The sequence below is a fragment of the Ruditapes philippinarum genome, unplaced genomic scaffold, assembly GCF_026571515.1.
Source record: "Ruditapes philippinarum isolate M1 unplaced genomic scaffold, ASM2657151v2 ctg1172_1_1_1_1, whole genome shotgun sequence".
NCBI classification, from domain to species: domain Eukaryota; kingdom Metazoa; phylum Mollusca; class Bivalvia; order Venerida; family Veneridae; genus Ruditapes; species Ruditapes philippinarum.
The window spans coordinates 74,863-138,043 of NW_026851938.1; the positions used below are offsets into that span (position 1 = coordinate 74,863).

The 63,181-nt window shown below is 32.2% G+C and overlaps 1 protein-coding gene across 4 annotated transcripts; it reads right to left on the minus strand.

Annotated features, from left to right (window-relative positions):
• Positions 1 to 5,967: 5,967 nt before the first annotated feature.
• Positions 5,968 to 56,719, minus strand: LOC132743592 (uncharacterized). 4 transcript variants are annotated; one of them, XM_060732140.1, is made up of 3 exons: positions 14,406 to 14,651; positions 11,762 to 11,936; positions 5,968 to 9,063 (listed from the first exon to the last, which is right to left on the minus strand). In XM_060732140.1, exon 3 carries the CDS (start codon positions 8,341 to 8,343, stop codon positions 5,992 to 5,994), a length of 2,352 nt encoding a protein of 783 aa, XP_060588123.1. In that variant the 5' UTR covers positions 8,344 to 9,063; positions 11,762 to 11,936; positions 14,406 to 14,651; the 3' UTR covers positions 5,968 to 5,991. The 4 variants fall into 4 exon arrangements, with proteins under 4 accessions (XP_060588123.1, XP_060588130.1, XP_060588115.1 ...); XM_060732147.1 differs by lacking the exons at positions 11,762 to 11,936; positions 14,406 to 14,651 and adding an exon at positions 56,507 to 56,719; XM_060732132.1 differs by lacking the exons at positions 11,762 to 11,936; positions 14,406 to 14,651 and adding an exon at positions 33,699 to 34,077.
• Positions 56,720 to 63,181: the final 6,462 nt, after the last annotated feature.

Consider the following 63,181-nt stretch of genomic DNA (forward strand, 5'->3'; position numbering starts at 1 on the left):
GTACGACTTTCAAAACATAAGTTATATTCTCCATATTAATTTTCGTAAACGAAACGGAAAAACCCGAAATGGGATCGAATATATAAAATAAATGCTATAATGTATTCATAATTGACGGGTCAATACAAAAATAGTGCGGATATTAGAATATATGTAGATAAGGTTTAAAACAATCTATGTTCTCTTTTTAGAATGTTTATGGTAATTCCTATTGAAGGCCAAACCAAATGTATTTTGGTGTCAAGAGTATGTAAACACAATCACTGTAATGTGTACCCTGTCTTGCGATGACAAACATGTGTCATTCATTGTGTACGCTTTTTACGTGGCTTTATTTCTTTTACAATGTATATTGTTTAAACGGACAAACGTCATTTACAAGAATTAACGATTAGCACCTTATGAAAACATACGAATTTTAAAATTTATATAAAACTACGAAAACTGAACAGAATTTATGTTAAATCTTTATTGTAGAATCAGGTCACCTGCGCATACACAAATTACAGAATACATATACTAATATAACAATAACTTGGCATAGTTATATTATACAATTCTTTCACAAATAACATCAACAAAATTTTATGACACATTTTTATTATAATACACTAGCGTTCCTTTAAGGTCAAACAGAACAAAGGAAGACAAAGTATGGTACTTCCTTCTTATTCCGTCAATATACTGACATTCTTCCCTGACTTGTTAAGCAACGAATCATACTTAAAGTGCTTTTACTTAACATATATTTACAGCATTTTACCAGGAAGAAGTTTCTCATTTGAAATGTCGCTGAATAAGTATTGTGTAGACTAAATGGTATAGAGTCCAATAATATGTATGACTGGTGATTTCATTTTTATATTATTTATGTAAAAATAGTGATAGATTATATATCTATGGATACTGTGTAATTCTATACCGTACAATATTTCTTTTTAATGCTTTGTTAAAAAATGATCTATGCGTACATACCACCACCCCTAACCAAGCAATACTATACGATAACTCAATATTTAAACCAAGGTTGCCCTTTCAATTTAACTGTACCATCAAAACTATAATTAGAAAAAAGTAATATGATCCTAACAAATATTACACACAGCAGACGCCATAGCAAGTCAATGATCATTGATTTTATCATTTCACACATACTAAAATAGTATCAGGTTTTATGAATAACTCCCTAACTTGAAGATATTTTTGAAAACATAAGTCGTTTCATATTAAACCAATTGTACATTATCATCATAAACAATAATACAAGAAATATTTCAAAAAGTAATTATATACGAAATGTAATTATTTAAGAAACATTTGACTTACAATAAATTACTTTACAGTCTATTTGTGGAAATATATCAAATTCATTCATGTACACAAATATCACAGAATTCCTTCTATTTCCTATCTGGAAACATTTTAAGTCTTCTGAGTTCCTATATATATTTTTATATTATATAGTTTAACAATAGTCTGGTCTAATAGTACCGAATATATATGAAAGGGCAGGTAATCAAGACTAAGTTTAACAATATACAAAACTATTTTAGTGTTGTTATAATATTTAACCTGTAAGACTGAGTGTGGTATATCACTGTAATATATTGTTAAAAAAAAATACTTTTTTAATAAAGATAAAAATATTATTAGAAAGATTGCGTGATCTCAAATAAACGTTCCTATCTAAAACATTAAGGTTGTACATAAAAGGAAGCACAGGAAATGTAGGAAATTTAGTTGGAGGCAGCTTGTATAATATCAGGAATCATAAAACTTGCGTTCCTCTCTAATCTGTATAATAAATCTGGTTTGGAAACCCTAAAATCCAGGAGACGAACTCACAAATTAATTAGTGCTCGCCAATTTTTTTAAGCCAATCACCGACGAGGATTTTTCAAATTTTCATGTTACAAATCTTAATAGAACAGATTTTATATAAACTTGACGTTTTATATTATAAAACGCAAGTGGGCGGATCACTAAGCCGGTTAGAGTGCATATTGGATGTTCTTCGTAAATAAGAAAGCTACAGTCGCTTCGCAAGCTCCGCTGCTTTTTAGCTTTCTTATTTACGAAGAACACCGAATATGCACTCTAACCTATACTTATGTTCTACAAAATAGTAAATTATGTGGTTCCCTTCATATCTCTAAAGTAAAGTACCTGGCAATATTGAAGACATTACTCAATACAAATTTAAAAATGGTTCTAATTTTACAAATATCCATTGTTACACCACGTTTTCTACAATTATTTTCTTCATTCTGCTATAAAAAAAGATTTGAACTAGTAACCTAGAAAATAAGAAGTTTAAGCATTCTGGGAATATTTTATGCTTCTATTATGACACTTGTATATGACTCATAAACATTACTGCACTATCAAAGAACTTTTTGTTAGTAAAAATATTATTGACATTGATACATTCTTTAAACAATTTACAAAAATGACAGATATCCGTGACCGCCCGGTGTAAAGAAAATCAATCAATAAATCAATAAATCAATCAGAGAAGAAAGCCTATAACATTTGTTAATGTCGTTCCTTTCATAGTCACAAGCCACTAGCATAAAGCACACACAAAAAACAACAATAAAAACAACACCAACAAAAAATTAAAAAACAAATAGGTCATACATAATTTATATAATAACATATACGTGAATAATATTGCTTAAACTTAAAACATGAACAAACATATGTAAAATGGATTTCATGATCTAACAGCTCAGATGAACAATCATGCTATTGAAATACTGTTTTTCAAATTGTATACATAAATGAGACATGACCCTGCAGCATATACCCGCATACAATTTAAACAAATGAGAGGAAATACTTTGTGGAAGTTCAATAATAAACCAGGAAATAATTAATGTTTTAAATCATATATTAATTAAACAGCATTTTGTTATTGAATATAAAGTGAGAGAATGATTTTCAACAGACAGTATACACAGAGGATTTCTTAATGACTGCACATTTTGACATTATTATGGATAAACCTATTATAGTATTTACGTTGAACGTTTTCACATACATTTTAAACTGAACTATTCTTAAATTACACGCCACCAGTGCCAATCACATATTTTTTGTGGCCAGTAATAACACAATAAAATTATATTACATGATAAAAAATTACAAATCGAGCCTGCGACATTTTCAAGTTTGCTGTTATAGGGTTTCCTATTCAATAATTAACAACAATCTTCATAAGTATCTTAAATCATTTTCCTATATTTTCTTAAAAAATACCATACAGTTATTGTATCAAAACATGAAGCAAATGTGACATTTGTAAAATTACAAATTAACAACAATGTGTTCCGGGGAACGTCTGGTGATATTATATGACCTTAGTGCACAATAATAGGGAAAATATATAAATGACATCAATATAAATGTCTTCATAAAAAGTCAATATAACATATTCTTTAATTAGTTAAAAAAAAAACATTATTAAAATGTCACTTGTATCCGGGTAATATACAAATATATCCTGCGCATGCGCATTATCGGAATTATAGTAATGTCTCTTCTTGATACATAACCCAAAGTTATAAAATTATAAAAACCGCAAAGATAATTAATAAAGGAAGAAACGCCCTTTTAAAATAAGGTGTGTGCAGGAACAACTTATAACACTGTCTTGACCATTAATCACGATGTTGAAAACATTTAAGTAATAAACTGTCTGCAATATAGTTAAATTATATACAAGTTTAAAACATAAACAACTCCCTTTTTTGCATTTAATCAAGATAGCTGTTCTGCATTTAATGAATAATTAATTCTCATAAACAACCCAAAATTATTCATACAAGTTTAGTTAAAAATACACATATTTTTCTTTTATCTTATATGTAAACATTTTAACTTGAATGTCTTATACCACATACCTTTATCTTTTTACATCAGTTCACAATAAGTGACAAAATAAATACAAAACATACATCACAATACATGTATTTGATACAGTAAACAGCAAAAGGAGAGAGAAAACGTATATTTAAGTAAAATATTTTGGGAGGAAAAAAAAATTAAAAAGAACACATTTTAATTTATTGCTGACTTATCTCGTTAAATTATTATTATTATTATACGTCATGTGATATCAGTGTCAGTTATTTTTTTAAGTCATACGTTACATATGACAACAATCTATTTACGGGCTAGCAGTTAGTTGTAGGTTTACAAAATAACCAACAGATTAGTTGATTTTAAAATGTAACACGTACAAGATTAAATGATTACTAATAGGAATTCAATTTAATATTAATAGGAATTCAATTTAATAGACAGACAGACAGACATATACTTTTATTTACAATCAGGTTCTACAGTACATAATACATGAGAACAACATGATTTAATCACTTAGACAAAAATAGAATATATATACACATGGCAGTTTGCATGCAGATTATGGTATGAATATAAATTGTGGAAAGGGTATTTACTAAAATTAATTATCATTATTATTTTATCAACAAAGGGGACAGTTTAAAATTATATACTTATATTTGATGGTCATCAAATCTTAAATTGTACAATCACTTTAGCGTTTATATAGCAATTTACGTAGTACACATTCACAAGTGTGGCACTGCAAAGTGGGTGTTTACAGTTCAGTAATTGGAGATCTCGTGCGACTTGTGAATGTGTACACGTGTGTTTATATAAATATGGAATACAGTTTATAAATGAAGAAATGAATGGATTAACACATGAGTTGAAAAAGTAACAACAAAAAGATTCAATCGATTGACTGGGTAAGTTATTTCTTAACATTGTTTATCTATTATTATTTTTTTTTATATATATATATTTGGAAACCGTTGCTTTATGTTTGTTCAATAATTGCTCCCGGTTACATTACGAGTGACAACTGAAGTACTGTAAAATATAGTAAACAAAAACAAACAAAATATAGGCATTACAGGTAACCTCTGAAGTATAGGAAAATAAAGTAAACAAAAATCAACAAAATGTAAGCATCTGACAGGTTAAACAAGGCAATATTCTTCATAAAAAGTAAATAAACAAATTTAGCATATTGAAAGAAAGCTATTGTATTTTTTGTATCTAGGCTGTATCTCATATAAAATGAACAGGAATCATTTATTGAAAAATGACATTATACGTTTAGAGAAAATAGCAACATTTTTTAGTAAAGAGAATGAAGTTGATTGCATCAGTTCTTTGAATTTGAGTGTGTTCGGTCTATTGTAATATTTACTTGGAATTAGGCTTCTTCTACTAAGACAAAAGAAAGGGCATTTTAATATATAGTGAAATTCATCAGCAATATCATTTTGATTACATAAAGTGCATTTCCTTTGATCATGTTCTACAAAAGACTGGCGCCATCTACCAGTTTCGACTGGTAACCAGTGGTTGCCAGTTCTAAAATGAAAAAGATTAATACGTTGGTTATATGGTAAAAGTTTTAGGTAAGGTTCGAAAATTGGTGCATCTTTAAATATCATATAGTTTCTTCCTTTAGATGAATTCCTTAGTAAACCGGACCATGTTTGATAAAACTGATCTATTAGGCATCTGTTAATTTTCTTGTGAATATTACGATTTTCTGTTAGATTTTGATTTAACCAAAAATAGGTATTACCAGTATTATCAAGTATATTCTGTACATGACGAATCCATTTAAAATTTAACGCAGATCTATACATATAGTTATAACATAGTCTAGATATCTTATTTTCATGTGAAGTACAAAGTTTAGACCAAAAGCTGATTATTCTCGTTTTGATTATTATCTCTAGGGGATAACGACCTAGTTCACCGTATAACATATATAAAGGTGTACTTTTTCTGCAATGAGTTATTTTTCGGAGAAAATCAGTATGTCAATATATGTGCAGCTATTATATTTTCATTTTATGGCACAAAACAACAGAGGCACCTGAATAGAAAATAAATTGTTTCATTAAATTTTAAAGACATCACAACCTAATATACATATTGCTATGACTTCGTTGTATTTAAAAAGTTGTTTATAAGTTCCACGTCACGCATATCCTTGTTAGGCTCGTTTCTCACAGTTTTATACCGGATCAACTGTTTAAGTGACACAAATTTTATACCATAACAATAACCGAAATTATCAGGATCATAAAATAAATCCCATTTGTCTTTTACTCCACTGACTTTAAAATGATCTTCACCCCAAGGACGTTCATTAGATATTGAATTATTTTTGAAAGCATGTACTTGAATTGACATTCCATTCTTATTTCCCAAAATGGACTTATCGATTTCATTTGAAAATAAAAGGTCTACATCTGTCCGTTTTCGGAGTCCAAAAAAGCCAAGAACAGTTCCGGAGTCCACCATGACGTCATCTCTGCCAATATAAATTCCAGGAAGTGTTTTGATTGACTTTTGCGAGGTTCGTCTAGCGATTTCTTCTGCTATTAATTTACAATCGCTCGGATCTTTAGCGTAGTTCATAAATTGTACCGAGTTGGGATTTAGAATCATTTCTGCTAGAATTAAATTTTCTTCCATGTTATCTGGTATATGAGCTGTTGATTTAAATATCTTGTCATCATAATGTTTTCTGATTTTAGCTTTGCATTTAACTAATTCACTCTGCTCCTTAGCATAAATAAACAGAAATCGAGCATTAAATGTAGAACTGAATTTTGCTATCATTTGTTGAATCTTTGTTTCTAACCAAGACTGTCGGCCGTACATGTGCGATATTAACTGTCTTGCTCCCTGTTTTGTCAGTTCCACAGTTGTTTCATATAGAATACCGTTATCTTTAGAGCAGCTGCTTTTAACAATTGTTCGCATTGCATCATCTTTATTCTTATCATTTGAAAATATTGAAACTATAGAAACATGCGTTTTCAGCTCGGGCAACTTTCTCTGTATCTTCATCCATTCCAGCATGACTATTTTGAAATATCTTTCCGTCAATCCTAAACCTTTAAAAAACTTATAACCCCACCCAATATGTTCGGCGTATGTTTGATGTTCAAAACTTGCATTTCTAGATAGGATTACAGATGATGATATTCTATGTGCACCATTTAACAGAAAACCATTTTTATCAACCGGTATTCTTGATCTATCAGCACTAAAACCATGTTCTTTAATGTTTCCTATTGTGCTATGGAAGGCTGAAACGAAGTCAGAGCTATTCTTTTTCGTTTTACACTCTACTTTAGAATCATACCAAACTTTCTTTAGCCCACAACCTTCTTTAAAATGGTTCCATACTCTCAGATGTTCAGTATATGCTTCTTGTACAACAGGTGGCACTTTCTTTTCAAACACATAGAAATATGCATAAACCATTTTAACAACAACGTCAAACCTGTCTGTGTTCAAATATAGTGAAGGATTCTCACTTAATGTTAATTGTTCATCTTTACTTTGAACTTGTGGACTAGCATTATCTAAATCTAGTGTTAAAACTATTACTTCCGGATTTGTAATTTTCCCGTTCGAGGATATAAAATTTAGATGACTCTCTCGATGTAAAGACTGTAACAGTGAGGAATCAGATATTCGTATAAATGTTTTATCATTACTGTGTGTGTATTCAAATATTGACTTTCCGCTGCCTTTAAACACTTGAGCATATTTCCGCGAAACAGCCTGGTTAAATTTGCACATAAATGGCGATAAATAACCCGGCTTCACATTTTTACAGTCTTTGTCATTTTTACTATCTGACTGTACTGACTCACATTTCAACAACTGGATAAGAACAGTCTGTTCTGTTTGTTCAAGCTCTGATTTAAGATATGTTTCTAAAGTTTGTAAATCAATATCAACTGAATCATCTGTATTTAAGATCCAGTCAGGATTTCCGTTTTGTAAGACCCAGTGATAACTGTTTTTGATACTACCTGGTATATCTTCATAAATATCCGTGGAGTTCATAAGTATAACGTTAGGTTCATCACGCAGCTTTTTCGTTATTTCTTCTTCCTTGTCTAGGTATGTTTGATCACGTGCAACAGTTTTATCTTTAGGTTCACATTTTCCAGATTTGCGCTGTTCTGATGGATATGCACAATACAACCCGCTCACTAAGAAGTAAACATGTGTATTATCTTTGGCCCAGGATTTTCGAATAGTTTCACGTCTGGAAAATGAGTTACGGTTACTAAATATAAGCACGGCGACATTGACGTCATATGACAGTAAGGAGTGTAAACTTGAATCTTGAAACGATTTCGTTTTGGAGTTAAACCGTTCAATATAAGAGTTTTTATTGTAGCCCGATGACATGAAAAATAATACAATAACAATGCTGAACAAAGTCAAAAAATATATCGTACGTTTACGAACTGATCCCATTATCAAATTAAATTGTTATATCTTAATGTTCTCGTATATTTGTTATTTTCACTGAAGTGTATGGTGAACTTGTACTTGTCACAATTTCAAGGATTTTAACAGAAATACATTGACATAAAACATCAGATGGAATATCCTTGATTACTGTTGATGATTTGACCGCCTGAATAATTGATGTTATCACAACCCTATCACTCCAGCCCGTGCAGATGTAAATGTCTATATGTGGATGTAGATGTCTATGTGTTGATGTATATGTGTAGATGCAGGTGTCTTTGTGTAGATGCAGGTGTCTATGTGTAGATTCATGTGTCTCTGTGTAGATGCAGGTGTATATGTGTAGATGCAGGTGTCTATGTGTAGATGCTGGTGTCTTTGTGTAGATGCAGGTGTCTATGTGTAGATGCAGGTGTATTTGTGTAGATGCAGGTGTCTTTGTGTAGATGCAGGTGTCTTTGTGTAGATGCAGGTGTCTATGTATAGATGCAGGTGTCTATGCGTAGATGCAGGTGTCTTTGTGTAGATGCAGGTGTCTTCGTGTAGATGCAGGTGTCTTTGTGTAGATGCATGTGTCTTTTTGTAGATGCAGGTGTCTTTGTGTAGATGCAGGTGTCTATGTGTAGATGCAGGTGTCTATATGTAGATGCAGGTGTCTATGTGCAGATGCAGGTGTCTATGTGTATATGTAGATGTCTTTGTGTAGATGTAGTTTTCTACAATCTGAAAATATAAACAACAACATTTATTATTCAGACTCGGAAAAGTTTAAAACTGCATGATTTCATAAAACATTTAGAAATTGTTTAAAAGTAAAAATATTTGAAGTAAACAAAGTTAGAAATTTACACTTTGCAAATGGTACTTTACCATTTAATTGACAGGTAAAATTATCATAAGGAGGTCAAAAGAAGCTAGAATAGCCTTTATTGAGTTAGTCAGGCAGTTCCTTAGATGTGATTTTCTTAATACTTTGGCTCATTTGAAGCATGCAACGTTTAAAATTTTGTACATCATGATATTAAAATCAACATCAGAAAACTACATCCATTCAAACAGATGTGCTGCAGGAGATGATTTTCTGTTCATACATGTACATGTATATAATCTGTATATAAAATATGACAGAATGAAAAGAAGCAATGGTACAAAATTAAAACATCAACAACAATAACAACAAGAACTGTCGGAGAAAAGTATTGGCTCGACTATTCGGAAGGTTGTCACAAGGGTGTTTTATTGAGTATAATAATGCTAATTACCTATGAATACATAAAATTGACCGAAAAGGTACAAAGGCTTGTTATTAAGATGTTTTATCAAGTAACTCATTGCTTTATTATTATGAATGCATAAAATTGTCCCAAAGAAGGCACACAACCTTCAGTAGTTATGGAGATAACAGCTTAAAAGCAAACCTTTACCATGAATTTCTAAGTTGAAAAAGGGGAGAAAAATCAGCCTAAATGCAAGATAGAATTATGGATCTTAGTCAATGATCTACAATTATGACCCTAAATGCATATGTGAAGTTTCAAATAATTATCTTTAATAGTTATTGAAATATGTAAAACTTGCATGTAAACCAAGAGACTAAGTAGAAAGGGGGAGATGAATCAGCCTAAATGCAAGATAGAGTTATGGAACTTGGTCAGTGACATACAATTATGACCCTCTAATTATGACCCTAAGTACATGTATAAAGTTTTAAGTAAATAACTTTGAAGACCTTTAACCTTTCACCAAAATTTCTAAGTTTTAAAGGGGCAAAAAATTCTGCAAATATTGCAAACATTGTTACTATAAAAAGTATTGTAAATTCCAATTGAATATCTCAAGCAATAATTGAGATATTTGACTTTACAAAAAAAATTTAACCAAAATTTCTAAGTTAAAGGGGCATAATTATGTAAATATTGTAGGCAGAGTTATCCAACTTGTCAATCTGATGAACATTGTTACTATAAATAAGTATTGTAAGTTTCAAATGAATATCGCCAGCAATAATTGAGATATTTGACTTTACAAAAAAAACTTTAACCAAAATTTCTAAGTTAAAAGGGGGCATAATTCTGTCAATATTGTAGGCAGAGTTATCAAACTTGTAAATCTGATGTACCTTGTTTCTATAAATAAGTATTGTATGTTTCAATTGAATATCTCAAACAATAATTGAGATACATTTGTATTTGACTTTACAAAAAACTTAAACCAAAATTTCTAAGTTAAAAAGGGGCATAATTCTGTCAATATTGTAGGCAGAGTTATCCAACTTGTCAATATGATGTACCTTGTTACTATAAATAAGTATTGTAAGTTTCAATTGAATATCTCAAGCAATAATTGAGATATTTGACTTTACAAAAAACTTTAACCAACGCCGACGCGGACGCCGACGTCGACGCCGGGGCAACTACAATAGCTCTCATATTCTTCGAATAGTCGAGCTAAAAATCTACATGATGTTATTAAGCACAAAACAGAATGATTATAATGTGAAGATAATGTAGCCGTCTCTTTTTATGATTGATATACATGTATATCCAATATGCGCGACATGTGAACAATCGGAGACATAAACAAACTAAAAATACATAATGCCTCGGTAAAAAGTTATTTGCTTCTGGGGCGTATCCTTTCAGTCTTTTCAACAATATAATTGACAATGACCAGAAAGTGATCAAAATTTCGAACTCACCAGCTTCTTCTGTGCTTCGTATAATGCTAATATATATGAGCCGCGTCACGACAAAACCAACATAGTGCGTTTGCGACCAGCATGGATCCAGACCAGCCTGCACATCCGTGCAGTCTCATCAGTGTCCATGCTGTTCGCTTACAAACCCTATTACAAGTAGAGAAACTGAAAGCGAACAGCATGGATCCTGATCAGACTGCGCGGGTACGTAGGCTGGTCTGGACCCATGCTGGTCGCAAACCCATTATGTTGGTTTTATCATGACGTGACTTATGTTTCCTTCGATAAAAAAAAGGAACAACATAGGTTTGATAACATGTCAGATGATTTTAAGCTATCTTAGATGCTTATCACCTGAAGAAAGTAGCGATAACTACGAAATTATTAAAAATAGAAAAATGTAAATAAAGTAGTACATGTATTTTCACTTCCATACAAAAAACGAAATCACTGTCAGTGTACTAATTGACAAAATGTAACAGAAGCAAAAAAAGGTTCAGGTTATTGGTTGATATGTTTCTCATTGGAAACAAATCAAAAATATTTTGAGGAAAAAAAGCATTTAAGGAGCATAATGGGCATCTAAAGACAAATACAACATTTCCTAGTTAGCTCAAGTGATTTCAATTTCCATTTCTGCTTTCTTTAATTCATTAAAATCATCTCAATATTGATCAGAAGGCTATAAAGCAATTATTGTCATGTTCAGAATTATTGATTTACCTGATCAACAGATAATTTCTACCGTTAGAGCTATTGTACTGGTTCAGGTAAATTACCATCACATCACGTGACCGTTGATTTGCGAAATACACACAGACAAAGATTAATCTTTATTTTAGTATCTTCTCAAGTTCTCTTTCACTCAGGAGAAATTATTCATGAACGTTTCATCAAACTTCAGGAAGCCGGGAAACAAAAATGAAATATAAGAGTTTTAATTCTAAATACTGTAAAGGACTAAAACAAAAAAAAATGGACTCTATTGTCTTTTCTTATAGTTGACGCCATTAAACATTGATTAAAGCTTCCATATCAATACAGACATCCGACTCTTTTAAGGAATCCCATGCGGCTCTCAGCTAAAAGAGGTTAAAATAGCGGCTCTCAGCTAAGAGAGGTTAAAATAAATATAAAATAGCGATTCAATTGTTCTGTCTTGTTTCAATAAAAAATGTTTTTGAAATAACATAATTTAAAAGCTCATCAAAATCATTGAAACTTGCATAGAAAACAAGGAATTTAACAGCAAAAAATATCAGAAAAATAAAAAAAATATAGATCATCCATAACGTAATATATGCATGTTTATTATATAATCTATAAATAGCTTTGAAATGCCTTTCCCTGATTGGCTAACAAGCAACTTTTTGTAAAAAATAACAGGTCAATATCAGAGTATATTCACTGTTTTTTTCCCTAAAAATAGATTTTCAGAGTATATTCACCGGTTATTCTTCTAAAAATAGATTTTCCGGAAATCCCTAAAAGACGCGAGACTTTGACGTGACGTAACGCCAAGTTTGTTGTTTTTATTCTGAAAAAAAAAAACGTTGAGTTGGGTGTACATAAGAGTCAAATTAGTCTATTTTAGTTACCGTTTTTCATTTTTATGAAAAATAGGGATTAGCATGCCAATGGAAAGGGCCAACTTATGGAAACAGCTAGACAAGCTGAAAAATGATTTCCGTCGTATGCAATGGCAGATGTGATGAGCCATATAAAAGCTATTTATAAATTATATAATAAAACAGATATGTACTTTTTAGCTGTTGAATATGATGTGATATGTGCTGAAAAATTAATATTGACCTCGGCTATCGCCTCGGTCAATATTAATTTTTTCAGTACATATCACATCATATTCAACAGCTAAAAAGTCCATATTTGTATAATATGTATCATATATAGCCATAACACCTTTCTTTCATTGTATTTTACTTAATGCTTCAGATTTATATTTTGCATAAAACATATTTCACAGAACAGAATAGAACAGAATTTTATTTTGGATTTGTACATAGTACATCATCACTACAATATAAATACACACATTGTAAAGATGTCACGTTTCTATTTAACAACTAATATAGGATTAAATATATAGTATTGAATTTCGTGTAAAGCTGGAGAATGAACTATTATTTTACATCACTTAGACACTGACACGTTCATAATTAAAAAAATATTATTTTTTTTCGTTTTTCGTGGTATAGTTCCGGAATGAGCGACCATCACAGATTAAAACAACCATCCCCACATAACCTGGTAGGGTACATTTCTCATGTATATTATTACAACAATCCAAGCATGTTGAAATAGTATTAGTTATAAATATTATTGTCACAGCTGAAAGCATATATAACCCAAGGGCTTCATATCAACCTACGTTTATACTCGGCCATATCATACATGTATATCAAAACTCATTATCCAATACAATCCATTTATGCAAATCAGAATCCCCACTTCACAGACTCACAAAGGAACGCCGTGTCTGAGCTTCCGAAGGGCACTTTTGTCAGATATGTCAATATTTGTATTAAAGTCATTAATAAATACACTATTTATTTATCTATCTATCCATCTATCTATAATAAATACACAACAGGAACATTATATTCAATGTCACACTCACAAACTTTCACGTGAATATTTTAAATATTCTCTTCTTTAAAGCGGAATTCTGTAGCATGACGAGAAATACATCTTTACTTAAATTAATTTCACGCATTTTATTCTTAAAAGATAAAAGTTAATTGAATATAATTATGTTATTTAAGATTATAATTATAATGAGTTTTTTTTTTCTTTATCATTTATTTCTAATGTATATCACCACAGTTGATGATGAAAACAACAAAACACTTTATCAGCCGCTAAGTAAAAACATTCTAATATTATCTTAAAGGCACATTTTGCCGCAGAAACGAATAAATATTTCCATCTTTAAAAACGACAAAAATGAGTTTTAAAATGTATAAATAATAAATTTAAGAGAATGTTGGTATACTCATCACTCGAAAAAAGTAGCGACTTTTGTCAGTAGTATAATGAGGTAAACAAAGTAGTATTTTAACTCCTATACAAAATATTTAATCACTAAAACTATACTAACTGACAAAAGCGAAATTAGCAAAAGATGCTTGAGGTACATGGCCACTGAGTAGCATTTTGGTAACAATAGCAGGATACTAAACATAAAAAGTTTTTCAGAAATAAATTTTAAAGCACTTCTTCGGCATAATTGGCCTTTAAAGCCAATTCTGTCAAAACATAAAAACAAAAGCAATTATATTAGAAATGTGAAAAGATACAAGACTTAAGTTTATCAAAACTGATATAATTTTAATAAGAATAAACTTACATGACCATATTAAATCCTTTCTGAAGCTTGAAATAACTTTTAACAAACATTTAAAATATTATCATAGCATACACCCGGGTATGTTAACCACATCTCACCAGCTAAATTTGCCGAAACTCTTTACAAGGAGAATATTAAATAAAGTTGAAATTCTACACCTCATGTGTAGGATCCTATTTCACATTCGTGTTTGCTCGTTATTTAACGCAACACTAGTTCTCCTAGTTAGCTACAGTCAATATTTGTGTCTGTAAGGATACAGGTATATATGGATGAAGTTTAACTTAATAAAGGCCAATAATTAGTTTCTCGTTATAAAGGAAATACATCAAGGATAAAACACACTATCTATAAGGAACTATTTAGAGTAGGCACTTCTCGGAAATAGATGTATATCCGTTTATAAACTGTCTGCTCTTAAAGAAAAGGTTGTAAACCAAACATACTTCAATCGAACAACTATAATTCGAGGATTCCAAAGTGGTTTTAAGAAAATGTAACTAAATTCAAAGTTTAAATAACTCTATTTTTTATATTTTTTTTAGAATGAATAAAGCTCATTTTTTTTTGACAAGGAGATTAGTTCGATTTTACTTCAGTAATAAATAATAGAAGAGAACTGCGTTTATTAAATTGATAGACACGAATATGTATTTTTCCTTCATTAATCATATTAATAACAGGTGAGCATTTTGAAGCAAACAATGTGGTTTAAGCAATGCTCATCTTTTCTAATCCGAAAGGTGTCTTCAAAGCACTTCAAAGTTTTTGTTTTGTTTTTGTTTTATACCAGTTAAAAAGATATAATAATTCAGGAAGAAATGTACAATAATTTTTTTTTTGTAATAAATTTTACAATAGGAATGTCCAGTGTTCTGAAATCTTTTAATATATACACGGCAATCAATTTCAAATTGTAAGCACTGATATGATTTAATTATTTAAGGTTTTGCTGCATCAAATTCATAATACTTTTTCAAGATATAAACTTTAAATATGTACGGCAAAATACGATTTTGTACGTTAAAGTATTTACATATCGCAAGTTATTATTCTGGCGTTAACAAGAAATAATCAAACGGTTTATGTGTCGTTAATTTATGAAAAACACGTTTTAAATGTTATTACATATTAAACTATCAAATAAAACCATAACACACATTATACATGTAATTTCATTTATACCAACAATATACAGGGTTATTCCAGGGTTATTCATTATTCACGTGAGTGGCCGGTAATGTTCGCAATGACAGGGTCACGTGAATCAGTGGGCGGAGCTATCTCATCTGTGGGACGCACATGTACAGAACAGAACATACTCTTTATTTGGTAGACACAGATTACAAACTATTAAATTCTGCAATAACATGTGTGCAAATTTATAAACAAGATTATAAGCAGTGGGAATGGTCAATATATAACTAAGGAAAGAATATACATACAGACAAAGTAATTATACAATAAATATTGCTTATGGGTATATTATGCCGGCTCGCCACGGCGAGCCGGTATTACGGTAGGATTTTACTGAGAAACAACCTAAAACTCCGAAGCTATCCAAAAATTTAATCGAAGCTTGGCTTCCAGCTTTCTACAAAATTTATCTATCAGGGCTAGGATCCAAAATTATTTAGCCAATCAAATTTAATCTTACATAGCGTCAAAAAACCTTCAATTTTCACGCCATTTTTAAAAATCAGCAAGTATTGTTTTGAGCGCAAAGATATAATGATGATTAAAATGTTTGTCTGTATGAATTCTTTTCAATAAATCATATTTACACTGACTTCTGATTTAGCGATTTCACCTGTTTTCTCTGTAGTAAGTTTTCGTTTGGTTAATTAACATAAGTGTACATCTGGTTCTGTGCATTTTTTATTTTTCCTTTTTTTTCCGGTCATTTTATCCTTTCCGGTATTTAGTGTATGTATTTACTGGCCGGGATCCGGGACGCCCGGGATCCGGGATCGTATAAGATATGGAGGAAATTCCTAATGAACTATATTTGTGTTGATTGTTGTCGTAATGAAAGGCCATTAAACGTTAATTTAACGAACGTTAAATTAATTTAACTTAGAATATAGATATATTTAGAGCTATTTATTAACAAACTTAAAATGCGGAAATCACAATAGTTATAATTATATGCCTAATTAATTGGAAAAATCAAAGACTATTTTCTTGAATTGGTCAAATCCCGGGATCCCTGTATGTTTTAAAACGATCCCAGCTTTTCTGAAAACTATATACTTGAACTGGCCAATCCGTGAGATCTATTTACATTTTAATACGATCCCGGCTTTTCTGAAAACTATATTCTTGAACTGGTCAATTCCCGGGATCCCTATATGTTTTAATAGGATCCCGGCTTATCTTAAAATCATCTTCTTAGACTGGTCAATTTCTGGGATCCCTATATTTTTTAATAGGATCCCGGCTTTTCTGGCTGAATTGATTGACAACTTGTGTTTACTTTAGGACTTGTGCCTCTCATTCCAATACTAAATAACATACATGTATTACAACTTAATTTTGTATAAAGAGACATCTTTATGAAATCTACCTATCTAACATTTTGTGGTCAAGGTCAACAGGCCATATAGTAAATGTGCATAGACATAGGTTCTTCAATCTGTTTACATGCACCTTCATATATACTCATACTCATACTCATCTTGGTTAAACTGAGAGAACTTTATATGTCACTTTCAGTCAATGAGTTTAAGATTTTGAATTTACTGGCCCGAATTCCAGTTTTGAATTTATTCTACTAAATAATTAACAAAATTTTCTTAAATTTACACTGGCCTGAACTTATATACACTGGCCATCGGGCACCGGGCCAGTGTTGACTTCACTTTTATTTTGTTGTTCGCTGAAGTCTCTTCAGCTAACAGAACTGTCATTTTTACATTTAAACACACCCCTTGAAAAAAATTACGAAGCGAGTCGCTACTAGCTTTTTTAAAAGCTAACCTTGTGTATAATTACAATGGATTTCACGAATCAAGTAATACCCCTGCAGCTTTTACGACTCCGTAAAATGAGATGCACGGCCATGCATATATTTTGACGTGACGCCATTTGCATTATACAAGCAAAGCGTACAAAAACGCTAAATGTTAGCGTTGCACAATAGGCGTATTAATGAAACAAGAAGTTCAAGATGCGGTGTTACAATGCTGTCCAGAGGATATTGTCTATATGTACAAGACAAGTTCCTTGCTCAACGGACCGGAACCATTAGAGTAATTTTTGTAACGGACTACATAATGATCAATCTAACTTAAGTTCACATCTAATTATGTTTACATGAAGCTCTGACGATGACCGATACGAGATCACCGCCTTGTTACCTTTCAATCAGCCAATCAATAACCGCTTTCGCGTTCATGAAAGTGGAAACCAGAAAAGCAAACTCCTTAACATTTATAACGTCCTTTGGCAATACATCTGTATAAGGTTTGCCTTATCGTAAAATGCAAATTATTGCTGTACAGTTTCATTAAAATCTACTAAGTGGTTGAGTGTTCTTTTTTTTTCTTTTTTTTTCTTCTTCTTCTTTTTTCCAGCTCTGGTGGCCATTTTGCTTAGTGAGCCGGTGAACCGTATCAAAAGTAACAATTTTATCAGAGAACCATAAAATAAGAGGCCTATACACGGCAAAATTGGACCGGAAGGGGAAAATCTGCCCGCTAAAAAATAGTGGCCACGAGGGCTTGAGCTTTCTGGCCTGTTTCCGGCGTGTATTAATATATGTGATACAATTGTTGACATATAACAATTATACAGGGGTGCCACGGTTAGCAAAATTGCGAACCTTTTTAACTGCTACTTAATAACAGTGTAAAAGTTTAAAAACGACCGTTTTAAAAGACTTCTAAGAGTTGTTAACTTCAATATTCGTTCGTATTTTGTTATATTCATCCTATCTGATGATGAAGTACCATTGTCTGTTAACACTGTAATGTACATGATAAGAGAGCGTGCAATCGTAAAAAAACTAAAATACAAACAAAATGTCATATCTTATCATAAATAATATTAAGACCCGATTTAAAACTTCTTTGTTTGTCTTAAATACAATCCTCGGTTTCGGGTTATTTAATTTTCTTACCGTTTTTTCCCTTTTCTTTTTTTTTTTGGCTTAAAACCAAACAAATCCGTTTTTTTAAGAACGGATAAACGCGACACTCCAATATAAAATAGCATTTTTAGATATTGTAAATCTGGTATTATTCGCGATGCTTTAATTTTTCATTTTTTTCTGTATATTTATCAAACATATGTGTAAAACTAAAATCCCCATATCACCAGGAAGCAGTTATATCAAAATATGTATATCAATATACTGAAAATGTCATTCAATTTTAAGTAACGAAAAGTGGAGTTGTTTGCCTATATTAGTAAAAACTAATTAAAAAATTTAATTTACGAAATCAAGTCATCTGTGATTTTCCACTTTTTGATGACGTCACATTTGACAGGTCTTTTGCACGTGCTTTCGTTAAGCGGGTGAACTATATATGTTGACTTTTCGGCCCCGGGCCGAAAACTCATAAATGGTTACACGACATACATAATCAGTTGAAATCATTGTTAAATTTGTAACTATTTATAGTAGCAAATGTATCAAGGATCATTCGAATATATTTTTATTAAAATCTACCAAGTGGTAGAGGAGGAAATGTCGATATAAGGATTTTCTATTTTTAGCTCTGTCATCTTGTTCAGAGGACCGAAACCTAATATCATTCATCTCGTTCAATAATTTTGTATTGAACATTCACTCATTCAATGTCCTCTATCTCTTTTTTGAATAAATGAAAGCGCACATTTTATATTTTACGTTGACAAGAAGATTAAATCAGGGTTTCTATACTTATGAATAATAAGTTCTATTATCAAGACATGAATGTAGTAGACGTTGGAAATGAGACATTGACAGTCGCAAGCATGACATATCGATGCAGGTGGTAGATAACCCGCTGTCATGTTTATATATTATATATATTTATTTAATATCATTTTGATAAAATGATTTAAATGTTAATATGTACACTGTGTGAATATTGACATATTTTTCACCTTGTTACATGATGTTGATATGTGGGTAAAATGTAAGAGCTCACATCTATAGGTGAATAAACTATATGTTCTTTTATGTTTATATAGTTCTTTTATTTCAAAGAAAAGACCAACCATTATATAATTTCAGCAAAATAAGTAAATGCATTCATTTTGATTTGCTCTATTTATTTGTATACAACATACAAAAAACGTAGATAAATCACTTCACCTATGATACAAATCAAAATGACTAAATTGTTTACAATGGAATTTGTACACAAGTTATAATCAGTGAAAGTAACATTTCATAAAATATTGGATGGATGCAAAACTACATCGCTTAATATAATTGCACTGTGTTACAGGAAAAATGTACGCTATGTGATAAAAGAAAGAATTGCAAACACGTCGTACTCGTTGAAAATGTCACAATTTATTTTAAGCAAACAGTCGCATCATACAGAACGATGGCCATGTCACGAATTTTAGAGTTTATTTCACATCAATATGATGAACAATGTCTTCATTGAAACGATCACACCTAAATGTACACATTTACAATTGTAATTCATCGACATGAAAACTGTTTTGAAATACGCAATGCAGGTGTCACCCAGGTACAAAGTAGACATAATTAAACTCCCCCAATTCAGTTTAACCATGGTTTAACTTAACATATTTCAAGTGCATTTCGTGTAGTTTTAGTGTACTGTCCCGTATGACGTTTAAAGTTATTCAAGCAGAGCAATTCACTTAAACAACTTGGACAATGTATAAAGTAATACAAAATAGATATCTGAAAAAGATATAGTCGACACGGATGTAGGTGGAATAACTCTTCACGTTGATATCAGTACAATTTTCAAATGTTTATAAAGTATTTCTAAAATAGAAATAGTTGGGAATATGCTTTTCCCAACTATGGGGTTCTTGGCTTAGATTCACCTTTCACATTCTCGTCTACAAATATTATATCAGACATGCCCCTGGGGATAAAAAATTTTCGCCGTTAAGGTTACTGATATTTATATCAGTTCGCATAAACGTATATAAGAAAACGCTGTGACGCCGTTATATGTCGCAACACCGCTAAATGTCGTCCCATTGCCGCTTGTGACGCAGTTATATGTCGCAACGCCGTTGAATATCGCACACCGCTAAATATAGTACCATTGCCGCTTGTGTCGCCTTTATATGTCGCAACACCGCTAAACGCTAAATGTAGCATACTCCGCCAAATGTCGCACAATACGCACCATTGCCGATTGTGACACCGTTATGTCTCAACGCCGCTAAATTGAGAAAATATGTGCTTGAATTCATTATGTATGTCACATCTCTAAGCGTTTGTTTTACTCAAATGGTTTGAGGGTCAGCCGTATCAAAGGGTTATTGTCACTCTTCTGATGTGTATCATTCAACACGTCTCAGACATAAGAGGATGTATCACAGCTAGATTCACTTGTATTTGTAGATTAAAGTTTATATGAACCCAGTCATATAGTACCAGTTTGACTGTCCCTATTTTCACATTTCGTCAAATGTCTACACTTTTCGTTTTCGATTTTAACATATTTTCTTGATAATTATTTATGAAATAAATTATTTCGTTAAATGCAGTCTGTTAGAATGTGACATGTTTTCAAACTGGCCTTTCCGGATAAAATACAAAAATGGAGCATTTGGTGGATGAAATTTTGTAATGTTATATCATGTATCCCATTTCATATACATTGAATCCGTTTAGATAAAAGGGGCTCTACTGAGTTTTTTTGACATGCAAGGCTGGAAATATTTTTTTGATATCAATGTTCCATTTGCAAAATGTCAGATCATTCGCTAACCCCGTTTTTCAGAATAATAATGCCAAAACTGAAATCGCTGAAATTTGGCTAAAAATAGCACAAACATGTGATTTTGAATTCATTTCTTTGTATTTCTTACAAAAATTTTGTATATCTTTCTGTTATAAGTGCCCCAGCTGATTTAAGTAAGAAATTCAAATTTTATATTTATAGGCGTCGTTTCGATAAAAAAGTTCAATGTATATTTAGGTTTTGGTATCGCCTGATTTTTCGCGTGGTATGTAAAATGATAGGTCACTTGCCTATGCCAGACGTAGTTAAACTAGTGTCTGTTAGTTTAAACATAGTTTATTTCAAACAAGTATACACATTTACAATTTACAAATAGAACTTTACAACACATGAAGTTAATAAAAGAGGGTCAGAACTTAAAAGCTGATGCTTATATCGGCCTTATCCTAGTTTTTATTGGTTAAATATTGGCAGTGTATATATATGTATATAACATAGCAAATCTTATTCAAATAGTGTATATTCAACACTTTTTGGGAGCAATGAAGCCCATAAATCTCAAACATCTGCCATATCATGTTCGAGTATGTTAGGGTCATTTGGTTATTATGTATATACACTGTAGCTCGAGTTCAAGCAAGGACAGAAATTTGGATGGTCATGGAGTTTTATTTTCTAATGCGTTAGTCAGGAAATAGCGGTTAGCCGTGGTATGATAGATAGTTTTATTTCAATCATATTAGGCTTAAAAGCCCACGATGACATGATAATAGCATAATACTAGACAACGAACAGTGCATATACATATGAAATACTTAACATAGCATGATGACAATATCGGAGAAGATCATAACGACAAACTCTTCAAGGATAAATACATTAATGTTGTGTTTAACTTACATAAATTATATATGTATAGTATCATTTGATATGAATGTTATCCAAAACATATATATTTGATAAATGTTTAAAGTTTTAAACCTATGTGAAATTATATACATTCATCAAATAATAGGTTATATACATACATGTACTGAATAAATCCACGATTCTTGCCGCATTCTAAGACAAGAAACATAGAATATAATTGATGCATATTTAATTCATTTGTAATGGTTATAACATGAATATATCGGCCTTACCGAAAAGAAACTGCAAGACTGATAATATGTTATAAAATAACAATCATGTTCAAAATGACTTATTGTTATTAATATGTTCTTTTTACATATATACGTTTATTTAAGATGAGATATTTCAACACAATGAGCACATCGCATCCAATGACATAAATATGCATACTACACAATGTATTATTAACATTATTCATGTGTCATAGCTCTTTCGCCATAGAGACAAAAGAAAATTTATAAAGTATCAAAAGTAACCCTAGAATATATTCATCTTTTGAAAGAATATATATCACTTAAATTAATATAGTATGCATAGTTTATAGAAAAAAGACATTTTACTTAACGGTATACTTAGACACTAAATTATATTAATGACTACATGAGATTGTTTCAACTAACGGTATTAATAAAAAATAATTATAATTTTAACAAATAATTAAATGATAGAATTTCTTAGTTTAAAAGCTTTTTCAACAAATATTCCTAGGTTTCTTATTACTTTTTTATTTTCTGAATTTAATAATTCTATAAATTTATACATATTATTTGGTCTGTTCCAGAACTTCTTGTGAATGTAAGTGTTTCTTAATTCTGTATATAATGAGCATTCAATAACAAAATGGTATTCGTCTTCAAGAGTATTGCATATTGAATATTTTCTATCGTTAAAAGGTATTCTGGTTGGTTTTGCCCACCTACCAGCTTCTACTTGTAGTCTATGAGAGGACACTCTCAGACGTGTTAATGACTGAACAAATTTATTTGCAGTAAAACAATCAAGATATGGTTGGTACCTAAAGAAAGAAATATTTCTATAAAACAAAGCTCTACTAGAATTTGATAATCTTGAGTTCCAGTTCTGTATAAATTGGTCATTTAATCTTTGTTTAACTAAGGACAAAAATATCTTATCATCACCTACACCTTGATATAACCATGCGTCAACAAAACCTAGTGAACATAACAAATCTTTTAACATTGAACACCAATTTTGCCTATTTTCATACTGTTCAAAATCATCCTTTAACAAAGAGTAAATAATGAAGACATACTTGTTTCTTCCCAAATGTAATATTTTTAACCAATATTTAATAATATAAAAAAAAATGCACAGTTTTAAAGGATACCCGACCTAATTCCCCATAAATAAAGTCATTTTGTGTAGTCTTTTTAACACCCAATTTTTTTTTACAAAATTGTAAATGCACCCTTTCAATTGATAAATCATTGACAAAACCACACACTTCGCTGCAATAATTTAAAATCGGAGATACGAGTTTATCAAATAATTCTAATTTATGTTTTGGTTGTAAATAGGTAAATTTGTATAAATAATTACTCAGCTTAAATACTGCTTTTTGCGCTTGACCTGCTATAGTATTGTGGGCGGTACTTAATGAACCTCCACTTGTAAAAACAACACCTAAATAACAAAAATTGTTCACAAACTGAATAGACTGTTCATTGTATAAAAATTCTAAATTTCGTGGTAATGTCCCACCTTTTTTAAAAATCATAATTTTTGTTTTAGAGACATTCACCTTCATTTTCCACAGTTCACAATAATTGTATAATAAATCAATACTTTTTTGGAGTTCTTCAGGTGAATTTGCGAATATAACAATATCGTCTGCGTATAGTAATAAAAATATTTTAAACATGTTTACATCTAAGCCAGTCATATTACCATGTATAAAAACATATTCAAGGTCATTTATGAACATAGAAAATAAGAAAGGAGATAGACATTCTCCTTGTCTTACTCCTAGTAAATATGAGTATTCCTCACTTAACATGTTACAATGCTTAACTCTTGATTCCACAGACTCAGAAATGGATTTTACAATATCAAAAATCTTTTCTCGTAAACCTAGTTGTATCAATTTGTACCGATGGTAAGGGCTACAGAAATAAAATAAAAGTGATCTTAGGTGTTTTACAATGGCAATTGAACCAAACACACACTCACACACAAGCGTACATTTGTCGTAGATACCGAATTATAAGTATTTTTTTTTATTTTGGGTCTTGAATTCAACAAATATACTCAACACAAAAAGTTTAGCCAGTACACAAAGATGATAGGACTGATTTTTTGAAGTTCTAAAGAAATAAAAAAAGAAAACATTTTTCGAAATCAGTAAAGTATCTTCTTTAATTTAATCCACATCAAAACAAAATTCTATCAATTTGAAGAAGTTAATCGTCATTCGCTTCATCTAGGGATCGAGAGCGAAATTCTGGAGGATGTCAGTAGCGGGTGTGTCCTCCTGCTTTGTTGATGACTGCCAAACAGCGCCTCCTCATGCTGTTGATCAGCCGTCTGATGACTTGGAATGGAATGTTCAACCATTCCTCATGTAACGCTCGTTCCAGATCCCTCAGGTTGTTGACGTCATTACGTTGACGTACCTTGCGGCCAAGATGGTCTCAAAGGTGCTCTATTGGAGATAAATCGGGGGATCTGGCCGGCCAGTTGAGCACCCGGACGTTGTTTTGCCTCAAGAAGTCCCGCGTACCAAGCGGTGTGTGGCCTGGCGTTATCATGCTGTAGGACGTCAGCGTTGCCCTGACGTAGATATGGCAAAACCGCTGGCCCAATGATATTGTCACGGTATCCAATAGCATTAAGGTTACCGTTGACTGTTACAAGCTGTGTAGTCCCCGAGCATGATATACCACCCCATATCATCACGCTACCTCCTCCCGAACGATCTCGCTTTACAATGTTTGAGACGTCAAAACGTTCACCTTTTCGCCTCCATATCCGAAGTCTTCCGCGCTAACGGTACTCCAACCAACGGACGTCTGGATCGTAATCCTGCAGCTCTGAGACGGTTAAGAACGGTACCCAACGAAATTCTAGTTCCTGTTGCAGCATGTCAGCGGTTAAATAGTTCGGTGCTAGTCAAAAAATGATTATGTCGCGACGACGTCACCAGGTACCTGTCTTCACGTTGCGTTGTTTTCTTTGGTCTTCCAGAACGCGGTCTATCTTTAACGTTGTTTGTTTGTCTGTACCTGGACTGGAGACGGTAAATTGTCCGCTCGTGCACATGAAAATGGAGTGCGACGTGGTTAACGGTTGATCCACCGTTGAGCATACCGATAGCTGTAAGCCTATTGTTTAACGTCATTCCAGGGCGACGTCCCATGACAACGTTTTAAAAATTTTCTTTAAGAATTCAGGTGTGTATACGAGAACACGTGTTATACCACTAGTAAATTAAAGTTAGTGACACTGGACTGTGCAAACATGTGGTGCACGTGCATTTTGACGTCTTCGTGAAAAGCGTGCACATTTCAAGAGTACACAATAAAATCACCAAATATTGAATAGCCCAGGCGTTCAGCATGATTACACATGCTAGTATAAATTGCTACTTTATAGCGTGTAGTACATATCACATTATCAAAATACTGACTAAACATTTTGTGTTGAGTATATATTGAATGTTCCTGAAAGGCTATTTTCAGAAGATAATTAAAAAACAATCAAGTTGATATTCATATTATAGAACGCTAGAACCACTACTGTAGCGGGTTAATTTTTCTTGTGACATTTAAAGGTAGTGTTGCTTTCTTTAACGACAAGGGAAAATCGTGCTACATGAATGTTACAATTGCGACATTAAACAGGAGAAGACTTTACGACATTTAGAGGCACTTGCGACATTCAACTGCAATGGTGCAACATTTAGTGGCATTGTGACATATAACGGCGCCACGAACGCACTTACATCTCATAAACTAGAGCTTATAGTATTGCCGTGTAGACATTAACATTATGAATCGTGCAACTAATATATTTTTATCATAATTTTATTGGGTGCAATTTATTGTTGAGTATGTTTACATTTCATTTCCTGCAATTTTTTGCAGTTCATTTTTTATTACCATAGCGCGACACAAATGACCTTTTCGTTGTTTTTTTTTAAATCAATAAACAACAACTACCATTTCATCACGGAATGGGCCAAAAAGTTGCCATTGCCCTTTTGCATTTCACAAAGGGCGTCGCGCTTCGGCTCGGACGCCAAAAAGAAATGACCCGGACCGTAACAATAGGAAACAGATTTACAATAGTGTTTTCCTCAAAAACGACAATGCCCGAGTGTGTATTATGAACTTTTTATTATATTAAAAACAAGTATATGAATCTCGCCGCCTAGAGTCAAACTTGGCCCTGCACTTCAGATAACTTATCATAATAGTTCACACAAGACATGTCAAAATGACACATACCCCCCCCCCCACCTTCTTAATTTTAATGGGTAGTGAAAATAAGTTACAATTATGAAAGTCACAGAGAAACTGATTATGTAATGGAATGTTAGGAAAAAAAGTACACAATTATCTTTTAAAATAGTAGGTTTACAAAAATTTTAACAATCATAGTCTTTTTAGAGTGCAATATGATATAAAACTTGAGCTATCACTAAAATTGATTCATATCCTACCCGCCACTTTAACTGTTTGAAAAATAAGTGATCGAACACGACCTTTAAGGTCATTAAGAGACAAGGTCAAAGTTAGTTTGATCTTCATAAAGATATTGTCTTAAAGTATGTTGTGTCTAAATACGAAGACAATCCATTCACAAAAAAAAAAATTACAGCCAGTTAAGTAAAACAATAATTTGATATTGAAGGTCAAGGTCATTTATAAGTCAAAGTCATGAGTTTGAAGGTTGAAGGTCAAATGGTTCTTTAGTTATTAAAATGAAGTGTTCTACCGACGAACAGACATACCGACAGACCGACTGACATTTGCAAAACAATATACTTCATTTTCTTAAAAAGGGGACATACAAACACATTTAATTCTTTTCTGAAATAACATTGACTAGAGCTTAGGAATTTGACACCTATGACTTCTGTAAACGTTATATGTTTATTTACACACTTCGAATCACATTTGTTACATTAACTGATCATATATATAGCAAACTGACTTCAAATATTTTCATCAAAAGCTACAATTCCCAGATCTTAGCAATTCGGCATTTAGCATTGTCTAATGGTTCTCTACGTTTGTTATATAAATTATGTATCTTCTTCAAATTGGCCTCCCATGCAGTTACTTACTTTACATGGATTGATATAGGGAAACAATTTTTTTTAAAATAAACATATTTAGAGAAAAAAATGGTAACGAGTTTGCTTAAACTCGTGCTAAAAACGTTGTATAAATACCAATAAAATTATAATTATGATTTTGTTGAGGCTTAAATAAACATACGAACCAATTACAACATTAATATAAAACAATTTTATCAGGCTTCATTACGTTGTAAATCGTATAAAAAGATCTTATGGCGCCACATTTTCGTATTGAACATAATTCGTTAAACAGAGTAATGCCACAAATACTGACAAATTGTTTTAAATGAATATACATATGCTACTTTTGTACTGTACCCTTATTTATATCGTAGATAAAAAAAACCACAAGCAATTATCATAGTATTGCAAGCAATCCATAAGTCCCCAACCGGTTAGAACCCCAGCAACATTCTGAAGGGCCATTGGCCATTCACTTATGTTTCAATTTTTCTCTATTTTAAGTATTTGTTGAAGTTCTTTAGAAAAGTTCTTTAAAAGTGATCACAGGAAACAGTTTTTATAAACAGACAGACAGACGGACTGAATGACACTCTAAAGTGAATATTTGAAAAATCCCTGTTAACAAAATATAACATTTTTAAAAGCAAAATTCATAAAGAGTAGATAACTCTTGAAATAAAGATGCAATTTCATAAAACTTTTCAGCTCTTTTTGACTAATCACAAATATTGTTATATTTGCCATGTTTTAAGCCTATTTGTTGCCATGGCAATCATTTTTTTCAAAATAGGAAGAAAAGATAAAGACATGCATTGTAACACCGCACTTTGGGGTCAAACGCACTTTGGGGTCCGACCCCAAAGTGCGTTAAACTTCGCACCGCACTTTGGGGTCCAACGCACATTGGGGTCAAAATCGAGAAATTGACCCCAAAGTGCGTTAATATGCTACATATCAACGCACTTTGGGTTCAAGGGGTCTAAAGGTGTCATCTGAGTTCTGCTTAAATACTGAGTACTGACTTATTTTCTATCTGCGACATTGAAATATTTGAGGTGGAGTTCAAGATGGCGGTCAATACATTGATGATGCTTAAGTAATAAAACTTTCATTAATTTTACCACTTGAAATATCTAAAAATTGTGTTCATATAACAAAATTACGGTGGCATAAAAGTGACATTTGCATTTTTTTGTTTTTAGTTTTGTATACATATTTTTCAGTTTTGCATACATATTTTTTTTAGTTTTGCATACATATTTTATTTTTGTTTTTCGTACATATTTTATTTTTCATACATATTTTAGCCAATCAAAACAGTCTTCAAATCTCATAACAGCCCATAGTTGAGTATAAAACTAGCACAGTGGTATTGTCACATTTCGACCCATTTTTGGAATCGGCCCAGTCGTTTTCGGCCGGGCAAGTCTGGTTTCGGCCGACCCTTTTCGGCCCATTTTTTATATGTATTTTATACAATTATTGTTTTTTTTTATTATTATATACTATTATACTAGTGTTTATTTGGAAAGGGCTGTTGATTGGTGATCAGTTATTATTCCTTGAAGATTGCACCACAAATAACCCCACCAACTCAACTTATATGCCAGGTGTGCCGACTCGAGGTCGGGGTCACACCTACAGGTAAAAGGATAAAGACTTGGGTTCCATGTCCGCTCCTTATCTCCGAAACCCCATGAAGGATTTTAAGGCACCTTGTGACAAATGTAAACCACATCGATACCATATGCAGAACTTTTCTTTGGAGTACCGCGGACTATATATTTATATATATACTAAAAAGTGTTGTTATTTTTTTTATACCTCCAATAATGAAAATGTTGGTATTACCAAATGTAATTTACAGATGGCGAAGTGTTTGAAAATGGTGTTTTACAAATGGTGTAATTATCCAAACCTCTACTTTGCAATTGGCGTCATGTAAAAATATGTACGAAAAAACAAAAATAAAATATGTACTAAAAACTAAAATAAAATATGTATGCAAACTAAAAAGAATATGTATGCAAAACTAAAATAAAATATGTATGCAAACTAAAAAAGAATATGTATGCAAAACTAAAAAAAAGTATGTATTCAAAACTAAAAAAAAATATGTACGACAAACAAACAAAAAATATGTACGAAAACAAAAAAAAAGTATCAAAAAAAAATACAAATGTCACTTTATGCCACCGTTCAAAATACTCTAGTACAGAAATTGTGTATTCCTAGAATTAAAAGATGCTGCGAAAAATATCCCGTTCTGTCGGTCATTTATTTGATAACTTTTGGTGCCATATTGAGCCCCATTTTAAATATGTTGGGAATGAAATAAAATGCAGTTAATATTTTTTTCCAAAGAACTATAAAAATAATCTATTGCAATGTTCTGGTGAAACATCAAGTTTTTCGATCGGACTATAAATAGTGATTTTTACAAATACATTATTAAGCTTATCAACAAACTTAAGGGTTTTTGTAAGCTCCGTAACAACCGTTCACCAGAGTTTTTTTATGGGAAATCTTACATACTTCTTTAGAAGGAGCAAACATGAATTTTAACCTTAATAATTGATACAAATTCTTTATTTGGTGATTTATTTGGTGAAAGTTCTTCACTTACTTATCAAGACCATTTAAATCCCTATTAATTCTATTATAATTCAGGGCACATGTTTGTGTCTATTTAATACCTTTGTTTTTTTTGTTTACCATTGGCTTTGACTCCAATATATTATTTAAACATAATGATCTTTAATTTTCTATGACCCCAAAGTGCGGTCGTTTGCCTGATGTTAAAAAATGCATATGTACCTGTTTAACGCACTTTGGGGTCGAAATTGGACCCCAAAGTGCGTAACGCACTCTGGGGTCGGACCCCAAAGTACGTAACGCACTTTGGGGTTGGACCCCAAAGTGCGTTTGACCCCAAAGTGCGGTGTTACAATGCATAATCTCCAGACTGCCATCTACCTATATATTAAGTTTCATAAAAATATTTCCAGTACTTTTTCAGTTATCACTGGATCCAGTTTATGTGTAAAATTTGTCATATTTTCAGTCTATTTGTTGCCATAGCAACCAGAATTTTCAACATAGGAAGAAAAGAAAACGACGTGCATAATCTCCTTACTGCCATCTATCCATATATCAAGTTTCATAAAGATATTTTCAGGACTTTTTGCGTTATCGTGGGATTCAGTTTTGTGGACGGACGGACTGACAGACGGACAGACAGACGGACGGAGGGTAAACCTAAAGTCCCCTCCGGTAAACCGGTAGGGGACTAAAAACCGAATGAATGAAACATTCTATATCAGTGCCGAAAGTCAGTTTAAGATTTAAGAATGTTATTACATTGTACTACATCTGTCAATTGTTTCGCTTACAATCAAAAATGTCATTTCCCATTACATGCAAATCATTTAGTAGTATTCATATTTACATTTTTTCAAGTAAATTCGATTGTCAAGGTGACTAAAAGGACCAATGGGCCGGATGAAATTTCTTCGTACATAACATACTCGTATAGTTGTACGTATCAAACAATAAACTATGAAAGTCACGATAATAAACAATTTATTGACTCATAGCAAATACTAGCATTAATAAAAAAAATATCCACGAGTCAACGCAAGTTGAAAATTGTAAATCTTTACTAAGTCAATGTCAATAACTCTACAAATAACAAAAAAAAAACACACAAGCAAAAACACCAAGGAGAATAATTTAACATGCTGATCAATATGTCGGCTCCATGTCAAATAGATTTTGAGCTAGGCGGGACACAAGTTGAAAATTGCAATTTTTTACTAAGTCAATGGCAAACTCTACAAATACTGAATAAATCAACAGACAAACCCCATGTGAACAACTACAGATGCTGACTCGAACTCAAGCACTTTTAGAGCTATATATGACATAACATGAGAACGCACGCACTCATTGTATAGTTTTGCATTGCATCTATTATTTATGGTGGCTGATTTGTGCCATTTGTGTTTTCGTCCCGCGACCCCGCCGAGCGAAAAGTCTAGAATCAACAAGTTTAAATGGCGGAGTCGCGAAGGGAAAACACGCTAATTAGCGGGGGGGGGGGCGGCAAAGTTTAACAAATAAAATTTCGCCCCGCGAGGGCGCGGAGCGAGAATTAAGAAATCAAACGGCGGGGGCGCTGGGCGAAGTTTAATGAAATAAAACTTCGCACCGCGACCCGCTAATTAGCGTGTTTTCGTCCCGCGACCCCGCCAAGCGAAAAGTCGAGAATTAACAAATTAAAATGGCGGGGGCGCGGAGCGAAAACACGAATGGCACAAATCAGCCACCATAATTATTGAATTTGGAATGTTCATAATGTTATAAAGATCTACATGCACGCAAAATTTGCAGAAATGTCCGCTCAGAACAACTGTGAAATGTGACGTGTTTCATATGAACTTAAAAGATCAGGATCAAATTTAAAAACTAAAATAGTCTCCATGATAAAATATTAAACATTAACTTGATAAAATTAGACTTGAAATAGCATGCTTATGAAATTTTAGAATAAATTTAACATTATTTTACAAGATATGGGTTATTTACAGTTTATCCAAATATTTATCCTGATCTTAAAATTGATCCATATTTTGATCTGGTTTATTTTTGTATCTATTTCGTTAATGTCAATTATATTCCAAAAAGGGTTGTTTCATTTCAAATTAACCTTTTTTACACTTTGTTTTCAATTTTAACAGAATACGATCAATTTAAATTCGTAAAGCAATGAAATTAAAATCAGGATCATTTGATCCTGTTTTTTTATCAGTGTTTGAAATTATTTTTGTTCAATAAGATTGCAGTATTACAAATAAATCGTAACACATTGACTTTGGTAAATCGGCAAAATGATAATCAGTCTAGTAAATCAACTGTTTTTAGAAATAATTTAAAACACTAAGCTGGTTGAAATTTATTAGTACGTATTTACAAAATTAAATTGGTCGCGCCTGACCAATTAAATTTTGTAAATACGTACTAATAAACGTTAACCTAAACTTAAAACTGATTACTTATTATGTTACGACCAAATGGCGCTTATAGATACAAATGTGGTTATAAAAAAAGTATGTTACGTGACAATATCAGTGATAAAGGATCAAGTACGTCTTCAAAATATGTCTGAATCGGCCATAAATAACACAATTATTAATCAATTATGACGTAAACAGATTTACCACATAAAAAAATGTGAATTTTTTTATATGCACATTAATAAATCATCTTACTTTTATAATCATCAGACAATGTTTGTGTGTCGTCTGCTGTGATTCGTTACAAAGTCACTGTCTTCTATGGAATAATGATAGGAGCTCATAAGTTTCTAACCACAAATCCCTAATTTCTTCTACCACTATCTTAAGTTTTAACATATTTTATTTCTCAGAATATATATATACATGTTAAAATTTACAATATACACAAAGCATTTTAAATATTCCTTAAAAAACACAGGATTAGACAAAGTGTCTTATAAAAATTCGTCTCCATAGTGAGTAACTGACATTTAATTGGTGCTTAAATCATTACATATTTAATAATCTGAGATAAATATAATACTAGACAAAAATCATTGAGTCTGTATTAGAAAAAGAAGAAGAAAAACACAGTTATGTATTGACTGCTACCACTGTTTTTAACTTGAATAAATACCACTGACAATCTTATTTTCTAGTGAGTCACAGTAACGCTAGAAATATATGTTTGACACTTTTTTTTTTTACTTTTTTTTTTTTTTTTTTTTTGGTCGTGACTTAGTTTATATCTTAGTACCTGACATATATCTCTGTAATTTTAGAGGAACTAAAAACTGATAAACTTATACGATTTTTTTATCATAGCATTTCTTATTTATAACATGTCGCCTATTGCTAATGCACTTTAATAAAGTCTATCATTTGTATTTATATCTTTATACTTCAATTTATATTATATAGAATAAAATCTATTTTTTTTTTATGTCGAATAATAAAATAACTATATAAGCTCTGATTTTTTATTAAATTCTAATGAAGTTATGCACATAAAAGTAAAACTTTTTTGTTTTTGTTTTAATTTAAAAAAAAAAGCAGTAAAAAAGATACAAACATACTTTCTAACTTAAGGCAAAGATAAAGGAAATATGCTGTTTAATAACGTCATAGATGGAAGTAATATACTTACATGTTTATCAAATATCCATTTATTCTTCAACATAAAAACAAAGCGATATATTTACATGAATTATGTAAGCTTTCCGACACTTATATAATTTTCAACAGCATATAACCAAAGATTATACAGACTATTAACAATATTGCCTCTAATTAGGAATGTTTCCACTGGTATTAAATCAATCAATGATCAGCTATTCACCACCACGACTTGATATTTTACACCAAATAGATGTGTGTTTTTTCAACGTATAGAAGGTACACATTTATTATTCATAAAGACTATATCACGAAATCTAACATAAACCATTTGTAAAACTATCCGCTCAAACCTAAAGTTCAATGCCAAACTGGTAAACTGATATTCTCATATTATTATCAATCTTGTTGTAGTAAAATGCACAAGATCACATGTTTGTGACAAGCATAATTATGTAACAAATGATATCCTTTGTTATTTAGTGCATGTAAAAACGTGTAAAACATTTTACGTTTATCACTTTTAAACTAAAACAAATTCATAAATAATTGCGACACCCCCAATGTATGACCATGTATTTAATTATTTTAATGTGTTATGTTTAATATACCATCTGATAATATTATGTGCCGAATATTGTAAACACTGCTATTCTGTTAAGAAAAATATCTATCAACTATGTTACATATTTTAAAGCTTAAAAAAGAGAACAAAACAAGAACGTGAAACTTAGAATAATATTCCGGGTGTCCTTTACCTACACAGATAATTTAAATCCTGTCAAATTATTCCAGTGATCCATAATAAGAACTCGTGAACTGGTAAAACGACTGGATATAAAATAGAAGAAGAAAACATTCACTCAGACTAATGTTTCAATTGTGGAATAAAAAAGCAATTAGACAATACATATCTCATGGAAATGATGATGATTTTGCCAGAAAATAAATCAATATGCCGACAGATAATTAATACTAGATAATTACTTAAAGCATGAAATAAAATGATTGGACTTTCAACTAGAATGAGGATTTTCCACGAAAATGTTTATCCTATAATGTACACTTATTAATTATTCTTATGATGAATATTGACCTGTAGACTCTCCATGGAGATCCGTCAAATTATTGCAATTTTAATTCTAGAGGAATCAATGACTTGCCGTCAAAGATAAACATGCGTGCAAGAAATGTCAAGGTTATATATGATTGGACGATGCATGATAAAAAAGGTTGTATATGAATGCAAAATGCGTGCAAGAAAGTTTATGTCAAGGTAATATAATGTATGTTTTGACCATGCGCGATAGAAAATTCATGTCAATGTTGTATATAAATGTTAAATGCGTGCTATACAATATTAATGTCAAGAATGTTTATGATTGAAGCATGCATGATAAAAAGTTCATGTCAAAGGTGTATATGAATGCAAAATGCGTGCTATTCAAAAATAAGGTCAAGGTTATATATAATTGGACCATGCATGATAGAAAGTTTAATTCAAGGTTGTATTTGAATTCAAAATGCGTGCTAAACAAAATTAATGTCAATGTTGTATATGAATGAAGCATGCGTGCTATAGAAAGTTCATGTCAAGATTATTTATATTTGGAGCATGCGTGATAGAAAGTTCATGTCAAGGTTATATATGAATTCAAAATGCGTTCTATAGAAAGTTTATGTCAAGGTTGTATTTGATTGAATCATGTCAATATTGTATGTGACTGAAGCATACATGCAAAAGAAAGTTCATGTCAACATTTATTTGATTGCAAAGAAAGTTCATGTCAATGTTGTATTTGTGCTGAATATAAGGTCAACGTTGTACATGGTTTTATTATACGTCATGTGAGTTTGCCTGTCTCAAATGCCATATCTATGCATCATGAAATGGTTTATACCTCGATATACAAATCAATGAAATAATGAACCTATATATAGGCCTTTTTAGTTTTCTGATAAATATCACGCAGATAACTCGTACATGTCTCCGTAGTTGGTATTATACTAGTTCTTTCCCCTAGACTGATTATTCACGAGATATGTAATGTTTGTTGATGAACGGACAACATTCACTTCCGTTTACACCGGAATCCAAAGTTGTTGATTGGAAATATTTGTAAATGTTCTATCATTGAAATAGCTTTACGTATCAACTGAATATTGTAATTAAAAGGTTTTCAATAACTTTTAATGTATGATGATAATACAAACATCCATACACGCACATACATATATATGACACATTATAAATTATGTTTCCCGAATCTTTGCCGCCCTTGGCCTACAAACCACAATTTATGTTCATGTACTGGAATAACAGACATGTGATAGAGTTTACTAACAAGTTGATGAAAATTAAAGTGGACAAATGCTCTATTTTTTTAATCTATAACCCTCGATTACAGAACCGGTCAGGCACTCACAAGTAAATGTATCATTGCATCAGAGAGTTACGATTAAACATTTATTGAATATGCCCTTAAACTGGCATATTACCCCTGGGCTGAACCTTGTGGTATTAAACCAGTTCTGAGGTTGACATAAAGACAGCCATGTGTTCAGGGGTGGATACAGAACAGGATGACATGTCGGTGGTAAAGTGTGACAAACAATGCTACACTGTTATTTGTATAATATCATCCTATGATTTTATATTTTACCCCTCGCGTGGGTGTACAAATAGATCGACATTTGGTATGAGTCTAAAATTGGAAGATGTTTATGTCAAGGTTGTATAAAACTGAGCAGTACTACTAGCAGGGTTATGTCAAGGTCATATATGATTGTAGCACCCGTGCTAGAAATTCATTTAAAGGTTGTTCAATCCTTTGGAATTAAATAATTACCTTTTAGTTGTATAAGCTGTAAGTCAAAGCAAAATAAATCATTAATAAACCGAACAAGTATTATATCTACAGTAGTCGTCGATTATTGAACCTAATGTTAGAGATGCTGACTTTTATTTAATAAGTTGAACTAACTTTTGCTATACAGTTATTTCATGGGTGTTTGTGGAACAATCAAAACTGTTGCCCCGAGGTACCAGAATACCATTTGGAACTGTTCCCAGAAACCATATTTTATCCCTGATACCGATATTCTAAAACTGCACTCACAATTGATTTATATTTCCTAATCAACTACTAAACTGATTAGAATAGGTCTTGAATTATGCAGCACAAGAAATGATGCCCATGTCATAATTATAATCAATGTAACTATGTAACAAGAGCACCCAACAGGCCTGGCAAAATACGCCCGAATGCAAATCTATTTTAAGTGATCAAAATTTAAGTAATAAAAAATATCTTTTTTCTATTAGAGATGAGACCAATTAATTACATTTCAATATCAAGATCTATACTAATACAATGCCAAAGGAACTATGCTATTGTCATATGAATACTTACAAGATATATTAATATATGCTCACACAAACACCCATCTTATGTTTATTATTTTTGTACAAAACTGATAATTCTACTTTTATAAAGCCAACAAAGTGATATCGCATGCTAAATATCTATGCTATGCACGAAACCATATAAATCTGTGTACATGTAAATTGTGTGAGACCTACCATCTACCAATTAATATTTCTGCCAATTGATTTAATTTCGGTTTAAAAGATATAGAGCAGACACACAATTGACATCAAATCATTATAACTTGACGTGCTGCACATTGTCTCATTATGGTTAACATAAAAACCTACTAACAGACGGACAGACAGACAGACGGACGGACGATCAGGTGCATAAAAATATACACACGACATTTTTTCGGGCGTATAAAATCATTATACAAATGTTATAATAGAATGTGTAAATTAAAAAATTATTATATATTTGTTATAATTTTTATAACATCATGTATATACATGTATAGGGAATAGTGTATAATTGTACTATTCTGATGGGTTGTATCCACGGTGTGTAACCCTTTTCGGCAAAATCTACTTAAACGGTACCCTCTTTGCACATGCACAGGACAATTTCCTAATAAAGACATACTCAAAACGTGGTATACATTTTCACCAGACAGACCACCTTTTATTAGAAGCAATCAACCTTCAGTGGACTGGTGTCTGAGAAACAATCAATAAATAAATCAATCATAAATAACGGATATATAGTTATCACATAAAGATTAGAGTGGGCAGGTTTAGAGAAGATCTGTGTGTGTATTGACTTAATATGGGATTATTAGCATAATAGGAATCTATATATAATATAATCTATGTATCTTGGCTCAATAGTGAGGTAAGATATGTAGATAAACATAATTATTTTAATGATTTATGTAATGTAGTTAACATTAATTATGTTTGTTGTGACACTACTTCATAGATTTATTTCATGGTAAACTATGGCCCGTATTCAGAAACGATACTTAATCTCAATCTCGACTCAAACTCACGAAAGGTCGCCTCAAGTAACGCTGGAGTAGACTTACGGTAAGTAACTCACAATGTGCAAAGTGGTATTCGTTTTGTTTACTCAACCTTACCTCTCGTGAAGTTGACCGATCGGTTTTATTGCATAACATCACTCAATTTACATTGAAAAAGTGTAACTAACGTCGTTTAAAAGAGTGTATTTCACCGAAGTGGAACAATTTTGTTAAAGAATTAATTATTAAAAATCTTTATTTAAAAGAAAAAACGATTTTAAATATATGTTCGATAAAATAAAAGCATGAGGAAAAAGAGAATTTAATAATTTTAAAGTAGTAAATTCCAAAATAGCAAAATAATGTTGGAAAACCTGAGAGACAGGACAAAAAAGAAGCTGCAGAAAGTAGTGAAAGGCTTATGACAGACATTCAGAACTGAAAAAAGAAATACATTTCAATAGCGTTAACTTTATTTTGAAAGTAGCATGCAATCTCTTATGTCAATGATTTTTTTTTGCATTGCACAATTGTGATTCCCTTTTTTTAATCATCTTATGACATTTTAAAGGCCCATTATGCCTCAGAAATTATATCAATTTTATTTCTCAAAATTTCAACTTTTGCACAGTGTATAATCATATTGCATTATCATTTTATATGGAAGTCAAGATACACTCCATTGTTTACATTTTTTACCATCATAACACATTACTGCACGTTCAGTGCAACTTGAAATAGTTTTTAATTATTTTTTAAAAGAATAAAAATAGCAAGCGGCATAACGTGCTTTTAACAAGACTGTTTTATTTAAATCTTTGACGTTGGTATTTGCAAATATATAATCCTAATCTTTTAAGTTCTTGAATCAAATTCAATAATATTTTGTACATAACCCCCCTCCCCCCCCAAACCCCCCCCAAAAAAAAAAACAACAACAACAACAACAAACAAACAACCTATTTTGATTGTGATGCTGGAATACCTATCGACTGAAGCGGTAAATCATTTATCAGCTGTTATTAAAGTTACAAACTGAATCTAATTATTGAAACACCATACTCGTTTAGTAAAGTGTATTTACATAAATCATGCTAAACAAATGTTCAAGATATTGTTTTGCTATATGCATTTTGATTGTTGTTTTTAATTAAAATACTCAGATGTCAACGCTTACGTTATGCCATGGTTATTCATGACGCCAGGAAGATATTTTCTGTCATTTTTCTTTGAAATATCTTCAAATATATATAGATTGGGAATTCTATGTCAATCCCAAAATTCAAACAGTGTGATATAACTTGAATCTTACTGTTATACATATGCCTATATTTAGACGCATACGACAAATCATCCGAGGACTTGAGTCCAGAATCATCGACGGTCACAATGACAAACACAGGAACAGTCATTTTCAAGGATATAAGGAAATTCACGAATTTTCCAATTTGAAATCATATAAATTAATTTCTTTTTGGCAAAAGTACTGGTATCCCGCGAGCTGAATACACGCTTCTACTTGTATCACACTGGGTACACCCCTTAAGAAATCAATTTTTTTGATAAAATTCAACTTCTGACATAAATTTAATGGGATCATCTCTATTCCTAGGTATCTGTTTTTCAAAATTTATTTTCTAAAATACTGTCAGTTCGCGTATTTGATGCACTAAAATATATATGGGGAAAAAACTAATTCAAAATCAATACTCAAAACTAAGTGGTATTCAGTATCATATTATTGAGGACACCTCAAGGTAGCCCCCTTCTAATCTCACAGATTCTCAACTTTCCTGAGTTTACTCGACATTTACTTTATAATCTGAATACCACTTTACTGAAAGGTGAGGACTGTCTTAACCGTTAGGCAATTATATAGGATTTACTCATTGAGTGTGAGTGTAAGTATCGATTCTGAATACGGGCCTATATTATTTTTGGGTAGCAGCTAAACGTTTCCAGAACAGAGCATTTAATTCATACAATCATTTTTAACAGATAAGAAGTACGTGAGTGTAAGACAAACATAAATTAATATTTGCATTATTCTACGCTCTTACGAATAAGTTGTTATTATGACCTTCTCCTGTAAAGTCATAATTATATTGTGATAATGTTTTTATTTTAACATATGCACGGTTCGTTATCTTGTAAATATGCTGTATTATGTCATCACGGGCTTATAAGCCTTTTTTGATTGAAATAAAATGTCTGTCTGTCTGTCTGTCTGTCTGTCTGTCTGTCTGTCTTAATTATCCCAAAATAAATCCCGGATTCAATCAGCACAGGTCACTCAACCGTAACTCAAAAGTAAACAAAAATGTTTACCTTGTTGATAGTCATGTTTTGCACGATTAGTTTCCAGAATGAATGCATGTGTTGGCGCCCACCTCGAACAATACACATTCTAGCAGACGACAATTTACCGTTTTCCGAGCCTAGTGAGAACGGGACCAATGCCAGACTACCAAGTAGAACAGAACAAATCTATGAATGCTTTATCTTTTTATGCATAATAATAACACTAATACAAATGTTCGCTTTAATAGCTCTCCCCAACGTTTGTCCCCCGTAGTTTATCAACACATGTAGATGACGAACTCAGTGAACCAATAATGAATATGCCCCCCCCCACCTCAGAACTCTGCCAACAGTAAATATGCCCACATCTGCTCGCAAAAGTGACAATGTCCCAAGATGAAAATCTCAAATTTGATAAATCCTGTGAAAAATAGTGGAAATCTAACAACACACAGTATAACTGGCAATGGAAATGTTGAGCACTTACCCGGCAAACATAGTGAATATGGAAATTCCAGTATTTATAAATTGAATTCATATATATATCACTTCATCCGCTAGCTAAAATACACATATCACAACGCAAAGGAGCTGCACGTGTTTCACGTGCGTTAGGCGGGTGTGATGTCGTAGTTTATCTGAGAGATGAGAACGGAAATTCCCATAAACTAACAATAAACTCTAGCCCAGATTGGCCCAATGAACTCTAGTGTCAACATCTAATGTGCTTCGTTGAATGTTCAAGGACTTTTGACAAAAAGAATTAACACATTAAAATATGTCAAAATGTGTATTGCCTGTGTAAACATTTTACGCATGTACTTAAAGATCCTGTCTTACACATTTTTTTTCATGGTTTTATTTCATAAAAATGATGCTCAAATTAAGATTTGTCAATATTGTAAGTTCCAATAAGCATTATTTATAAATTAACATTTCATGTAAATAAAGGTAGGTAATTATTAAATTATTTTCTATAAATTCTAAGTCAAATTTTCCAATAAGAAATGAATGCAAATATTTTTTTTATTAAATATAATGTGCACAAATATTTGCAATACACATTTTACATATTCTTCGATGTTTGAAAATTGTTTTATTTGCATATTTACATACATATATAATTTTTTATGCAAGTGTGCCACTTCTCACTTCCCCTCGGAGCGTGCACGTCGCTGAGAAGACACAGGACATCGGCAGAAGATTTGAAGACTGGGGACGACAAAAAAGATCAAAACTTGTGCTGCGGACCAGCTGCCGGTGTCCTGACTATTGCCGATGGGAGTGGCCCTACAAAGTAGGCGCTTAGGTCGACGAGGACGGTGTGCTAGGGTGCGTGAGCCCCTAGCACAGTTAGGCGGCTTGAACGGCAGGCCTTTTCCTGGCACAAACAGCCCTTTTAGGGCTTACCTTTCCTATTGTCACAGGTTACTGTACATTTAGGTTCTCATTGACCGCCGTACAGTGACATACTTTTGGCTCAAAATTCATATCTTTGGCTAATACTCCGTGGAAATTGCATGGAGGTAAATTATCACCACTTTGTGCTTCAAAATAAACTCTTTAAGGACATGACGGATGACATGTTTGGGGTCCGTACTCGACAGCGAAAGCTGCATTTTGTGCCCATAAGGGCGGATGGACCCTCATAAAGCCTCGGTCTCACTTACTCCCGGCAGAGCCCAGGACCATCCCGGTAAGTTACCGGGATGATCCGGGACGATCCGGGATGAAATTATTGTTGCGGTCACACTTACCCCGGCAGCACTACGGTAGTTCCCTACTAACCACCCAGGATGCGCTCCGGATCATCCAGGCAGAGCCCAGGTGAAGCTACGGTTCATGCCGGTGCTTCCCCGGTCGTTCCCGGATGACGCCGGAAGAGCCCCGGTTGACCCAGGCAGAGCCCCGGTCGATCCAGGCAGAGCCCCGGCAGAGCCCAGGACGATCCAGGCAGAGCCCCGGTAGAATCCCGGTGGATTGAAAACGCCCGAAAATGATAACTTTGATACATAATTTTTATTTAATATAATATCTATTGTTCCAAAATAGTAATTCATGATGATTTTCTGAAAAATCCTTATGCCATACTGGATAGAAGGGAAATGGGAAGGCTTTTAATACAAACAAGTTCAATCATCACAAATTGTCCTTATTTTTTTTGAAATGATCCGGGCTTTGCCGGGGCTCTACCGGGATCAACCGTAGCTCTACCTTTATCCTCCGGGGCTCTGCCTGTAGTTACCGGGGCTCTGCCGGCATATACCGGGGCTCTACCGTAGCTCTACCGTAGCTCTACCGGCTATATCATACCCCGGATCATCCCCGGTTTGTGCCGGCAGAGCTACGGTGCTTTCCCGGTATCACCCCGGTCGTTCCCGGCAGAGCTAAGGATGATGCCGGCAAAGCTATACCTTCCCGGATCATCCCGGACCACCCCGGTGCTATTAAATATTTTATTCCATCCGGGGTCGAATGCCGGATGTTCCCGGATCATCCCGGATCATCCAGGACGTTGCCGGCAGAGTTACGGATGTACCCCGGTTGTTAGCTTAAGCTACAGTCTCACTTACATCCCGGCAGAGCCCCGGCAGAGCCCCGGTAGACGTCCGGGGTGATCCGGGAACGACCGGGGTACGACCGGGAACAAGCCTTCCCATTTCCCTTCTATCCAGTATGGCACAAGGATTTTTCAGAAAATCATCATGAATTACTATTCTGGAACAATAGTAACTTACCGGGATGGTCCTGGGCTCTGCCGGGAGTAAGTGAGACCGAGGCTTAAAGCTTTAACTTCATCATCATGGTAATCACACAGTACAACAATACAATCACAAAACATACATAATCCTTAACAATAGATTGAGCATTTGGGCTAGAAATATATTTTGTATATCGAATCGGTCAAATATACGGTAGATGATTTTTTTGTGTTTACTACATTGTAGTTTGAGTAAAAATAATTAAATTCAAGGGAAACAACTTTTTGCTTTATTTGTCAACTTTGTAAAGTTTTATTGTATGTAGTTAGAGAGAACTTGTGTTACAAATTAATTAATAATATTAGGGTTTACCTTAACTCTACTGAGGTCCAAAATCCTAAAATATGAAATCTGAATTTTTGGACACTTCAAACAGAACGATATGCAAAATATAATTAAGAAATATACAATATACTTAGAACTCTAATAAGCTTCGTTTTATATGGTGGCTGATTTGTGCCATTCGTGTTTTCGTCCTGTGATCCCGCCAAGCGAAAAGTCGAAAATTAACAAGTTAAAATGACGGAGGCGCCGAGCGAAAACACGCTAATTAGCGGGAGTGCGGGGCAAAGTTTAATAGCGGTAAATCGAAAATTTAATTTACAAGTTAAAATGGGGGGGGGGGGGGGAAAACACGCTGATAAGTGAAGGGGTAGAGCGAAAACACGCTCATTAGCGGGAGGGCGGTTCAAAGCTTTTTTATATTAAACTAAGCCCCGCGCTGCCGCTTATTAACACGTTTTCGCACCGCGCCCCTGCAATTTTAACTTGTTAATTCTCGACTTTTCGCTTAGCAGGGTCGCGGGGTGAAAACACGAACGGCACAAATCAGCCACTATAGTTTTATCCAACAATTTTAATCTTACGTTTCGACCTTAGAATTCTCTACGAATAGAAAATTTTGTCAATCTTCAGTAGAAGTAAGAGTTTCGTCACATAGACTGCAAATAGAAACAAATCGATTGTCAAGACCGGCGACTATATAAGTATATGAAAGATTATGTTACTTTTGTAACGTCTTAGAAGACGAGTATCATTATATCACAGAATGCACGTTATAAGATGAACATAGACATAGATATATATGATCAAAATATTGGCGAAGCGTTACTTAATGAGAGACGGAAGCGGATTTGAACTTTCACATATAATGCTTTCAAGAAACGAAAAATAATATGGTAATTGTTAAGGATAAGACATTTTTTTACCCTTTTTTTATCTGGATTGGTTAATGGTGTAATTTTTTTTAAACTATACACTGTTACTTAATTGAGTAATAGAGTTGTGTATTTATATAATGTATATCAATATTGTCTTTCACACATATATGTTACATTATATAGTTTAATAACATACTGAGATTTTTATGTTTATTCTATTTTAATTTATCTTGAATTATATTTTGGTTATGACGCTGTGGTAAGAAATATTTTCACCAAGGTTAAGTTATATATATTTATGTCTCACTCGCGTCGGTTGTGTATATATCGTTCATTGATAATATTTCATTTTTTTGTATGTTAGACCATTTTGCTCATGGAACCGATACTTTCTGTGTTTGACCTTGTAACATTTACATATTGAATTCTTGGGAAATCAAGCTGTCGCGATATCATATATATGACATTTGATATAAGACAAACACCATAAACGTGTTTCATGCTTGTTCAAATGAATAATGTAAATCGATCAAATATTTATTATCTAAACATCACGGAAAATAAATATTTAAACAATATACAACAGCTTCTAGAGTGTCTGTGTAAATAACGTTAACACAATACAGACTTTAAGAGGCATCAATTGGGGGAATTATAGTCAAGATATTGTTAATTCCTCATAAATTATATTTATTAAGTAAAACAAAGTAAAAGCTTCTGCCTATTGCCTACTGTATATGTAAACCATGTATGGGTATAATTAATAAGTTATTTTATAAGTCTCAATATCACTAAAGTTCATATCTCATTATGTTTAAATTAAGAAACTGAGCGGAACTGATTAAAACAGATCTGCTCAATATCAACACTTCCGGTATACTTCGAATCAGAGGTCTCGTACGTAGAATACAAATACGAAAACGCAATTCTCCCCGGTTATAAGCGGGAAAAAAAGCAAAACTCTAACAGCTGCAAACAAGTTTGAATATCACTATTATTCTTTTTTCTACTGTATAAGAAACATATTTCTTTTTTGCCACAAATGTGGGACATAAAGGCCACCATTTTACCATGTAAATAAAAGTAGTTCAACGTACAAAGTCACCACTTCCGAAAATGTTTTTAAAATGGGATACTCATATCTCTATAATACAGCGAAAAGCTTGGCAGAGAGTTGGCATCATGAGATCATTGTAATTTATCCTCAATCGCTCGAGCTTGGAAAGAATGTATATGTCTTTTATCCGCCCTACCCTTGAATACGCCGACAGTGCATCACTTTTCTTTTCATGCCCTCATTATGGTGCTAACTTGTCAAGTATAATCACGACAATTCGACAAGTTAACATGCTGTTTGCACATGTCATCATGATACTTTGACAGGTTAACATGTGCTTTGCACGTGCGGACATCACGATAATTCGACAATAAACATGCTGTTTTCACATGTCATCACGATGATTCGGCAAGTTAACATGTTGTTTTCACGTGTCATCACGATGATTCGACAAGTTAACATGCTGTTTTCACATGTCATCACGATGATTCGACAAGTTAACATGTTTTCACGTGTCATCACGATGATTCGACAAGTTAACATGTTGTTTTCACATGTCATCACGATGATTCGACAAGTTAACATGCTGTTTTCACATGTCATCACGATGATTCGACAAGTTAACATGATGGTTGGTCAATAAGTTTGAAATAGAAATATTAAATGAAACTTGATGCGAGCAAGCTAATGTGAAGACCTCATTTAGGATTGCTTTTGGGTCTCCAAGGGTCACGATAACTAATAAGCCAAGTTCTCTTTTTATATTAAATACGTTGTAGTAATTTCCCTTAAAGGCCAGACCAAATCTTTTGTGGTGTTATGTGTTCATGTTTGTCTTTTGTCCTTTTGTTATGGGTGATTGAACTGGTTTTGCAAGTTGAGTGATTTTGGTATGCAAGTTACTTTCTGGAATGTAACATTTCTTAGTAAGTAACTCAGACCACTCCTTGTTAGACTCTTAAAGTGAAACTACAAACAATGTATTACTGAAAAATAAACAATCGGTTTCCGGTCAACACTTAGTTTGAAAAAGATAATTCTATGAAACGTAGCGTATATCAAGCTCATTTGAAGATGTGAAGACTTTGCTAGGGATAGCTTTTGAACCCCTGTCAATGTCAAGGTCTTTTTACTGAAAATAGAAAAATGGTTCCTGGTCAGTTACTAGAGTTTGGAATGAGATCATCTTTTCAAACTATGTATATAGTAAGCCTATGTGGAAACCCTGTTTGGGACTGCTTTTGGGTTAAGATTAATGTCACTGTTACTAAAAAAAGAAACATTATTTTCGATCAATAGCTATAGTTAGAATAAGACATTGTAGTTAGGGTTGTATTGGTATATAGCACGCTTATATGGAGACCTTGCTATGGTTACTGTTGAACTGTCTAGAGTCAACATTACTGTTGCTAAAATAGGAAACACCTTCCGGTCAATTACTAGTTAGGTATGAGATAGTCTTTTCAAACTTGGTACATGTCTCAGCGCTTTGGTGTGACAGTGACCGATCCTGTTAAGAACAGAACAGAACAGACATTTTATTAGACTTATACATAAGTATATCATCTTAATACATAAACATCAATGTTAAACATGTCACAAATCTAGAACATATTACAAAAAATTAATCAAATGCACTTTAGCATATATTCACATATACTACATACATGTATAACAAAGACAGTAAGGTAATAAGTATACTACAGCGCATCTGGTCATATTATTTATAAATGAATTTCGAATAACAAATACCTCTTTCATATATTTGCATAAATTAACAATATCGTTTTTATTTGAAGAAGTAAGCAAATCATGAAATTTAAAAACAGATGGATTGACAAATAAAAACGTTTGATATATTTCTTTCTTATTTGAGAATAGCAATTACATATACAAATAAAGTGGAATTCATCTTCAATATCTCTTGTGTTACAACATAAGCAATATCTTTCGTTTCTTGGTAAATTATTACGAGTAAATCTCCCTGTTTGTATTCTCAATGGATGTAAAGAAATTCTAAGTTTAACCAAATAAGTGCGTAATTTCCTTGGTAATAAATCTAAGTATATTTCATATTCAAGTGTAGTTTTAAATATTCTATACATATTCAAGACAGAGTTTGTGTTAATATTTCCATACCATTCTTGCTTAAAAGTATCTATCAATCTACATTTAAATTCATAAATAAATGCGTTAACATTTACAGAACTAGGGTTCTCAAATACATGTGAGAGAATCCGTAATTATCTAACATCCTCTTAACATGAGAAACCCAATTTGTATAACCGTTATTACAGTCGTTAGCGCTCATTTTATAAACAGATCTTATAATAACACACCAACCCAAACAGAAAAACAATAATTAATAAATAAAACCATCGCAGATATCAACACAACCAAAATTAAGCCAGAATAAAATTCGATACATAAGAACAACAACAAATAAATAATAAAAATATAAATCAACAACAACAACAGAAAGGAACAAGTTCACCCTACAATACACCACTATACTAACATAAATACAGAATATATAATACCAATAATAATAATGAATACTAAGAACAAACAGACCAGCTGTCATATATGTAATTACTATAATGGCAATCGAGTTAAATATAAAGGGTGACATCATTACCTGCTAAATACTGTTTGTGTTTTGAATTTTATTTCTGTCTTTCCTGAAGTCTGATCTTTTTGTTAAGAACATGTTTATTCAATCATCACACCGGTATTACCGCGACAGTATGCAGATCTACTCCAGTATGATAGATATCTGAAAATTACCATCGAACATTATTATAAAATTTTGTAATTAATTACCATCAAATACGGTCCATATCATTTATAAAACTATTGTTCATGAATGGAAATACGTAATAATTTCACTCGTTCTTTTCCTGTTAAGTCTTATTGAGCAGGTTAAAAGTGAAACCTGGAAAAAATCCGTGAATAATGTCTTTCTGTCAAAATATCTAACAAGTTTTAACGAATGCCAGGATTTCCTGTACAAATAGACTTCATCCATAGGCACGCAATCCCAAATACTTAACCCCGTCGATCTTTTTCTTGAAAGTTTTACAACGCTCAATCTTGTCCGGATCGAAGGAAAAAAAGCTGCCGTTTTACAGAACATATAAAATGCTGTCTCCGCGATGCCAGAAAACCACGAAAGTTCTGAAACATCGACAGAAAAATCAAGTTCAATCTTTATCAATTCCTCTTTCTTGCCGTCGCTTAGTCGGAATAGACTGTAAACTATCATTTCTATATTTCTCAAGATAGAAAAGTTATTTAATGCGTTCGTTGGCATCGAAAAAAGCTTTTACAACATGCATACATAACAAAAATGATGATTTAACAGATCAAAAAATTCCTATAAATAAGAGAAGTGATCAACATTGAAAAAACTTTCATTTCTAATTTCATGCATGTTGCTTATGTCATATTGAATGAAAGCAAAAAAGAGATATAAAGATATTATATACATCTATAAATCAACATAAATCAGTTTCTCTCTTTTTGTATGTGATTCTGTGGTATTTGATTTTGATCCTGTGTCTGATATGTATATTCATTCAATCTGTGATCGTTTGAATTCTTCATTGATAGTAACTTAATAATATGAGATGAAAAATATAATGTATAGTTAAATGGACAACGTATGTAATTATGAACTTGTTGTAATTATTTTAGCCATTGATAAAGTTAATTTCAAGGCAAACTAACAACGCTTTTACAAAATCAGATAATTATTTATAGAATATGAATCCACGTTAGTCGTTATTATTTCCGAAATAACTGATTATATATATTGAGATAAAATTTTTTATGTTATTATCTGTCAATAAATGTATCTCCTATTATTTATCTATTTAACATAGTATTTTATGATACACTTGATGCAGTGCGTGGCGATGTATAATAAATTTCCCTTTTTATTACTAATCAATATTAAATAATGAGAATCTCGCCTACTTTTAATGTTAAGATTCTCTATGTGTATATGTTGTCGATGAGAAGCGTGAACATTTAACCTCGAGAAAACTATTTTGCATAAATGCTAGCAAATAGAATATTCCACTTTTACAGCAAGATATACTTTTGCCTGTTAATAATACATAGTGCGTTTTTATTCATGAAAAATGTGTAGTTTCGCTTCTAACCTTAGATACATTGATATCAGTGTTGTAGCCCATTGTAACTGACTATGACTACAGACTAGTTGCAACTATACAGCTTCGATTTATTAATAATGAAAATAATGCGGATTATCATTCTTCCTTTTTTGCTATTGAAAGTAGAATTGTGTATTTAGAGTCTTGTGTGGTACCTAAATCATAGCTTTTTGTATTTGTGTAACTGCATTGTGCCTAATATACTTTTTCGTATCCAGTGCAACATTACCTTAGCTATTATGAATAAAAAGTCAAAAAATTTCCTAATAATATTAACATATTTTGGTTCTTTCAATATTATTGTGACCATATTTTAACAGTGGTAATAATACGCGTTTTGTTTTAATTTCAGTCTTTTTTCATCATTTTCTGTTTAACCTCAATTTACCATGAGTATATCTGCCGTTCTACGCCTTTGTCACCCCGCGACCCCTTCCTTTTACTTTTTCTTCATAAGTTTGTGAGAATATAATGACCTTTAATTATTAGCCCCTTAACACATATGGTTGTAAGCGAAAATGTGGTTAAAATATATGTGACACTTTTCGTCCGTTTGCCCGTCAGTTTTACTATCATAATGGCCCCCACCCTCATACTATCCAAGATTATCATTCAGTGTTCCCAGGAGTTGCCATTCAAGGGATGACAGATGCCGTCCCTTTCGTTATTTGTGTGATTGAAGAAGGTGGTCGTTAGTAATGCTCTACCCATTCACTTCACATTAGTAGAGGAACTTTATGAAACTGTTTTAGTGGTATCTAAAAATTAGCTGCATCCCGTGCACCTCTATAAATACTTTTGTAATCGTGCATTAACTCAATTACTGATACACCTGACTTTATCTCATCCATCTGAGGATGGTGCAGCAACTTTGAAATCAAATTTTATGAAAAATATCAACCGCAAAATTGCAATTTTGAGATGTCCCCCTAGTTGCTTAGTATAACAGGAAATTTCAGACTGACATTTTAACTAAAGCAATGTCCAGTCAACTATTGTGCCAAGATTGATTATATTGAAGGCATTTGTATATTTTTATAGCAACTTGAACTTTAACGAGACCTTTCAATAAAACAGCCATTTTTTCACAAATGCTCATGGGAATGGAATAACTTTTTCTATCTTGAGGAAAATATTAGATAATTGCATATTTAACTCTCAATCTGACTAAAGGACGCAAAGAAAAGAGGATGATTAAAGATGAACTTAATTTTCGTCAAATGTTTAGCCACCTCATTATTTCTCCAAATCGACGCCAAGATTATAAATATGGATCTGCCCTACAACGCCAGAAATTTTTTCTTCACCGGACAAAATGAGCTCTGTATAATCTTCAAGAAACAGACCTTCACGGGGTAGATATTGGCCTGCGTGACCCCAATGGCATAACGTCTTAATTATAACAGAGAATCCTCCATTTACTTAAAACTTGAGATAGTTTTTTAACAGAAAACAGACATTTTCACGGAATTTTTTCAAGGCTTTCACTTTTTAACCTGCTCAAAAAGTCTGAAAACAGGAAAAAACGAGTCCAAAATTACCTTACAGTTATCTCCTTTCAATGGACCAATAGTTTTATAGCTAATGGATAATGGGCCGTATTGTGTAATATAATTAAACCAACCATAATTTATAACCTACCTGTACGAATCTGGTAATTTTCAGATATCTGCCCATCACTGCCAGTGATCTGCCATCACTGCCGCCGGTAATACGGTGTGATCATTGCATATGTACATGTATATAAATTAGGAATGAATATTGTAAATAATAACGCCTCGGGTAACAGTATTTTCCTCGGGATGATATTTTTACTGTTACCCACAAACCTATGTGTCATTTATATACTTGGTTTAATTTTACACACATTTGATCGTGTTTGGTTCATAAATGTGTGATAACCACCCCACATCGTTCACCATCCTTATAGTTAAAAACAGTCCCTGTGCGCGGTGCTTCTGGCCCGCTTGCGGTTAAACTAAAATTGTACAACTATATTAAAAAAAAATAAATAAAAATGTTCTGTTCTGTTTTGTTCAGTTAGAATCAAACTCTTATAACAGATACCTAATTTAAGATAAAATCTAATCAATGGGGACATCTTATAGACACAGTTGCAGCTGTTGCAATATGCATAAATAACGTTATCGCATGGCTTTGAGCTTTTTCGTTGTTTTTTCTAACCACACTTCCATTCAGGATTTGAAAATAAATTAAAATAGTGCAGTTATGTCACTTGATTCATATAGGAAAAACTCAAATTATAATAACAGTTGATTGTGCACCTAATATAGTAGGTTGAGTTTATATAGAGCTCAATAGGAATAGGACAAAAAGGCATTGGTAAACACAATTTTAAAATACAAAAAAAGAAGCTGTGCAACGGTGATGGCTCCTCAACGTTTTGACCAGATAAACACTTGATATATCTCTTTTAGTTTCAGAGTTATGTCCCGGACAAAGTTCACAGCGTAGAAATGAACAAAGGGCAATAACACCAAAATTAGGCAATGCAGAGTTACGTTTTTTTTGCAAACCACATCTTCTCAATGAGATCAATGTACCTTTTCTTGGTGATACCTCTTGTGATTTCAGAGTAATGTCCCGTGCCAAGTTCATAATGTAAAACTTAACAAACTGCAATAACTCTAAAATTAGGCAGGGCAGAGTTACGATTCTTTTGCACTTTTAATCCTTCTCAATGATATTTCTATCTGCCTACAAAGTTTCTTGTTGGTATCTCTTGTGGTTTCAGAGTTAATTGTTAAATTACTTTGTTTTGAAAACAGCGAAAACAACTTTAAACGGCTGCGATCACTGACATTTAGCTAGCTGTGAGATCCCTTAGACAGTATTAGCTGATATTGGTTCATTTAATATGGGGTTCCCATTTGAAATAAAAGTGAAAGGGCACAAGAGAGGGAAATGCACAAAATACGTTTTATGCCCCCTTCGAAGAAGAGGGGGTATATTGTTTTGCTAATGTCGGTCTGTCGGTCTGTCCGTCGGTAGACCACATGGTTTCCGCTGATTATCTTGAAAACATTTATCACAAAGTCTTCGTATTTCACATATTGATTAGTTATAACTAGTGGATGTCTCCTATTGATTTTGGGGTCACAAAGTCAAAGGTCAAGGTCACATGGGCTTTAAATGTTAGAATGGTTTCCGCTGATTATCTTGAAAAGAATTCATAACAAACTATTCATATTTCAAATATTGATTTGTCAGAGCTAGTAGATGACTCTTATTGATTTTTAGGTCACTAGGTCAAAGATCAAGGTCACAGGGCTTAAATGTCAAAATGTTTCTTGCCTGAATATCTTGAAAAATTATTCATTCACAAATGTCTGCATCATTTCAACATACTTGCCATTAATTAATAACTAGTACGATGACCCTTATTGATTTCGCTGTCACTAATCAATCAAGGTCACAGGACCTGGATATATAGATTTCTGCCATACTTATCTTGCTACTATATATCACAAAGTCTTATATTTCACATTATTGATTTGTATAACAAGAGATGACCACTATGATTTTGGTCACCAGTCACATGTTCAAGGTAACTGGTCTTTGAATATATATATTTCAGCTCATTATCTTGTAAAGATTGATTATTACAAAGTCTTCATATTTCACATAGTGATGTCATAACCAGTGTGATCCTTATTGCTTTTGTGGTCACTAATCAAAGTCAAATTCCTTGGGCCTTAAATCAGTCAGAATGGTTTCCGCATATTTATCTTGCAAAAGAACTTTTTACCACAAAGTCAATTTTACAGACTGTATTGGTCATACAATAGATGACCCTTATGATTAGTGTCACTATCAAAGAAGTTCAGTCACAGGCCCTTAAATGTTCATATCTTGAAAAACATCTTATCAACAAACGACGTCTTCATTATTGTTATTTTTCCATAATTTGAACACTCCTTACCCAAATAGGCATAGCTTCTACAACAAAATAACCAATTTATGTGATCAAAGTACTTGAAAGGAATATGATCGTTCACATTTCTTGTTATTATTTTATGCCCTCCGGGCATATATGATCTGAAACCGGTCCGTCCCGTCCTTCCGTTCCGTCCGTCTTCCGTCTGTCCTACCGAGGATTAACCTTAGAACGCAAGGTTTGGATTTTTCTAAGTCTTAACCTGAAATAAATGGCTTCGTAAGTTTTACTCACTTAACTATATCAATACGTACATGATCTGGCAAGTACATAACCTGCTTTCATATTTACCAATTACCCTTTTTCAGCCTTAGAAAATGAATATATGGTTTAACCTAAAACGCAAGTGAAAAGGCTAAGTTCTATCTATACTAATTGCTATAATTTCCACACACTATCAATACAAAGTACATGATATGCCAAGTAAATCTATAACGTGTCACATTTTCCCATATATTCCATATTTCACTTTGAAAATAGGCCTTGTCTGTTTAACCTAGTTACGCAAGTTGATGATCTAATTTTCTCCTAATTGCCTTAATTCTCTTAATATAATCTCAATAGTAGTGTGATACCTTGATTCCTCGATTTTTGTGGAGAACGCCGTCCTCAGGTGTCAAGGCAAGTTCACTGCTGTTAAAAAAATAAAATATAACATTTTTGGTCATATAGGCCTTTATATTGTAAGTGATGCTATTTAATAAACTTCCTTTCTTTGGGTTAGTAAGGCGTCAATTGGGCAGAGGTCAATGTAACAACGAGGTCACCATGTTAAAAACTAGAGATTTTACAGTGTATTGACCTTTATCTATAAGACAGAATGATGTATTTATAACTATAGAAACAGAAACTTTGATGCAGTATGTCAGTCAATGTAACAATGTCAAGTCACCATCTAAAAATAGATTTACAACATTCTGCTCATAAAGCCTATTAAGGACAGAATATTAATATTCTAGGAAATAACTTGCCAATAGTATTCATACCTTTTGATGTATATATTCAGTGGTCAAGGACACTCTGTCAAAAATAGATTTTACACTTTTGCCCATACAATTTATATTATGACAGAGTTATTTCAATATTGGTAGCGAAGATAACTTGCATGGGTATTCTTCCTTTGGCTGGAGTAAGGGGTCAGTTGGGTCAAGTGTTACCAGTACCTAAAAAAAAGATTTTACACTTTTTTTCGAATACGGCCTTTATTCATTGACAGATGTATATTCATATTTGGGTAGGAAGATTAACTTCTGCATGAAGTTGAATATTTTTCAAACTTCAAAAGTCAGAGCAAAGACTTGGCAACTTATATTTTTCACACTTACAAAATGCCATTACTTTGTCAAGCTATAAAACTTGCGTTTACAATTTTTTGGCAATTTTTCTGTCCATTACTTAGTGAATGGGTGAACATTTTTTGAAATATTGCTACTGACAAGAATCTGAGCCGGGGGCATTTGTGTTTAACAAACACGTTCTTGTTTTTTACTGATTTCTATTACAAAAAATAGTGCATAAAATTGCGATAAAACAGTTATAATATCTCGGGATGTTTCTGCAAAAAAATCGTCTCGGCCTGAGGGCCTCGACTTTTCATGGCAGAAACATCCCTCGATGTCACCCCAGGTACTGTCATACCACCGTAATAAATCGTTTCATATACTATAATTACATCTCGTGAAACAACTAAGTATTGTAAATTATCAAAAACAGATCTGCCTACATCATCAATAATTAGCTACATAAATTGTCCGATTTTACAAGGATGCCATTGTTGTTGTTGTTGTTGTTGGAAATATTTATTAGAAAACGGTGTAAGAGAACAATCTAAGATCCAGTATGTAATTTTGAATATTTATATTTAAAAATGTGTTAAGGAATAAGCTATCACTGCTAGACATGTAAGCATTTATTATATTGTATGTTGCACATGACTATTTTGGAGTAAAATTCTAATTGTAACTCGTCAAGAGAACGGGTTCCTCGAATTCGAGCCATTCGCTATTCTAAAATATCATTGGAAAACAACTGGAACAAATCAGATTTGTGACTAGAAACACGCCTCTCTCATCTGGCATCTCAGAAGCCTATTTTTGACGGGATGTAAGTTTTAGACACGTTAATATTTTTAGAGCGCGCCAAATACAAACATATAAAATCTACTAAATATTTTCTAATGTGTTTTGTGAGATGTGTGGGCAAATGATTAGCCATACAATACATCACAATTGTGTACTACCCCTTACACCTGTTGTTCGTAACAATATCTTACCTTTATTGAAGTATATATTTCTTTTTTTTTTTACATTTTAACAATAACAATTGTGCCTGACTTGTTCCTAAAATTTGGTCCATTTATTATGGCATTTTATTTCAAGGCATTTTCAGTAGAAATGTTGGCTACGTACACCAAGAATAATAATAAATAATCGTAACAACGAAAATGCAGAGTAATTATTTTGCTAGCTGATTTTGCAATCTGAACTTTCATTTCAGTAATAAACATCTTTATTATATACTTATAAATGAAATATTGAGAAATATTGATAGAATAAAATGCGTATTTTCATTTTCCGTATTTTCACTGTAAAAATTTATTTTTGACTGCAGTGAAACATATTTTCCAATTTTCATGGTCTTGCCGGCATACTTCTTTTTAAATTCGTCCAGTACAACCAAAATTTAAGGAAAGTCTTCAAATTTAATGTAAAAATAAAAATTATATAATAAACAAAAATCAAATTTCTATAAAATACTGCATTATTATTCACATGTGGCCAATGAAAATTACCTAAATTTCACTCTGCGCTACGCCACTCAGGAAAATATTATCCCATAACCACATGGATGAAAATAAATCATGTATTTATAGAAAAAACATGAATATCCTCTATTTATCAGTTATACATATGTTTATTAGACTATAACTGTAATAACGAAAATACATACTTGTGTTTCACAAACACACGTGCGATTCTTACATTCAAGCGTTTATAATATACGGTATGTAACAACAAAATGAACTTACCCGTTATAAGCGTAACATTAATCCAGATTCAACATTATTTCCTATCACAATTTTTTGTTAGGAAAAAAAAAATCAAAGGAATTTCAACTTTGAACTTGGAACGGTCGACCTAAGTATTTCATATCATTAATACATGTAGTCAAACGAATTATAATTTAAAAAAAACACTACAAGACTTATTGTAAACATATTAACATAAATGAGTCTGTTTTGTATAAAACATCTTGTATACAACATCAGTAATTCCTTTTGTAGCCAGAATCAATATCATAAGTAGATAAGTACTTTCTATTCCCATAAGATATAAGCTCATGATGAAGACATGCAATATATGCTAGACAGTATATAGCAAAATGTTAAAAATACCAATGTAACACCCGAAAGGTTACAAATATTAAATGTCCTCCAAGGTATCCTATGACATCAAAATTCTACCGAAATCCAACCCTGGATATATGGTTACAATGATATAATTCTTTCGATATTTAGAAACAAGAAATCTACGTTCTTCAATCGAAATATATCATAGTGTTCGCATAATAATCGTTTATTTCAGAAAATTAACATATATCATCCAGTGAAATTCCAATCTATATATGTAAATTAAAATCTAATTTTGGAAAGATTTGAACGAAATATTTTTTTATTTTAGTCATCGCAGTCCAGTTTATGATACAACACGTTGTTTTATATAAATGTGTGTCCACGAATTTTATTGACTTTGATTCTGGACAAATAAATGAGCTATATATGATAGAAGAGGCATTTAAATTTGAACAGCTGGTACATTTACATCACAAATGTTTGATTGGAAAAATACCCAGCAGCTGTCTGGCTGTCTTATAATGAAACATAAAGATTACCACAGATAAATTACATGACCAATGTTATTGTTATATTTACTATGATTGTCTCTACACTTACTGATATTTCACGTTGATACGCAAACATGTACATGTTCAAAGTATTTCCGTCACGCGACAAATTACTTAAAACACTGCACATGCGCTGTGATTCACCACGAGATATAACTGTGACCTATAAATATGGAAAGCCATGGCTGTCTGATGTTGTTCTTTTTCAATTTATGTAACCATTTGGATTATATATAAGTTCACTTTGACAATATATGAATTGAAAACACCTTCTTATTTAACCGGAATCCATTATATTAATCAACAGTTACAATAAATGAAACCATACCGTCAGTGTATGAAACCGAGGTAGCAATATACAAGTTGATTTTCTCAATATATGATTCCAGTTCTTCAATATATGGTACCAAAGAAGCCATGTATGGAATCAGATATCTTTATATGAAACCAAATTATTTATATATTAATTCAATTTTCAATATATAAAACCAATCCTTCAATATATGGTACCAAAGTAGCAATATATGGAACCAGATGCCCTTATATGAAACCGAATTATTAATATATTAATTCATTTTTACAATATATGAAACCATTTAATCAATGTATGGAACCAGAGTAGCAATATATCAATTGATTATCACATTATATGAGACAAATTTTTCACTATATGGAACCAAAGTAGCCATGTATGGAACCAGGTGTCCTTTTATGAAACCGAAATATCAATATATTAATTCAGTTTTACAATACATGATTCCATTTTATCAATGTGTTGAACAAAAGTGTCAATATATAAGTTGATTATCTACGGAGCCCCTAAGGTGACATTCTCGACACTTTTACCCCGGCATTTAATTCGTTTTTACGAAATATTAATTCGTAATTACGAAATATTAATTCGTTTTTACGAAATATTAATTCGTTTTTACGAAATATTATTTCGTAATTACGAAATATTAATTCGTTTTTACGAAATGTTATTTCGTAATTACGAAATATCATTTCGTTTTTACGAAATATTAATTCGTATTTACGAAATATTAATTCGTTTTTACGAAATGTTATTTCGTAATTACGAAATATTATTTCGTTATTACGAAATATTAATTCGTAAAAACGAAATGTTATTTCGTAATTACGAAATATTAATTCGTTTTTACGAAATCTTATTTAAGGTCATTTTGAGCTTGATAATGAACCTATTAATCTCACAAATGGGTCATTTACATGCCTTGATCAACTTTGCGATTATAAGCCGAATGGTTCTCAAGTTATTATATTTAAGTGAACAGGGTTTTTGAGTGAGAAGTCATTCTCTTTCCAAAATGGTCTTTTTTCCCCATTGTCAAATACATGTTCCTATCAGCAATGTTTTAATGTTTGAGGCAATCTTTTACGACATGTATCTTTAAAACAGAAACATGCTATATTATTCCGTTCTTTTATCATATACATAAGTAAAACTAATGGGACGAGGAGGGGGTTGGTCCAGATTTCACTAATCTAATCAATTTAAAATGAATATTTCCTCACAATTTAGTATTAGAAATGTCCGTGTTTGGATTTGAAGCACAGGACCCCCATCATTTTAAGTAAATTTTCCTAGCGCGTGTCTATCACGGCTGTGGCTCAACGCTATTGACATGCGAATATTTTAATTTATGTACAATAGTGTAAAGTTAAAAAACTTGGGGAGAACAAAAATCACTATTTATATTGCATGTACATGCCTTATATTAAGTCAGGAACTTAGTTTTGAGGCCTTATTTATAAATATTACCAAAACTCTTTGAAACGCTAGAAAAAAGTTTATTCGTTTTTACGAAATATTATTTCGTATTTACGAATTATTATTTCGTAATAACGAAATAACATTTCGTTTTTACGAATTAATATTTCGTAATTACGAAATAATATTTCGTAATTACGAACTAATATTTCGTAATTACGAAATAATATTTCGTAATAACGAATTAATATTTCGTAATTACGAAATAACATTTCGTAATAACGAATTAATATTTCGTAATTACGAAATAATATTTCGTAATTACGAATTAATATTTCGTAAAAACGAATTAATATTTCGTAAAAACGAAATAATATTTCGTAATTACGAATTAATATTTCGTAAAAACGAATTAATATTTCGTATTTACGAATTAATATTTCGTAAAAACGAATTATTATTTCGTAATTACGAATTATTATTTCGTAAAAACGAATTAAATTCCGGGGAAAAAAGTGTGGAAAATGTCACCTTAGGGGCTCCGTAATTATCACATTATATGATACCAGATCTTCAATATATGCATCCAAGTAAGTCATGTATGGAACAAGATGCCCTGATATGAAACCGAATCATCAATATATTAAATCAATTTTACAATATATGAAACCATTTCATCGGTGTATTGATCCAAATATCAATTTATAACTTGATCCGGCCCTGATGTCGTGTCAGTTCTTCAATATATGGTACCAAAGTAGCAATATATGGAACAAGATGTCCTTATATAAAATCGAATTATCAAGATATTAATTCATTTTTACAATATATGAATCCATTTTATCAATGTTTTGGACTGAAGTTCCCATATATAAGTTGATTTTAACATTATATGACAGCAATTCCTCAATATATTGATTAAGGTTGCTAGTATATGAATCCACTTTTCCAATGTATGGAACCAAATGACCAATTCGTGGAACCAGTTCAGTTTTTATTAAACAAAGGCATATAATATGCAACTGGTTTTAACAACAAACAAACAGAAAAACAGTCAAAAATCACTAATAACACAATATAAGAATACAATTATGACTAGCTAAAGAAACAAAAAAGGAGATCACATTGTTCATTTCAAGTACTGAATTCAATACAACATGTTACAACATAATTATATTGAAAAACTGGTATCTTGAAATGTCATTATCAACTTTTATATTGCTACTTCGGTTCCATACATTGCAAAATGAATTAATTTTATGATTATTTGGTGCAATATATGAATATCTGGTTCTATATATTGCTGCTTTGGTACCATATATTGAAGAATTGGTATCATATAATTTGATAACCAACTTTTATATTTCTACTTTGGTTTCATAAATTAATAAAATGGTTTCATATAATGAAAAATGATATAAGGATATCTGATCCCATAATGGCTACTTTGGTACCATATATTGAAGAACTTGAGATATATATTGAGAAAATGAACTAATATATTGCTAAATTGTTTGTAACTGTGGATTAATATTATGGATTCCGGTTAAATAAGAAAGTGTTTTCAATTCATATACGTATAGTCAAAGTGAACTTATATATTATCCAAATGGTTACATAAATTGAAAAAAGAAAAATATCACACAACCATGGCTTTCCATATATAAAGTGGTTGTATTGGTATTTCAGTTTAAAGTAAAACAAGATGTCATAGGCTGCCAGATCCCCTGCCAAACTGGAGAAAGTTATAAATATAGATAGTCTACAAACACTATCATTTAAGTATACATCAAATGAAATAACTGATCAAATGTACAAAGCTGGGACAAGAGATATTCTAGAATAACATGAAATGTTTTAAGAACGTTTGGAATAACAGCTGGATAAAAAATAAACATGAAAGAAAACATGGCAATACTTCCTAAAAAAATGTAAAATTGTCTCTCTTGTCAACTACATACCTTCTTGCTGATCTATCCTCCAATTGTATCATGCATTGTTGTTGTAAATGTGTCAGAGGTAAATCGCATATATAAACCCGAACTCTAGAGCATACCCATTGATTGGTTCATTTTGTTTTCTGTCAACCTATTTTATTTGTTTGCTTGTTTGATTTTAAGCCTTTTCCCAACAGTATTTCAGTCATATAGGCGGGTAGTTTCCTTACCATCGTTCATGGAGAGTTAAAGCAGTACTAGACTACCTTCCACCGCGGTAAACTACCAAAGCATCTCCCGGAGATCGAATCAACGCCAGAGAGGTAACTGGATTAGAAGTCATCGACTCTAACCCCTCGACCACTGAGGCAGTTTCTATTAACCTATAAAATTTCGATATTAATTTGATAAGTAATGGTAAAGATGAAATTCAAACATGAAAAATAACAAAGAGCAATTCCTCAAAAATTATTTATCATTCTTGTGCACTTTTACCTTCTCAATGAGATCCGCTAATAATACAACACTTTTTAGTTATGCTCCGAACAAAAATGATAAAAATAACAATAAATGTATAAATTTAATTAAATTAAATCAAATCAAATATTAAATATCAAATGTTAAATTAAGTGAGTGAGTGAGTGAGTGAGTGAGTGAGTGAGTGAGTGAGTGAGTGAGCGAGCGAACGGGCGAACGAACGAACAAACGAACTAAGGATGAATGAATGAATGAATGAATGAATGGAAAAAATATAACAAAGTGCAATTACACAAAAATGATCAAAAAGGTATAATTATCATATTTGTACATTGTACTCTTTTTGCATAACATAACATAACATAACATAACATACACATAACATACACATACATACACATAACATATAACATAACATATAACATAACATAACATAACGTAACGTAACGTAACATAACATAACTTTAATTCGACATTTAAATTATAACAACAAAATTATAGTCGATTTACATCAAATAGTGCAAAAGTGAGACATGTGAACAACCTAGAAATATATATGTATGCTTACCGAGAAGTTCATTACATGATGAATGCCAATCACATTAGAATAATATATATATTTGAACGATTTATATGATAACATCAGCATTATTATCAGAAATGTATTGGCGGGGCGAGAACTCGTGTGAAATGTGAATAGGTTATTCTTGTGCGACTTGTTTCCCTTCCCTTGCAAAAAATATGTGCCAAATTAGTATCGCGATATGTTTTAAACATTACTTTATTTATTTACTTTATGTAAAGTCATACAGATCTTAGGTAAATACTTTAATTGATACAATTCATATAAGTCATTCTTGACGAAAACAGTACGAAAGTCAAGGTCTTTTATGATATAAAACATTGGTATTATATCTCAAGAAATCGACCAATCTACGTCAGCCTTTCGAAGATGTCAAAATTTTAGACTGACAACATAGGTCTATGTTGATCCAACATTTAATTATAAAAAAGGTCTTGTTTATTATAGTGGCACCCCTACTGAAAGGGCCAGCCATTTCTGACTTATGAGACACCTTTTGCTTGCATATCATGCACCTCCTAAGTCGTATACCACTATGCCAGGCGCCAGGTGGATATAAATCGGTAACCATTCATTAACAACCTCGCGGCTCACGAAGCGGCCATTTTGGAAAGAGTCCCACGATAAACATTCATTTTTCAATTAACGCTGACGGGGCTCGAACCTTCGACCTCCCGATCCGAAGGCGGACGCCTTAACCACTATGTCAACAGTACCGGTAACCGATAACAATATTTTATCTCCTTAAACTAGCTTGACACAGTTTCACTACATAAGATTAAATCACAAACAAAAGCAATGTGCATGTTTAAATAGTACAAATTGTTATAAGGCATGTAACATACAATTATAATGTACAACATAATACAAATTATACAAAGCATGTAAGTATAATATATACGGTATATTTAAGTTAATACATTCAATGTTTTAAAGACGGTCTTTAAATGCACAAAATTAAAAGCGTGCTATACAGTTCAGTGTTTTCGTTTTTTTTGTAGTGTTGGTCACTCTATATTTTGTTTCGAAGGCCACATTTGAAATAAAGATATGTTATTTGTTTTCTACGAT

What these genes read in the sequence shown, in the direction of transcription:
- LOC132743592 (XM_060732147.1), bottom strand. Translation starts at nt 8,343, where the DNA reads ATGGGATCAGTTCGTAAACGTACGATATATTTTTTGACTTTGTTCAGC.